Here is a 63140-nt window from a genome sequence, read left to right on the forward strand (position 1 = left end):
TTGAAAAATGATCGCTTTCACTGAGATAGTATGTTTTAATTGAATTAACACCGACATCAGGATCCACAGCATTGTTTAAAGAGAATCGTTCTCCCACAGGCGTTGACTCTGAAATGTCCAAATGCATCGTGTCCCTTCTAAAATGAGGAGCATTGTCGTTAATATCAACTATTTCTAGCTCAATGTTAAACATTCGTACAGGGTTTTCGATTGTGGCATCCAGTTTAAGAACACACGTTGCTGCTGCCTTAGTGTTGCAAATGTGTTCACGATCGATTCTCTCCACAATGAACAGCTCTCCCGTTTCTTTGTTAATATCCAGATATTTTTTATTTGCTAGAGTGTCGAGACGAATCTTGCGTATGCTCAATGTTTTAACATCCAATCCCAGATCCGTTGCCAAATTAGCCACTATAGATCCCTCATCCAATTCTTCAGGAATAGAATAATGAGTAACAGAAGATGCTGTATTTAGCAGAGAGATTAAAATGATGACGAACACGTACCTTTTCAATGCCTTGCTTTTCATTCGAGATTCCATTTTTTTCCTTCGAGTTATATTCCAGTGATCATGAAATGTAAAACAAATATCATGCAGTTACGAATATAACGTTTTGATCATCAGGAAGCAGAACAAGCCGTTTCGCGGTGTTCATGAAAGCAGAGAGCACACAGATCTGCCAACAAAGCAGATACGTCACCAGCACTGGCTGTAATGAAATATAAACGCAGAGGAGTCGTTTTGATGGAGAACAGCGACGCTGTGCGCATTGGTTTGTTTGGCACATATAAAAAGTAATTTTAGTGTTAAAATAAATACTCTAAAAAACACGATTTATCAAATAAAACCGGTTTCACAGATGTTAAACAGCTATAGATTGTACATCAAGTCACAACACTGTCAAAGTACAATATTCATTGGCATTTGAATGAGATAAAATAAACCAAGAAGGGAAATTATTTTCACAACATAAACATTTTGTCTAAAAGCCCAAACAGAAGCAAAAAGAAAGAAAGAAGGGGGTACTTTTTTTTTCTTACCTGTAGAGTAGAAGCGGCTGAGTCACTGGTCTCGGTCACTCCTGTGCTCCTCGGTAAACTGGACACGATGTATCTCGCTCCCTTTGGCACAGGCTGTCTGACCACCAGCTTTCCTTTCCTCGTCTCTGCTAGAAATAAACTGTACCAGTAGGCATCGTTGGAGACCAGAGTGGAATCAGCGATGGTCGAGTTCCTCTCGCTGATCACACTGTTCCTGCACGGAGGAGCCGCTTTGCTGGGCTTCGCTTTCTGACACTTCAGCACGATGGTCACCAGTATAGTGATGAGTAAAAGAAATGACACAGAGCCCAGTCCGATCACCAGATACAGGTTTAGATCTGAGAAGATGTCATATTCCAAAGGCACCTCAGTATAGGTTTTGAGGGCGGTCTCCACCGTGGACAGTTTGATGGTGACTGTAGCAGAGAGCGCGGGCTCTCCGTTGTCTTTGGCGATCACCACCAGCCGCTGGTCTCGCGAGTCTCTGTAACTGAACATTCTCATGGTCCGGATCTCTCCGTTGTATTGATCCAAGCTGAATAACGTGGCGTCGGTGTTCTGGAGGAACTGGTACGTGATTCGAGAGTTGTGCACTGAGTCAGAGTCTATGGCGATGACTTTGGCTATCAGAGTTCCTTTATCGGTGGATCTCGGGATCTTTTCCTTCACCTCCGAGCCGTGCGCGCGCCATGGAGACACTATAAGCGGTGTGTTGTCGTTCTGATCCATGATAATAATGTGAACGGTCACGTTACTGCTGAGTGGAGGAACACCAGAGTCTCTGGCCTCGATGTGGAAAAGAAACTCCTTCTCTATCTCATAGTCAAACGTCTTTAGCGCGTAAAGATTACCGTTCTCTGGGTTAATGGAGAACAGCATGGACATGGAGGTGTTCACTATTTCTTTCTCTATTATAAAATAAACTAGATACTGATTTTCATGGAGATCTGGGTCTATAGCAGTTAAAGAGCTCAGTGAAGCTCCAGGCGCGTTATTCTCCATTACAGGTATCGTGTAGAATGTCTGTGGGAACTGAGGAACATTGTCATTAACGTCCAGTAGCTCTAAAGTTAGAGTTTCATTATCAGATAACGGCGGGTTGCCCCTGTCAGTGACGGTAATAGTGATGTCATATTCTGCGACCTTTTCACGGTCTAACGGTTCTGAAATGAATAATTCATAATAATTATCAGATGATTCTTTAAGCGCAAAAGGTAAATCATCAGAAATATGAATATCTACCTGTCCATTTTCTCCTGAGTCTTTATCACTCACACTAACAACTGCAATTACTGTATTTACAGGTACATCCTCTTTTACTGGGCCAGAAAATGATTTAATTGAAATTTCAGGGTGATTATCGTTCATATCTGTGATCAAAATGGTTAATTTACATTTTCCAGAGAGACTATTAGATCCCTTATCGGTGGCTATTATCTCCATATCATATATTTTGAAATCTTCATAATTAATCATCTCTTTAACTCGAATTTCACCCGTTTCTGAATTCAATTTAAACGTATCTTGTGTCTTCTCAGATGTATATAAACTAAATGTGTATATTATTTCAGAATTTTGCCCTTCATCTAAATCTGTTGCGTTGAGCTTAACAACAAGACTTTCTATTGGAGAATTTTCACTTAAACGCACAGTATAACTGTCTTTATCGAATTGAGGGGCGTTGTCGTTTGTGTCCAACACTTGGACAATAATGTTAGCTGTACCCGAGCGCGCGGGGACTCCGCCATCCACAGCAGTGAGGATCAGATTATGAACTGCTTTCTCCTCGCGATCTAACGCTTTTTTCAGCACTAAATCAGCTAGTTTAGATCCATCTCGACCAGACTGTATTTCTATAGTAAAATGCTCGCTTTCACTAAGATAGTAAGTCTTAATTGAATTAGATACAATGTCTGCGTCCACTGCATTGTTGAGTGAGAAACGCTCTCCGGCTGGTGTCGATTCTGAAATGTCTAAATGCATGACATCTCGTCGAAAGTGGGGGGCATTGTCGTTGATATCTAATATTTCTAATTCAATGTTAAACATTCTAATTGGGTTTTCGATTGTAGCATCGAGCTTCAGAAAACAAGAATTTGTAGTTTTGGATGTGCAGAGATATTCTCTGTCTATTCTTTCGACGATAAACAGCTCTCCTGTTTCTTTATTTATATCCAGATATTTTTTATTTGCTATCACATCTAAGCGCATCTTGCGTTTTGTCAGACTCTGTACATCCAAACCAAGATCAGCGGCTAAATTTGCAACAACAGATCCTACCTCCATTTCCTCGGGAATAGAGTAGTGAGTAACAGCAAATCCCGAGTTCAATACAGAAAAGATGATCAGGAATAACAAAACGTACCTTTTCCATTTGTGTGTGTCCATACACGGTGCCATTTTTATTCAATATACAAGTCCAGTATAATCCAACCACGTAAACGAAATTGTAAATGAGGGACTCAGAGGAACAAAGAGGCGTACAAAGAGAGGAAGGAGAGATGATCACACACTAACGCTGTAGACTGTGACGTTACATTATGGCAACCAGTAAGTCATTTCCATGTTGTGTATTGCTAGACAACAGCGACACTTTGTGCACGATGTAAAAACAGCACGTTTAATATAAAGCCAACTCAGCTGATTTATTTTACAATAAAAATCATTCATACCATATTTGTTTTGTTTGAGCCATCATTTGTCACCTTGAATTAAATAGCATTCATACATAGCATGATTATATTTTCAGTTTTATTTTTATAATATAGTTTATTGTCTTACCTGTAGAGTAGAAGCGGCTGAGTCGCTGGTCTCGGTCACTCCTGTGCTCCTCGGTAAACTGGACACGATGTATCTCGCTCCCTTTGGCACAGGCTGTCTGACCACCAGCTTTCCTTTCCTCGTCTCTGCTAGAAATAAACTGTACCAGTAGGCATCGTTGGAGACCAGAGTGGAATCCGCGATGGTCGAGTTCCTCTCGCTGATCACACTGTTCCTGCACGGAGGAGCCGCTTTGCTGGGCTTCGCTTTCTGACACTTCAGCACGATGGTCACCAGTATAGTGATGAGTAAAAGAAATGACACAGAGCCCAGTCCGATCACCAGATACAGGTTTAGATCTGAGAAGATGTCATATTCCAAAGGCACCTCAGTATAGGTTTTGAGGGCGGTCTCCACCGTGGACAGTTTGATGGTGACTGTAGCAGAGAGCGCGGGCTCTCCGTTGTCTTTGGCGATCACCACCAGCCGCTGGTCTCGCGAGTCTCTGTAACTGAACATTCTCATGGTCCGGATCTCTCCGTTGTATTGATCCAAGCTGAATAACGTGGCGTCAGTGTTCTGGAGGAACTGGTACGTGATTCGAGAGTTGTGCACTGAGTCAGAGTCTATGGCGATGACTTTGGCTATCAGAGTTCCTTTATCGGTGGATCTCGGGATCTTTTCCTTCACCTCCGAGCCGTGCGCGCGCCATGGAGACACTATAAGCGGTGTGTTGTCGTTCTGATCCATGATAATAATGTGAACGGTCACGTTACTGCTGAGCGGAGGAACACCAGAGTCTCTGGCCTCGATGTGGAAAAGAAACTCCTTCTCTATCTCATAGTCAAACGTCTTTAGCGCGTAAAGATTACCGTTCTCTGGGTTAATGGAGAACAGCATGGACATGGAGGTGTTCACTATTTCCTTCTCTATTATAAAATAAACTAGATACTGATTTTCATGGAGATCTGGGTCTATAGCAGTTAAAGAGCTCAGTGAAGCTCCAGGCGCGTTATTCTCCATTACAGGTATCGTGTAGAATGTCTGTGGGAACTGAGGAACATTGTCATTAACGTCCAGTAACTCTAAAGTTATAGTTTCATTATCAGATAACGGCGGGTTGCCCCTGTCAGTGACGGTAATAGTGATGTCATATTCTGCAACCTTTTCACGGTCTAACGGTTCTGAAATTAATAATTCATAATAATTATCAGATGATTCTTTAAGCGCAAAAGGCAAATCATCAGAAATATGAATATCTACCTGTCCATTTTCTCCTGAGTCTCTATCACTCACACTAACAACTGCAATTACTGTATTTACAGGTACATCCTCTTTAACTGGACTTGTGAATGATTTTATAGAAATTTCAGGATGATTATCATTCATGTCTGTAATTATAATGGATAATTTACATTGGCCGGATAATGGATGAGTTCCTTTATCTGATGCTATAACTTCCATATCGTAAATTCGAAAGTCTTCATAATTAACCATCTCTTTCACTCTAATTTCACCACTTTCAGGATTTAAACTGAATGCTTTCTGTGTCTTCTCAGATGTATACAGACTAAATGAATACACAAGGTCGGCGTTAGAACCCTCATCTAGATCTGTTGCATTTAATTTAAGGACCAGGCTCCCAATGGGTGAGTTTTCAGTTAAATTAATGACGTAGCTCTCTTGATCAAATTTAGGGGCGTTGTCATTTGCATCCAACACCCGAACGATGATACTGGCCGTGCCTGAACGCGGAGGGACTCCGCCATCCACTGCTGTCAGTACCAGATTATGAACAGCTTGGGTTTCACGATCTAGAGCCTTTTTTAAAATTAAGTCTGCAAATTTGGAACCGTCCCTCCCCGACTGAATTTCAATGTCAAAGTGCTCATTTTTACTTAGATAATAGGTTTTGACCGAGTTGGAACCGACATCCGAATCCACCGCATTACTGACAGAAAATCGCTCTCCTGCTGGCGTAGATTCAGTGATATCTAAATGTATTGTGTCTCGTCTAAAATTAGGGTTATTATCATTTATGTCAGTGATTTCTAGCTCTATGTAAAATATTCGCACAGGGTTCTCGACAATAACTTCCATTTTTAAAAAACAAGTCGTAGTCGTTTTTGCAGGACACAAATATTCACGATCAATCTTCTCTTGTATGTACAACTCACCTCTTTCTTTGTTTATGGCGAGGTATTTCTTATTAGCGATCACATCTAAACGGACGTTTCGTTTAATCAAAGTCTGCAGGTCAAGCCCTAAATCAGTGGCTAAATTTGCCACGACAGATCCTACTTCCATCTCCTCTGGAACAGAATAATGTGTAACAGCCAGAGCCAAATGAAAAACCTCTGATAGAAGAAAAAACAGCGAGACATACCTCCTCCATGACCAGGCGTTCAAATCAGAATCCATTGTGTGATCAAATGATTATGATGCAAGGACAAAGCAGTTCATCTAGCAACAAAGCATTGGATTTGACTCCAAAAATGAGATGCAGAAAGAACTGTTAAAAAAGGGATAAAAGACGAAAAGTTTCCTCGATGGACACCGCAATATTTTGTGTAAAACCAGAGACGCACAAAACAAGGGTTCGTTGCAAAATGGCCAGCTGTGAAAGTGACGTTGAAATTACGCTCGCAATGACAGCCTATACTTTGTGAGATATAATTTGTGAAACCACAGCGCCACTTTGCGCACACACAGTGAGGTGCCTCAAAAATTGTGCACAAGTTGAATATACACTAACACTGACAATCTATTAATTTATCTAGGCCTATCTTTTTTATAAACTATTGTTTACATAGTTTAAAAAATAAAAGTACAATTATTTAAATATTCTTACCTCAGAATGTGTGCTTCATAGGTAATAATGCATGTGAAAACAGTATTAAAAAAATAAGCTGTAATATGTGATCTTACCTGAAGAGTTGAAGCGGCTGAGTCGCTGGTCTCGGTCACTCCTGTGCTCCTCGGTAAACTGGACACGATGTATCTCGCTCCCTTTGGCACAGGCTGTCTGACCACCAGCTTTCCTTTCCTCGTCTCTGCTAGAAATAAACTGTACCAGTAGGCATCGTTGGAGACCAGAGTGGAATCCGCGATGGTCGAGTTCCTCTCGCTGATCACACTGTTCCTGCACGGAGGAGCCGCTTTGCTGGGCTTCGCTTTCTGACACTTCAGCACGATGGTCACCAGTATAGTGATGAGTAAAAGAAATGACACAGAGCCCAGTCCGATCACCAGATACAGGTTTAGATCTGAGAAGATGTCATATTCCAAAGGCACCTCAGTATAGGTTTTGAGGGCGGTCTCCACCGTGGACAGTTTGATGGTGACTGTAGCAGAGAGCGCGGGCTCTCCGTTGTCTTTGGCGATCACCACCAGCCGCTGGTCTCGCGAGTCTCTGTAACTGAACATTCTCATGGTCCGGATCTCTCCGTTGTATTGATCCAAGCTGAATAACGTGGCGTCAGTGTTCTGGAGGAACTGGTACGTGATTCGAGAGTTGTGCACTGAGTCAGAGTCTATGGCGATGACTTTGGCTATCAGAGTTCCTTTATCTGTGGATCTCGGGATCTTTTCCTTAACCTCTGAGCCGTGCGCGCGCCATGGAGACACTATAAGCGGTGTGTTGTCGTTCTGATCCATGATAATAATGTGAACGGTCACGTTACTGCTGAGCGGAGGAACACCAGAGTCTCTGGCCTCGATGTGGAAAAGAAACTCCTTCTCTATCTCATAGTCAAACGTCTTTAGCGCGTAAAGATTACCGTTCTCTGGGTTAATGGAGAACAGCATGGACATGGAGGTGTTCACTATTTCCTTCTCTATTATAAAATAAACTAGATACTGATTTTCATGGAGATCTGGGTCTATAGCAGTTAAAGAGCTCAGTGAAGCTCCAGGCGCGTTATTCTCCATTACAGGTATCGTGTAGAATGTCTGTGGGAACTGCGGTGCGTTATCATTGACATCTAGTAAATGCACCGTTATAGTTTCATTATCAGATAAGGGAGGATTCCCTTCATCGGTCACAATCAGCATGATCTCATATTCTGGGACCTTTTCACGATCTAACGTTTCTGACACCAATAACTCGTACAGGTAGTCAGAGGACTTGTTTAAAATAAATGGTAAGGACTTGTTCATTGTAAGATTTACCTTACCGTTATCTTCAGTGTCTCTGTCACTAACACCCACCAGAGCTATAACAGAGCCGACTGGGATGTTTTCGTCCACGGTGTTCTTAAGGGATTTTATGGTTATCTCGGGATAGTTATCGTTCATATCTTTAACGTACACAGTCACTCGGCATTGACCGGAGATTGGAACGGGGCCATTGTCTTTAGCCTCAACGAACATCTCATATATTTTCATATCTTCATAATCAATTGTGCCCTTAACTGCTATTTCGCCAGTATTTGAATTCAACGAGAACATCTCCTGCGTTTTCTCAGAAGTATAAAGCGTAAATGAGTATGTAAGGTCAGCGTTTGGGCCTTCATCAGCATCAGTAGCGTTTAATTTAATAACAACAGTGCCAGCTGGAGAATTTTCGCTTATATTCAGAGTGTAAACTGCCTGATCAAACTGAGGGGCGTTGTCATTTGTATCTTGCACGCGCACAATAATATTAGCTGTGCCAGAGCGCGCAGGGACTCCGCCATCAATTGCAGTGAGAATCAGATTATGAACAGCCTTCTCTTCTCTGTCTAAGGCCTTCATGAGGACCAAATCGACATATTTTGTACCATCGCTTCCAGAATGTATATCAACAGTGAAATGTTCACTTTCACTTAATTTATAGGTCTTGACTGTGTTGGCACCAACGTCTGGGTCAAACGCATTGGGCAAAGAGAATTTTTCTCCCGGTGACGCGGACTCTGAGACATCTAATTCAATCCTGTCTCTTCGGAAATGAGGAGCGTTATCGTTAATGTCTGTGATGCCCAATTCAATATTGAAAATACGCAATGGGCTTTCAATTATTAAGTCTAATTTCAGAAAACACGTCGTCGTGGTTTTCGTAGGACACAGAGTTTCCCTGTCCATTTTCTCAACAATAAATAGCTCGCCAGTCCTTTTATTAACATCAAGATATTTTTTGTTATGGAAAATATCAAGTTTTACCTCTCGCTGTGCAAGTCCACTAACATCCAGCTCCAAATCAGCAGCCAGATTTGCAACGACAGACCCGCGCTCCATCTCCTCCGGGATAGAATAGCGCGTCACAGACAAAGCCGTTTCCCATGTCGCCCAAAGTACAAAGAAAAACACGACCCACCTTCTAACTGGCTTCATTAACAATTCCAGCAGAAAACACAAAATCACAAGAAAAGATCAGTCAGATTGAGTTACTAGTCGTGCTGCTCCTTAAAATGTCTCTCGTGTTCAGACTGCTTTTTTTTTTTTTTTTTTTTAATCCTGTAATCGTTTAAAAACGGTCCCACTGAAAAGGATGCTGTTCTCAGTACCAGGATTCTGGAATATGGCAACGTCCCTTTAAATGAAGTCTGTGTGTGATTTACTGGCCAACAGCGACACGCTGAGACAGAGACAGGAGCTGTATATTTACTGGATGAAGGTAATACATAGAAGAGACACTCTTGATGATCTTTTGATAGTTTTATATCGTTCATGAGTGAAAACGATCAAAGCCTTTTCGTCTATATTTAACCCTATCACAATTTTATCTACGTCTCTCTCTCCCTCTCTCTCTCTCTCTCTCTCTCTCTCTCTTTCTCTGTGTGTGTGTGTGTGTGTGTGTGTGTGTGTGTGTGTGTGTGTGTGTGCGCGCGCTTCTCTTTATTCGCCCTTTCTGTATTTCATTCCTGAATACATTTACATAAGATGCTTTGCAGAGCTACTTGTTATATAGGCCTATATATTTATTTTATTTATTATATATGTATTTATTTGACAAGAATGATACAGAGTACCATTATTACATCAGATTTCATGCAGCAGAGGCTATCCAGCTACTCTCTTTTTTGCAAAGTGTGATTTATTAGTCTAAGTTAGATGAATTGGTTACTGCATGCATGACTGTCTTTCCAATTAGCTATCACATCTATTACATTTGGATATTGAAATGCATTGTTGGATTGTGCATTGTAGTAAAATAAGGTACAAGCCTGTGCTGCATGAAATAATGTTATTCTGTATCATTCCTGTCAAATAAACAAATAGACAAAGACTGAGGCAGTCATGCTTGCTGTAAACAAATTACTAATTTAGACTGTAATAAAATACACTTTGGCAAAAGAGAGCCGCTGGCTGCTCATGTCCACATCACTTCTTTTTTTGACTTACCTCTCTTTCTGTGAACTTTAGCTGTTTCAAAAATAACACATTCACTTTTCTCTCTCTCTCTCTCTCTCTCTCTCTCTCTCTCTCTCTCTCTCTCTCTCTCTCTCTCTCTCTCTCTCTCTCTCTCTCTCTCTCCAGGAATGGAAGTCTGTCAGATGAATGCAGGCTCCCTGGAGATTTGAACATTTTCACACATCAAAAAGAGATCTAAGGATTTTAATCCTTATAAACTTATATTTTTTTCTTTGTCACTTTAGTTTTTGTCTGCATATAGTCAATTTCACATTTTATCATAAAACAGTAAATAATAATTATAATAATACAATCAAATGGCAGTAAAATGTCAGTGTGACTTGTCAATAATTAAATTCAAAGTTAGTCCACTTCAGGCCTACTCTAAAATAGACTAATAGACTTATAAACTAATATTTTTTTCTTTGTCACTTTAGTCTTTGTCTGCATATAGTCAATTACACATTTTATCTTAAAGTGGTAAATAATAATTATAATAATAAAATCAAGTGGCAGCAAAATGTCAGTGTGACTTGTCAATAACTAAATTCAAAGCCCAGGGCTGTTTCCAGATAACGATGGATCTTAGCACTTATGAGGATTTTCTACGAGCGACTTTACGAACGTTCGTGTTTATTTCACGTGCGCTTCACAAAAACGGACTTAGCACGATCGCACGCAGCTGAGCTTTAAGTGCTACTTAAGAGTCGCTGTCCGTTTGTCGAGTGCTGAAATGTCACCTTGTAGAACGGCTCGTAATTATAGCACACGCTTGTATTTTTTAATGTTTAACCTAATTGTTTTCAACTGATGTACATTTTCTACGAGGCCAATAATCTATAAAGCAGCAAACCTACACCAGCAAAATGGCTGAACCAAAAAACACAAAGAAAACACTTTTTTTTCTGGGATCTGGGATTTTGCTAGAAAACTGACTGCAACTAGGGGCATTAAAAGATGAGGGAAGGAGGTCATGAAGAAGTGGCAGGACTTTGCCATCAGAGCTACGTGTTATATAGGCCTTATTTTATTTATTATATGTGTATTTATTTGACAAGAATGATACAGAATACCTTTATTACATCAGATTTCATGCAGCAGAGGCTATCCAGCTACTCTCTTTTTTGCAAAGTGTGAGCCTTTCTAAAAGGAAAAGGGCACTGCAGAGGACAACATTTAATAAAACAGGTGGTGGGCCCAATGAGTCCTCCCTTCTCACAGCAAAGGAAGAAAAGGCCTTGTCAATACTTGGCACAAGTGCTTCAGATGGCATTTGGGGTGGTATTGACATCCATGGAGGAGTAGAGGTAACTCAACCTGAGCCTGACTCAGGTCCTTCATGCTCAGAGGAACTATCAGTTTCATCTGCCATCTCCTAGTCCTCCAAACAACCCTCCCAGGCCTCAGCCTCCATCTTCTGTTGTCCAGACTGCAGCCGCTCACCTCAGCAGTTTGAGAATCTTTGTAGTTGTTGTCAGGACATATGAGAGTGTCCTTACTTAACAGGGAGGAATAAGATGAAGAGGTGGTGGAGGAGGAGGAGGAGGTCAAAGATGGCATGGGACCACATGATGGCCAACCAAGAAATGCCCAATACATGGCTGGTTTTCGTGCATATCAGCAAGTCATTGACAGGTTTTTCCTATTTTTCCCAGTCTTTGAAGCATATTACATCTTTTTTTTTTTTTTTTTTTGTTCATTCATTTAATTGTGATTAAAATTATTAGATTACATTATTTCAATTTTTTAGTTTTGTTTTCTGACCTTTTTAATTATTTCATTTATACGTTCATTTAACCAAATAATAATAATAATAATAATAATAATAATAATAATAATAAAGTAATAAAGTGTACAATAAAGTACAAATGCACTTAGGGATTTACGATTACTCCAGAGCACTCGTAGATCTAAGATGATTTTCAAGTGCTACTTAAGTTACGAAGTTTTTGGGAAACAGACAGTAATATTAAGATCAGTCGTACGATCGTTTTTACGATCTATAGGCTTACGATGCTTTTGGGAAACGCAGCCCTGTTTGTTGAAAAAAAAAAAATCTTTATATTAGTCTTATCAGAGGGAGAAAAATGTCTATCAGACAACCCACTGGTCAAACTCAGGCCCCAAACTCAAGAATATCCTAATATTTTCAATGGAGTAATAGAGTGTTATGTTTTACACTAGTTATTTTTAAGTCTTCTAAAAATGAGGAAAGGAGGGAAAAGTTTATGACTACTTACTTTTGTCTTTCCCTCCAAGAAAATAATGTCACTTCTAGCAAGCCATGTGATTTAGGGCATGTTGAAGACTTTAAACTGCAATTGGACTGGAATTTGAGAGACATAAACTTATAATGGTTTTACACATAAAACTATGTATCACAATTAATCGTATTTTATGTCAAAGAGAATAAGTGAATGTATGCTAATACTCAAAATTGCTAATTTAGAAATATATACAGTATGTAACCTTTATTTCAAAGAGAAGTTGATAAAACATGATTGGAGACATGGAATAAAACAATAATAATTCTTAGGTATGAATCCTTATGATTTTTGTGTTAATGGGGTAAATGTATGCATATACATAATATAATGTGACATAATGTGACATGAAAGTTGATTAATAATTCTATGTCACCAAACTGTTTTGCTCCTTGTGCTTGATGGCATGTGATGCAGGCGACCTCTAGTGGTGTTTTATGAGACTGATTTCCCACTTCTCATTTGCACATTCATATCATGTCATAATTATATTCTCTTTTTAGATAACGTTTCTTGAAAATGAAAAGTTTAAAGTAACAATAAATAAAATTCAAAGTCCAGAAGTCTGAGACTACTGGTGAAAATGTGGCTGTTCTGACCCCTCTCTCTCTCTAACACACACATACACGCACGCACACACGCACACACACACACACACACACACACACACACACACACACACACACACACACACACACGTTGTGTTTTCATGTTTTTTGTGATTTTTTTTTATAGACATAATGATTTGTATACTGTACAAACTGTATATTCTCTCCCCTTACACTAACCCTACCCCTAAACCTTCCCATCACACAAAAGTTTCTGCATTGTTGCATTTTCAAAAAACATTACTTATGATTTATAATCTGCTTTCCTCATGGGGACCAAAAAAAGTCCCCACAAGGACAATGATTTTTGGATATTGCATCTTTGACATCTTTGAGGGGACATTTTTAACCATAGTGTAGGGTTTACCAGGCCACACACACACACACACACAGAGAGAGAGAGAGAGAGAGAGAGAGAGAGAGAGAGAGAGAGAGAGAGAGAGAGAGAGAGAGAGAGAGAGAGAGAGAGAGAGAGATCCGCACACCGACACACAGGTACACAAGAGAGAGAGGGATCCACACACACGCACACGCGCGCACACACACACACACACACACACACACATACACATACAGCTGTTGCAGAAAAAGCAGAATATTAAATAACAGACTCTCTAACGGCAAGGCAGTGTAAATAATCTAGAAAACATATTAAAATGATAAAACACATCACTGTTCATTAAACTGTGGCTATGATGTCATCATGTCTGACAGAGCAGCTCGGCTACTGGTTTCCAAACAAGATGTAACAAAGGGAGAGAGTTGTCATAGTAACAGAGCTAAAATATTCTGTCTAGGACAAGGACAAGGTCAAACTGTAGAGCACTAAATGCTGGAAGTTAAAGGTGAAGGGTGAATCTCAGACACATATAATACATATTACCAATTCATCTTTATAGTTTAGTTTGTACAACAAAGCAGACACATGACTAGGTCATTGAATTAAAAAAAAAAAAAACATGATGTGAAATTAGTGTTGACTAATTCAAATAGATCCTTAAACATTCTAGATTTAATTACATGCCCGGCCTCGAACATGTAAGGAAATTACACACTTCACCTTTAAGTTATAATAACAACAACATATACCAGTCTGTCGTTTAGCCAATCAGCAAGGACTACTGGGTGACTGTCCAATCACCTACTTAATATTCATGAGCAAAGTTTTTAAGTTTTCTCTCCCTTGATATTTCCCACTTCTCAAAAGGATGTCATTGTTTGAATGTGACTCTGTGCTGTAAAGCTGAGCTCCTCTAATTCCTGATCTGTAGTCTAGAGAGGGACATGTCTAAATTGCTCATCTCCTCACCTCTGGTTCACGGGCCCTCAGAGAGATGAACTTCGATTTAGAGAAGTGTGTTAGCGCCATAGAGACCGTTTCTTCATTAACGTTTGTAATCTGAAAGGACACACGGCAAACCTAATTACCCCTCTCAACTGGGCGATACTCATCTATTGACATTCTGAACTCATTTCCCCGGGAAATTAAAATGGAAAGGGCGTGGGAGAGATTGCGTCCAGGTGTGGCATTTGCAGGGTGAGCCATATTCCCCCGGTGGCCCGTCTGTTTCCCCGTCTTTAATTAAAATGATATTTAGACGAAGGAGTTTTGTGTTTGTTCAGTTAATGAACCAAGTCTATTCTCTGTGGGAGGAAAAAGAGAATATAAGAAAGCTCATTAGAATATGTTAGCTTTTGCTGTGTTTATTCAGAGCATGAGAGAGTGGCCTGGGTCATTTATTCCTTCTTCTTTGTGCTGAGAAATGTCTTTTCATGCAACTATGTAAAGATAAGTGTCGAGACTTAATTAAAACAATGGAGCTGTTCGGTTTGTAGCCATAAAATCTGGAAGAGAATTGGTATTTTTGAACTAACTGAGTTCCCTCTGGAATTTACTGTAGTTTTTTTTTTTTTTTTTTTTGGTTTGTGGTAAACATTACTTTCATGTTTTGTTCTACAAAACAAACAAATGGTCTACACATCAAATGTGAATTTGGAAGCACATTTGATTCTTTACACCATAAGTTAGCTACACTCTCAGAAAATAAAGTACATAATTGTACCTTAAGGGGTACAATGGCTTGTCACTGAGGAAATGACTTTGTATGTATTTCACATACAAATATTGTAAATTAACCTTTAAAATAAACGGTACATTTATGTACCTTTTAATGCTTTTTGACCCTCAAAAAGGTACATATATGTACCTTGAGGTCCAATAATAAGCCCTACACGTTAGTGTAGATTGTACCTGGACTCCTACTGTACCCCTATTTCTGACACACTCAAAGAATGTGTCAAAAATGACACAACCTGTGTTAAATTTTAACACATCCGTGGGTGAGCTCCAGGACTACTAGATTTGTGTTAATTTCAACTCATTCACTGTGTTAATGAGTTTAACACACTAAATGTGTCAGAAAGGTTAACATAAAAGATGTGTAAACATGTGTAAAATATGTGTAAAAGATGTGTAAACATGTGTAACATTACCACATTATGTGCTATCCTTGGCTACACACACTGTGTTAAGAAAGGTATCTAAAATCCTAAATCCTAAACAAAATAAGCATTTGACAAAATAAAGTCTGTGGTTGATTATCTTATTTATTTTGACTGACATATCAACAATTAAATTCAATCCAGAATAGAACAATACAATTTAAAGCAGTCAAAAAGGAAATGTCCAACATAGGATAAAACAGTTATTTTCTCAATCTCATTAGGTAACATGACACACTTCCCCACCTTCAAAATAATTTCACTTATTTCCAAAACATTTTTGGCTTGATGTACATTGGTGGCCAAGTTTAGAAAATATTAAGCATTTTAATGTTTTTGAAAGAAATCTCTTATGCTCACCAAATATTTTATTTGATACAAAAGTACAGTAAAAACAGTAAATATTGTGAAATATTATTACAATGTAAAACAGCTGTTTTCTATTTGAATATATTTAAAAAATATTTTATTCATGTGATCAAAGCTGAATTTTCAGCATCATTACTCCAAGTTTTCAGTGTCACATGATCCTTCAGAAATCACTCTTATACGATGATTTGATGCTCAAGAAACAGTTCTCATTATTAGTATCAATGTCTGGACCACCCAAGAGGACGTTTGACTGACATGTAACGCAACCAATCACAGTTCGTTTTGTTCTGCGTCATGTTTAGGGGCGTGATAATATATGATGTTGATGTCCCTACAATAACAGACTGGCTGCATCTAATAAATTATTCATTCAAGAACGTTAAACAATGGAGCCGCGAACTTCAAGTACTTTTGAAAATCCAGTGTTTAGTTGATCCTGGTAAGCGCTCATTGTCACAGTTGTAAGCACAATAGCATTCTTCTTCCACGAGGGGTTTTGGTGTCACGGCATTTGTTTCCAGGCGAACCGATAAAGAACACGACACTCACATCTCCCGAACATCCTGTAGAATTCAACCAATCAGATCGCGACTTTGAAACTCCTGAAGTGTTTCCAGAAAAGTGTGACATATGCATCAGTCCCCTGTTTCCTGGATGCAAACGTGTCCACCAACACAAATGTGCTCAGTTCTTCTTCAGAGAAGATCGCAGTTCCAACACTATATAAAAATATAATAGGGAGAGAGAGAGAGGAGAAAATTACACAAGCATCAAATTGTTTTTAATCTCCATCATACTATAATTCAGAATATATATATTTGTAAGTAACACCCTTTTGTCAGCACATTCAAACATTTCAGTTGAACTGTAAACTAAATTATGCCAGATTAAATTTTAATACTTACATTTCCTTAATTCTCTCCAAAAATGCTGAGATTCGTAGGCTTAACTGCAATCAGGGATTTAGGCTAGCCAATTTCAACTTGTTTGCAGTGAAGGGACAGCTGTTTGAGACAAATACACAGTAAGATACATGATGCAAGAAATCCCCATGTGATGATCTTTTTCTTTCCCTCAGTAGTTAACCTACCTGTGCGCTGATAGGCTATGCTTATTAGGCACCTTCCTGGTCAGGTCGGACTCCTTGGCCTAATAATAGATCAAAAGAATGCAAAAATAAAAACTTAAGTTGTTTAGAATGCTTGATTTGATATGAATTAATGATTTAGTGAGTTTTACTGCAATGCTTACCTGAATAAATGAAATCTGGTGAGACTGAACACGGTGGTCGGTGGAAAATGGTCCATCTTCTGATTGGTTCATTTGCTGTGTAATAAATATTAGACATAATGCAAAGGTCACTTATTTTATATAAAGTTAGCACATGTAACGTTATTGTATGCTAACAGTTAGCTGCTAACGTTACCTAGCCTGCACATCACTCAAGAGCACTTATGACATATTGCTAATCATTTCAGCAAACTTTCAAATCCACTACTACGATTACATTTTATACGTAACGTTAATCAAATTAATAAAGATTAGACGATTTTTAAAACACCCTTACAAATAACATTTTGTGTATTGTAAATCGAGTAGCACTGTAAGTTACAATCTAGGTGCGGTCACGTTTAGCTACCATTGCTTGGCGAAATTTTGCGTGTAAAATCCATTAATAAAGGTCTCTTCATTATCTGGAATTTCGTGTGAAAGTGGAAAAAAATTATGCCGATTTTGAATCGGGGTTTCCACGCAAATTCGCAGCATTGGTCAACATAAAGCTACTTGGTTTAGACGTTCTTCACCTAACTTTAACTGCTAACGTTACACTATTGACAAAAGTCGAGTTTTTTGCCCGCAAAATCTCGTCGTAACCTAGCTTTTAAGCCAGTATTAAAATAACAGTAGCAGGAAATATTGTTTTTGAAAATGAACATGAGTAAAAAAAATAATTCAAGTACAGCTTACCTCATGACTTTGAGCATCACCGGCGTGATTCGGCGCGAATCATCTCCTCCCTGGTAAAGAGGTGGTTTTCACGAACAGTTTTGACGCGAGGGGTAGTCGATAACGAAGTGATAAGGTACATGTTTTATTTTCAACAATATAGTAAAAACAAAATAGTTGCTGTCGTTAACAGACTTTTATCTACTAACGTTAACGTTACTGAACTGCAACTGACTGGAACTGGATTATGTTCACTCAAAAGTCACCTTATTGGTTGGTTCAGTTTGACTAGCTAATTTAAATAACGGTCGCGTTATAAAAATTAACACATTAAAATGTGTAAGCACATCAGTCTACTCATAATGTGTTAAATGCTTTGAGTAAATACCCAAGTTGTGTAAACTTTAAACTACACATGGATATGTGTAAAATAGATTATTTTTTTATACACAGTTTTAGTTAATATTGACACAAAATGTGTAAATTAGAGTGTTACACATAATTTGTGTAATTTTTCTACACATTCCTTCTAAGAGTGCAGTGTTAGCACTTTTTTAAAGCACATTTTTAAAGTAATGTTAACCACAGACCTTTTTTTACCCACAATCTTTGAAAAGGGCCGAACATAAAATAAATATATCTGAACACTGAAAATATCTGTAGTAGTAATACAATTTGTGTTTTTTAAAAGGGAATTATAATGCCCCTTTTTACAAGATGTAATATAAGTCTCAGGTGTCCCCAAAATGTGTCTGTGAAGTTTCAGCTCAAAATATCCCTTAGATAATTTATTATACCATGTTGTAAATGTTGTTTTCGTGCATGTGTCTTTAAATGCAAATGAGCTGCTGCTCCCCGCCCCTTTCCAGAAGAGGGCGGAGCCTTTACAGCTCCTGCCTGGGATACGCTGCCAAAAACTAACAACACTGCTAAATATGATGTTAATATGAATCAAACAACAAAAGAAAAACAGAAAATCAGTCCCTGTTCTTGATTGAATAACTTTAGTAGCTTTAATGAGAATACATTTCTCACTTGAATACTGATGTTTAATGCTCTGGCGAGGAAATAAACATGGCGGACTGTGTAGTTATAATACTAACAGGGCAGAGTCAGTCAGCAGTCGTGGGCGGAGCCTGCAATGTGACATAATAGGTCCTCTTTATCATCTATAATGTGAACAGGCTGTAAAACCGAATTAAAAATGTAAAATAACACATTTCTACAATGAAACTGGATGCCACTCCCATGCAAAGTGATATGGTCATGTGACAGTCAACTTACCTTTTGAAACATTTATTGATACATATTGCATACTGTCTCACTATTGTATGAGTAGTAAGCAGTATACAGTGTATATTTCACAGTATTTAGTGAACATTAGTTAGTAGTGTTCCATTTCCAACATACTGTAGTCATATATTTCTTATAAAATATGAATCACAACACAGCAGATTTATTTCAGAAAAAAATATTTAATTCTCATATTTTTATGTACATATTTGGAATGAATGGACTTTCACACACTGTTCTCTTGTATGAGGCAGTAATGTGTGTCTAAATGCAGATCCACTCATTCTTACGCGAGTAATCACATTGAATTGATCAATTTCATTTGGTGAGCATCCACTTTCTCCTAGCCCACAATTCAGCCACATCATGACCACTGTGTTGATTTATACGCTCACGCCGTGTGCAAAAAGTGTGTAATAATCACATTTTGGCTGAAATGATTGTCAAAGTAATAATAATAGGAAAATATGAAAATAATAATGATATTCAGTCTTGTATTAAATCTCAGGCCAGGCCTCTCAATGGTAATGACCTTTGACCTTTGACCTCTAGGCCTGGTGTGACTGAGCTAACCAAGTAGATGCAATTACAAGTAATAATAATAATAATAACAGCAGATTAAGTTTTATTCTGTCCCTCATATAAAAGGACAAGCAAGTTTCTTAGTGGGATCATAGGCTGCTGCTCATGAGATGTACAGTCATTTTCAAGTTCCTTTAAATATCTGTTTATTGTCGCTATCCTATCCTGAGGAACAGAGCCTCTGTAGTCAAGTACTATGAGCCCATATGACAGGACATATGCCCTACCCAGCTAACAGAGAACGTTCTCAGAACTTTGGCTAACGTTCTGGAAAGTTATAAGAACAAACGTTCTTCCAGTAATATGATGTACCACAAACACACACAATGTGAGTGAAAAGTGCACCTTAAAGTGAGTGTGAGCACACAGAACCATCATAGCGTCACTGTGACATCATAGATTTGGTTCCCTGCCTGTCACATGACAAGTAGTCTGGCTTAGACAGGAAGACAACATCTAAAGCGACTTTACCACTGTTTTGTTTTCACGTTCCATTTAGGGGTGGGTTCATCTGAAATACAGTGTAACAGTCGGGTTCTGGAAGTAAAAATCCCATTCATTTTCCCTATAGGAGAACTGATTTTTAATGATAACTATATAAACCTTTAAAGACAGACCTACTGTGAGCTACTAGGTTGTAAATCAATGGTATGTTTTTTGTTAAAGCCATCATAACATTATTTTGACTTATTTTTGAAATAATTGTGTTCAACAGCGGAAGTCCTGCTGAAAAACTACACTACCCATGAATCTCCACCAATCAGAAAATCGCAACAAGTAAATCACAGAAAAAGAACTGCAAATTGCATAACAAAGTCAATCTCCCTATGCTCTCAAACTACTATAAAGGTTTATGCACATTTGGCACTATATATATATATATATATATATATATATATATATATATATATATATATATATATAAAATGATCATTTTTATCAAGCTTGTATATTTAAGTACAGTAATTTCACTTAAATGACACTTCATAGGTAATTTTCATTGTCATTTAAGTGAAATTACTGAACTTAAATATACGAGCTTGATAAAAATGATCATTCTAGAAGAAAATTTCAGATGGCACTTAGAGGCTTTTGCATCTGAACTACAAATTCACAAAATGTTCTAATTATTGTATTCTTTCCCTTTAAATCAAAGTTTGTAATGTTGTGATTCACCTTGTAGCTTGCTTGGTTCATGGCTTCTAACTCTTTAACAAAGATTTTTCTTTAAGATCTTATATGGGAAAAATACTTCTGGAACCAACGCCACTGAAAAAGTGGGCAGCACTGTTGCACTATACATCTCTGCAAATGGAAACCAGAAGAAACTAGGAGAGAGTTTTTTTTTTTTTTAAACTTTGTGATAAGAATTTCTTTTCTGCTAAAAAATAATACTTTCACAGACAGAAAACAAAGAGAACCATACAGTTCCACTTCTGAATAACTCTAAACAGCTTTCAAAGATGTGAAATGGCAAATCCAGTGATCGTAATATCCACCTGGTATCGTTTCAAAACAATTTTGTTCCCAGGTCGGCTAATACAAACCTGTACACCCCGATGGATGGAAGTTGCATTGCATGTGCAATATGCATCAGATGGTCATTGAGAGGACTGTGGAGAGCCATCTGAGGCTGAGAATACATGAGGAGTGCTATGCTTTGGTAATAAGTCACTCTTTTTGTCCTTTTGTCTTGTTTTATTCGTTGTACAAGTCATTGTTGATGACATCCGCCCCCGTGTCGTCACAGGGGTCATAGCTGCTGGGAGAGATGAACCTGCGTTTCTTGCCGAAGGTGGAGAATGAGTTGTGGAGGTCGAGCTCGCTGCGGTAGACGGGCCTCAGGGTGCAGAAGCCGGAGGGTGTCCCGGGGATGTAGACGTTGTGCTGGTAGTCCGGTGGAGGGTGCGGGTGCGTGTGGGTCTGCGCCGCCGGCTGCTGCTGCTGGTGCTGCTGGTGATGGGGGGGGTTGTGTGGGGGGGTGTAGTGAGGCGTCCATGCCCTCTGAGAAACTCCTCCTGCTGGAGAATGCATCCGGTACTCTGGATGGTTGAAAAAGAAAAAAAAAACAAGAGAACTACTTACATTGCCGGTCAAACGTTTGGAGTAATTACTTCTGTTTTTGAAAGAAGTTTCTTCTGCTCACTAAGGCTGCATATATTTGATTTAAAAAAATACAGTAACAACAGTAATATTGTGAAATATTATTACAATTTAAAATAACTGTTTTCTATTTTAGTATATTGTCAAATGTAATTTATTTCTGGGATCAAAGCTGCATTTTCAGCATCATTACTCCAGTCTTCAGTGTCACATGATCCTTCAGAAATCATTCTAATATGATGATCTGATGATCAAGAAACATTTCTTACTATTGTAAACATTGCTTCATATTTTTTGTGAAAAATGCAATACACTACCATTCAAAAGTTTGGGGTATGCAACTATGCAATAGATATATCGGTAAATGTTACAAAAGATAAAATAAATTTCAAATAAATGCTGTTTTTTTTTAACTTTCTATTCATCAAAGAATCCTGAAAAAAAAAAATCCACAAAAATATTAAGCAGAAAAAACATAGATAATAATAAGAACTATTATTAATAATTGAGCACCAGTAGTATTTGATAATAATTAAGCAGCATTTGATTTCTATGCCTTCATTTGACTTCATTTGAAATCTAAAAAAAATTCAGCTTGCATCACAGGAATAAATTACATTTAAAATTAATTTAAATAATAAAAAACTAGCTATTTTAAATTGTAATAATAATTTATTTATATTATTATTTTATATTATTAAAAATACTTTAAAAAAATGATGTAGTGCAAATTAGAGATTTAGAAACTATAGAGATTCCTTAACATCTACACCAGAGCCCAATGACATGATGCAAAGTGCTGTTTTACCTAATTCACTGGCTTTCATGAAAGCAATACCTTATAGTTCCTGCCCTATTTACACATTGAATATCCTATTTTTAATGTCAGATCATTTCATTCCTGTTAAAAAAAAAACAACCAAAAAAAAAAAAATCATGCAAGTGTCTTCAAGTAAAGTTAACCACAGACCTTTTACCCACAAACTGAAAAAGGCATCCTCACTAATGCACAGAAATAAAACAGATTTAAAGTTTGGAACTTGAATCTGATTCATGGATCACATATTTGTAGTAATGTCACCTGTGGTTTTGACTCACTAACTGTTTCAGGTTACACTTTATTTTAAGGTGTCATTGTAACAGTAATTATATATTTAAGTACTGAGTAATATTAATTAACTACATGTATTTGCTATAGGGCTAGGGTAGGATTAGGATTTGGTTGAGGGTTAGTTGCATGTAATTATGCATATTATGGTAAGTACATGTAACATATGTAAAATAAAGTGTTACCCTGTTTCATATTGACTACTAAATGCATGACTATACACAGGATCAAATAATGCGACGTAGAAAGGTATAGCTGTACCTTTCGAGCGGGTTCCCCAGGTCCAGTACTGTCCGGCAGCCATTTGACCCACATAATTCTCTGGTTCGGCCTGCATGGCTTTACGCATCAGAGTGCCATCCATGTTCACAGAGTTACAGCTGCAAACAGATGAAGAGAAATCAGGCCAACCTGGGATGTAATGAGATATTTTGATACTCCTAAACATAGTAAACAAATTCACGCATAAAATATTATTGTCTGCTTGCACTCTGTGAATGAAAAAAAGTATGTCTCGAACAAGACAAAAAAATTAAATAAATGTTTTTATACATGTTTTATTTTCTAAAATGCAAAAAGTAATTTTTTGAGGCTGTTTGGGTTTATGCTTTGCTCATCATGCTAAATTGCTTGAGCTATAGAAACACTTGGGGTTAGTCTGAAAGTTTGTATTATATTTTGCTTTTATTAACTTTAGATAAAAATCAATAGAAGTCTATGGTGTATCCCCATTTAGAAACAAGTAAAAGTGTGTTTTACCTTTTCAGAGAGGAGGTTTGATTTTTGGTGAGGGCCCAGTCAGTGTTTGCTTGTTTCAGCTGCAACACACAGAACAATCATATCTGAGAATAATGAATGATTAGATATAACAAATATGATAAACCACCATAGTTTCGTAACCCTTTAAAAAACGAATTTGTAAATAATACAAAGATTATTGATGTTTTACAAGAAAATAAAATCCCTTTAAAGGGATTTGTAATGCCTCCTTGTGGCCAAAGCTGTGAATTGCACGTCATTTCTTTCAGAACTGTGGTGCCTTGAGCAATGACTGTATAGTGTCACGGTCTTCTCTTTCATCCTCAGAGACGCAGCGGGGGTGGAGGAGGAGGAGGAGGAGGAGGAGGAGGAGGAGGAGGAGGAGGAGGAGAATGGGGGTGTTATTTATTCCAAGTCAAAGAGAGAGAGAGAGAGAGAGAGAGAGAGAGAGAGAGAGAGAGAGAGAGAGAGAGAGAGAGAGAGAGAGAGAGAGAGAGAGAGAAAGTATGGATTCCACGCTCTATTAATTCGCTTAGAGACTTTCATGAGCGCCATGTAAGCTTATTATTAGAACGGTTCTTCAAAATACCTTCCGTAGATAATTAGAGCACCGACATACGATTTTAATCTTCAAAGGAAACCGCAGAGGGCAGGAAATTGATTTCGAAAACGCATTTAACTGTCCGACGAATTCAATTTCATTTAATTTCTTGTTTTATTTTAGAAACTCCCGTGCGTTTGCATTTTCCACTGCAGCTCTGGTGAATTTATAATGATTTTTCAGCTTAATATATTCCCAGATGAAATCCTGTTTAAGATCTGCTCAATAGCTCTGAGTAAACACAATCTGTTTGAGCTTTTCTTTTTATACCCTCAAGGGCAGAATTTGTGTTGGCCAGTGACCTGCTCAGTAATTAGGGTATAAAAGATGCTTTTATGAATATTCTATTTGAGACCTTAAGTCCACAGATTCCATGGACACCATAGATTGTAATTCTCTCAATGACCGAGTTTTGTTCTTCACGAGCTATATGAACTTCACTGACCCAAGGCAAGGTGGCACCTGTCTCTCCAACAGGTCACCCTGACAATTGAATAATATCTGAAGTGAGCACGTTTACGTTTTACAGCCTGACGTTTCCACCTAGTGGATATTAACAGAACACACTTTTTGATACTCATTCTATGAGGGCAAAGTGGCAGAATCTACAGGCGCGACACGTCTCCAACGGCTCCTGCGCGCTCCTCAATGCTTTCATTTCCCAGCCCCATTATGGAAGAAACCAGTCCGCGTCCGTGTGTCATTGTGTACTGGATAATTAGCTTGTAGTGTGTGTGTGTGTGTGTGTGTGTGTGTGTGTGTGTGTGTGTGTGTGTGTGTGTGTGTGTGTGTGTGTGTGTGTGTGTGTGTGTGTGTGTGTGTGTGTGTGTGTGTGTGTGTGTGTGCGTGCGCGCCCTTGACAGATAGTAGACGAAGATTTAGAACAAGTATAGCTGACCGCGTTCAAATAAAGAATAAAAAGAATAATGCTCTTTTTGTGTACATTTCTAAAAGTCGTTACATAACATTATTAAAAGATCTTTTACATAGGCCTATATATATATATATATATATATATATAGAGAGAGAGAGAGAGAGAGAGAGAGAGAGAGAGAGAGAGAGAGAGAGAGAGAGAGAGAGAGAGAGAGAGAGAGATCACAAACAAAGGAAGAACTGGAGACAGTGCTAAAAGACGTGCATTGTCCTCGATGTCACTAGAAGATGCTGCTGTCTAGAAACGCTCGTTCACTGTCAATCAAGGTCATTGATTGACTTTAGTGCTATTAAATATTTATTGTCAAATGAAATCGTTAATAGTTCAATAATCGATCATTAATTTCGTTCGCAAATACATCATTCACACTTCTGTGCACAAATGATGCCCTTCACGAAAGTGACTCAACAACTGACGAACTCAATGCACAAGTGGACGTTAAATAAAGAGAGACAGAGGTAGTTTTACCTCGTTCGGTGTAGTCGCTCCGTTGTTCACGGATGAGCAGCGGCTCTGTGAGCTCAGCGCCAGGTTATCCGCTCCTCTCGCCGCGTTATTTCTCGGTGTGCCGGGACTGCAAGGCTTCAGAAACATAAAGTCGCTCTTTGCAGATTCGGGCGTTAAACACACTTTGTAACAGTACGCTTGAGAGAGATTTCCAGGATTGCTGTTTACCTCCACGCAGTTCGTGGGCACTTTGGCGCCGGTGGAGATCTGCAGGTTGAGATTGGACTTTTTGAACACCTCGGTGGGCGGCTCCGGTTCGAAGCTGCAGCACGCGGCACCGAGCGAGGACAGCGCGTAGCCGCCGAGGGAGTCGTGGTCCTTGTAGCATTTCACGGCCGCCAAAACGATGATGGCCACGAGGAAGATGAGCGAGACGGTGCTCAGTGACACGATTAAATAGAGCGCGAGGTTAGACGGGGGCTGGGGGCTGAGCGAGAGGTCACCGAAATCTGACAGCGACTCCGGCACGCTGTCCACCACCGAGAGAATGATGGTCACGGTGGCCGAGAGCGGCGGCTGCCCGTTGTCCTTGACGAGTATGACGAGTCTTTGCCTAATGGCATCTTTGTCCACGAAGCGGCGGATCGTCCTGATCTCCCCGGTGTACAGAGCCACGCTGAACAGCCCGGGATCTGTCGCCTGCAGCACCTGAAATGACAGGCGAGAGTTTTGCCCCGCGTCCGCGTCGAGTGCTGTGATTTTAGCCACTAGGTATCCAGCGTCCACCGATCTGGGCACCATCTCAGTGGCCACGGTGCCGTTTCTCGGCAGCGGTGACAGGATGACCGGTGCGTTGTCGTTCTGATCCAAAACAAAAACATTGACGGTCACGTTGCTGCTGAGCGGCGGGAAACCGGCGTCCTGCGCTTGCACGCGGATCTGAAAGTTCCGGAGCTGCTCGTAATCGAAAGAGCGCAGCGCGTAGATGTTGCCGTTATCGGAATTGATGGAGACATAAGTGGACACGGGCATGCCCTGAATCTGACCCTCCAGGATGGAGTAGGACAAATACGCGTTCTGATTAGAGTCCGGATCGAATGCGGTCACCGAGCAAATGGAAGCGCCCGGGGCGTTATTTTCGGTCACATACACAGTGTATGAGGGCTGAATGAAGCGCGGCGGGTTGTCATTAATGTCAGACACTTGAACCAGAATCGTCTTTCTGGTGGACAGCGGCGGCGAGCCCAGATCGCGAGCCGTGAGGGTGATGTTATACTCCGAGACAGACTCTCTGTCGAGAAACTCGCTGGTTACGAGTGTGTAATAGTTTTTAAAAGAGGAGTGCAGCTGGAACGGCACATTTCCGGGGATCTGGCAATCCACAGCCCCGTTCTCTCCGGAGTCGCGGTCCATTACGCTGATCACAGCTATCACTGTGCCCGGCGGCGCGTCCTCCTGAACAGGTGTTGACACAGAGGTTAATATGACCTCAGGCGCATTGTCGTTCACGTCCAGAATATCAACCAGCACTTTACAGTGCACGGCCACGGCGGAGGGGCCCTTGTCTTTCGCCTGCACGTAGAGCTCGTACACGCTGGCCCTCTCATAGTCCACGATTCCCTTCACCCGAATCTCACCCGAGTGAGAGTCCACGCTAAACAGCTCCCGCACCTTCAGAGGTGCGTGCCCGCTGAACGAATAGGTGATCTCGCCGTTTGCGCCTTCGTCCAGGTCCGTGGCGTTCAGTTTGAGCACGAGCGTCCCTCTCGGTGCGTTCTCCACCAAGCTGACCCGGTATACGGAGCGGTCGAACACGGGTACGTTGTCATTCGCGTCCAGCACAGTTACCGTGATCTGAGCCGTGCCAGAGCGCAACGGGGAGCCACCGTCCACGGCCGTGAGCACCATCTCGTGCGTCTTCTGTTGCTCTCGGTCCAACGGAGACTGCAGAACGAGTTCGGCGAACTTGCTGCCATCGTTACGGGTCTGAATGTCCAGCAGGAAGTGTTGATTGGCGCTCAGTAAGTACGAGCGGAGAGAGTTTGAGCCCACGTCAAGATCCTGCGCGCTCTCGAGCGGGAACCTGGAGCCAGGCGCAGCAGACTCCGTGATCTCCAGATTAAACTCGCTCCACGGGAAACTGGGAGCGTTATCATTCACATCCAAAATCTCCACCTCTACCCTGTACAGTTCCAAAGGGTTCTCAATAACCACCTGCAAGTGCAAGAAACAAACGGGACTTTGTTCACAGAGCTCCTCTCGGTCAATCTTCTCATTCACAAACAAAATCCCGTTCTCCAAATTCACCTCTAAATATTGTTTTCTTGCCCCAGATACAATCCGGAATCTCCGGGAAGACAATTTGGCCACGTCCAAACCCAAGTCCTCTGCTATATTTCCAACAAAAGCCCCGTGCTCCAACTCCTCGGGAATTGAATAGCGAATCTGCGCCAAAACCCGGTCCAGTGCGCACGCACACAAGAGCAGACAAACAACCTGCCCTGCCAACGTCCATCGCCTCCTCGGAAGCCTCCGGTCCATCTTCCTAAAATCAGATATTCTCAGCTGCGTTCATGTTCAGCTGTGAAAGACTCAAACAGTTTTTAAAAACATTTTCTGTACACAATACGCACTTACATTATTTTCTAAAATGGAATAAAAATCATTTTTAAAAAGTGCACAAAGTCGATGTAAAAGAGAAAGGAAATTCGCAGCAAACTTGGAGTCTCTCTTGGCTTGTGCGCTTTGCGCGCAGCGCAGGCAGTGTGTGAGCAGGAGAGGCGAGCGCTTTGATTTTCCAGCGTGTTAGACGCTTTGAGGAGTGTGTGAGACGAGAGAGGGAGGTGGTGTGTGTGTGTGTGTGTGTGTGTGTGTGTGTGTGTGTGTGTGTGTGTGTGTGTGTGTGGTGCTGGGGAGGAATCGTATTGGCGGACGCCGACATGAGAGCACGGAGCATAATCACAGTACCGACACATTTAACTCGAGAGTTACCGAGTGCGCGTAATCACCATGAAATAAGTTAGACAGTAATATACGAATTCATTCTTTACTTTTTATAGGGCAGTGCAACTTTCCATTTCTGAAAATCATCAGCCGTAGTTTGTAATTCTAGTACGCAAGTAGTGACCTTGTTCAGTGTGGTGATTAGATGATTGATAGATAGATTCATTCATTCATTTATTTCGAGCCATGTGGATTTCGAACGCAACCTAAAAAAAAAAAACCATTGTTATTAAATTACTAGATTATTGTAAAAAATAAAAATTAAAATTAAAAACAATTGTCTCGACTGCCGCCTAGGTTCCTTCAAAAAGTGACCCCTTTCCATTCCTTTAAGAACGCGGTTAGGAAGAAGGCTATACATGACCCTCTAGTCTTGTAAATTCTTGTAAGCACAAGCTATATTATCACTGACATATTTTCGCATATGATCCTGCGCAACAAAACAGACTGGGTGACTTATAAGATTATGGATTGTGGAAGTTATTGTTTTGATGGGGCAAATCCGAATCGTGTCTTCTGAAAGAGTGACACATGTTCACCCAAATCTAATCTTTAATTTTCATGGATAATCCTCATGACTCTGAGCCCATTTTATGCACCAGTCGATTATGCGCGCTCCCCACGAGCATCCTCAGAGGAATGTTCTAATTAAGAACGCGCATGGCTCTCTGTCAGACACACAGTCTATCTCATAGCACACACACACACACACACACACACACACACACACACACACACACACACACACACACACACACACACACACATTATTTGAGTAAGTATATAGTTCATTGTAGTAGGCACATCTTGAGGGGTGAGGGAAGTACCCTGCTGGAGGAAACAGAAGAAAAAAAAATAATAATAATAAACAAGTTTTAAGTTGGTTTGCTGTTGCTGGTTAAGCCTGATTTGAAGTTTTAGTGGGTTTGGGACCCTTGTCAGATATTCAGAATGGCTGACCAGGGTCAACTACCAACTAGATTGGGTCAGGTGAATGCCAATTACCATATTTAACTAGTTTAGGCCATGCAGACCACGTAAACCTGTTTTTTTATAGGCTAAATATCAAGCCTATTCTTAAGTTTTCCGACATTTCGGCCTCCTCTGACCCCCCCTTGTCTCTGCGGGGAGGTGAAATCCTCCATCCAGGTTTAAATAACCGCAGAATGCAATCTGCTGTCAGACTTAACCTCCAGCAGATGGTAAAGCTCCAGCAGAAATGATTACATTTGAAAAAACAGGAGTTCCTCAGCTCTCGACTTCTTTTTAATTAACGGAGGGACGGATTAGTACTCGGCTATCCGGGATCAGCCGTTCTTCAACAGAAGAATACAAATGTTTTTGGATAAATAATCCCCGGCGCATTTCACGGTGCCCGTCACATTAACATGCATTACACGAGCCCTTAAGCCCCGTTTCATCCGCCGGCTTATTGTCCACGGGGCGCGAGAGTGCCATTACTTTCACCACAAGCTCCATTTAAACTCACTCACGGTAACCTTGCAAAAAAACCCTGTCCGTCAGTCTCTGTTGAATACTATAGTAAGAAAATAGAGGAACGAAATGAAAGAATTAGAGAGAAAGTGACATTGGCCTTTCATATATATTTCTGGAGAATAAAAAAAACAGGACTGAAAAGGATGATATCACATTAACAAAAGACAACAGGATGTAAAGTATAGACTCACATGCGCGCGCACTCTTCAAAATAAAGGTTTCAAAAGGAGGCTTTTGCAATGATGCCATAGAAGAAGCATTGTGTAGGGTCCCAAAGAACCTTCCAGTGAAGAGTACCTAAAAAAACATTTCTTCTTGGTGTGAAGAAGGCCCGGTTTCACAGACAGGGCTTAGATTAAGCCAGGATTAGTCATTAAGGACTCTTCGCTGGAAGGTTCTTTCTTTCTTTTAGAACCTTTATTTTTTAAGAGTGATGGCAAAGATAGGGAGACTCAACACTGCTGTTGGGAGATTTCACCCCAATTCACCTAAAATAAATAATAAAGAAACAACTTATAAATGAAGAGGTAAAATAGCCTACCAATAAATTGCGAAAATTAGGAAAATGAAAGTAAACCTACGATTAAATCTAAGATTTTGTGATTATTTGGATCTTTGGAGCCTCATTCAAAAATGATCTTTGAGCTCCATCTGCTGTTCATCTAGGTGTGTTACAACATCCAGGTGCTTCTTTCCCCCCAAATATAGGTAAAATATATATCCTTAGAATCGTATGCCTTTATGGCAATTAAAACATATGTCGTGTCTTGCATCTTATTTCTAACACGTCGAATTTATAATTAAAACGTAAAACTGTAGACTTGGGCCATGTCTTTCAAATATGCAATAGGCGTGAGGACACACTGAGCAGTTTTATAGAACCAAGTTTAACCCTACGAAAATAATTAAACAACAAACATTTAATGACAAGAGAGAGAGATATCACGGCACCAAACATAAAAGCCTTGGAAAGTGCCCGAGGTCCGATCTCAGATGTGGGACCATGAGGCCTCGATCCTCAATAGTGTGGTATAGGGGACGTAACCACTGAGCTAAACCAACGCGAAGAGAGTAACTTATAGTAGAAAACACATGTAAACCGCGTAGCCTATATAAACAGCAACCATTAAGGCAAGAATCAGAATGATGTAAGCAGCGTGAAGCTAAATAGCCTATTTTTCTACATTTATAGGCCTATGTCTAAATTCAAAATTATTCATGCGCAAGATAAGTAATAATAAGAAAATAGTTAGAGAGCTCACTGTGCAAATTGTATATAGAGCTGGTAAGTCCCGCCCCTTCCGCAAAACCCCGCTGGACTCTTTGCCTCTAGGTTGAAAAATCGTCAATGCAAGTGAATGGGAGAAAATAATTATTTTCTGGTCCCGTTTGAATTGTGCCATGAATGTGAACATATGTTGTCTGTGAATTTTTTATATAACTTTTCATGTTACGAGTTTGACAGTATATGGTATGATTCTTCAGCTAGCAGTTGTGGAAAAGACATAACGAGAAAGACTACATGTCGCCTATGTGACGTCACCCCATAAAGTTGACTTAAACAGCACAAAAAAAAAAAAAAAGTAAAACGCTGGACAGAACCCGTGGCTCGATCCCCGGTCACCGATTGCCCGGCGGCCACGAGAAGGTTGACTTTACATTCATCGGAAGTAACCACTGAGCTACACCAGCGCGAAGATAACATGCTTCAAAACTGACTTTCATGGAAAAACCCAGTGTTTAATGCAGGCCTGGTGTATAAAGAAAGACTTTAATTAATAAATCTTACCCAGAGAATATTCACTACAAATGTGAAACAGTGTGACAATTATCATTTTATATAATAGCCTAACTATTAGTGTCTTAATATTGTTGTCTATCTTGGAAGTGTTTCTCTGTTTGGAACGTTTTGGAATGCTCGTTGTTTACTTCCGTCTTCATCTGTGACACAGTCATGCGCGTTTGTGTGTGTCTCGTTGATCTGTGTGTTAAGGTCAGTTTTAGTACACTCTGTCATCGCGCTGGTGTAGCTCAGTGGTTACTTCCGATGAATGTAAAGTCAACCTTCTCGTGGCCGCCGGGTGACCGGTGACCGGGGATCGAACCACGGGTTCTGTCCAGCGTTTTACTTTTTTTTGGTGCAAGTAAAATCTTTTATTTTATTTATTTATTTATTTATTTATTTATTTTCCTACATGGTTTTGTCTAAATTAACCATTATTATGCAAGACTAGTAAACCTAAAAATAGGTTTATTAAGTGCAAATTGTTTATTCAATTCAAAGTATTGGATAGGCTACTTTCTAAATCCCATATCAACCTTGAGCCTAATTGGTAGCCTAGGCTAATCCAATACATTTTAGAGATTTGAACAGCACCTAAAAAAGTAAAACGCTGGACAGTGCCCGTGGTTCGATCCCAGGTCACCGGTCGCCCGGCGGCCACGAGAGGGTTGACTTCGGTTCATCGGAAGTAACCACTGAGCTATACCAGCGCGGAAATACTGCATATCAAAAGACACTTTAACACACAAACGAAATAGGCTACAGTTCATTGAACAGACAGCGGGGCATGTTGTCACTGAGGAATCTGTCATTTAACAGAATATTATAGGATTTTTTCAACACAGATACAATTAAAAAGTTCAGAAACTCAAAAAAAAAAACAAAAAAAAAAACCATAGAGACAACAGATGTATGTTCAATTAACATACAGTACTGTATGTTAATTGAAAACACTAGGTTAAAATAACAGTTGCACAGTGAGCTCTTTACCTGTTTTCTTAGTTTAAGGCTACTCATTTTGCACATGATTAATTAATTTAGACATAGACCTAAAAAAAGGGGGAAAAATAAAATAGTTTAGCTTCACGCTGGCCAACACTTTCTTTGGCCCATATTGCATTTAACTGACCCTACGTGCGGCCAAAAACATTTAAAGTCAGTGAACAGAAGACTAAGATTGTTACAGGATCAAAGATGTAAAACGCTGGACAGGGCCCGTGGTTCGAACTCTGGACATCGGTGACCCGACAACCATGAGTAGCGATTCTTGATAGATTCGAAGTAACCACTGAGCTAAACCAGCGCGAGAGAACAAGCGCTGAACAGAGACTATAACCTGAACACTGAATACACGGAAGTAGCCTACAACACATTCACAACAGAATACCGAAACTGCTCATTGAAGACAGCGATGCTATTACAATAAAACATCAACACCCGTCAAGACACACGGTAATAACTCAGATGATCATATTATAAAACCTATTTTTAAACAAAACTTCTGTTTCAATACGATGAACGCTGACAGGGTGCTTGTTTACACGGTCTTAGTGCGCCATCTAGTGGACACGTGATGATTCTACAGCTTTAGAAAGAGGAAAGTTCACAAACACATCACATCAGGTTTTCAACAACCCAGAACAGTTAAGAACGTTTTTTTTTTTTTTTTTTTTTTTTGGTGTGTGTGGGAAAAGTCAGAAAACGTAAAATATCAAACCAACAGATACTGGATTTTAGTCTTTTAATCCTTTTTGGTTCTTCATTATCTTGGAATAACCTAAGTCTAATACTACAAATGCAACTAATAGTACTAATTTTAACACTCTTATAGGCCTGGTTTCACAGACAGGGTTTAGATTAAATCAGGATTAGTTTTAGGCCTGGTTTCACAGACAGGGTTTAGATTAAATCAGGATTAGGCCTTAGTTTAATTAGGGCATTTAAGTAGCTTTTATAAACGTGACTTAGAAAAACACATCACTGATGTGCATTTTGAGACAAAACAATGGCACTGATATATTTTAAGATAGGCCTGCAGTGCAAGTTGCTTTCAGTTAAAAAGCTCAAACATGCATTTTGTCTTAGACTAGCCTATAGGTTTAAGCCTTGTCTGTGAAACCGGAGGTTAATACTTAACAACACATTTTCCCTGTTGTTCTTTGAAAAAGTGTTCAAGCTCCATTAAACCGCAGAGAGATTTTCTTAAATACTCAATTAAGACAAAGGCTCACAGAATATAAGCCTATAAGCATTCTATGCATGTCTTATGCATTAATAAATGCTTTTATACAAAGTGATTTAAGATATATTCATGCAATCTCATGCATTCACGCAGGGAGTCAAACATCGCAAACATTATGCTCTATACAGCTTGAGCTACAGAAACAAAAAGAAAATGTTATATGTTAAGCATCATTTTCTTTTTCTTAAAGACAAAAATTGGTCTTAAAGAGAAACACAAATGAGTTAATTTTGACATACAATAAGAGGTAAGAGTTTTGAGTTCATATTGAGATCCCTGATGTTTGATTACAGAATTTAGTGTTTAATCTGAGCACAGATTGAGAGTTTCTCTTCTGAAAGTCTAGAGGAAAGATGTGAGATTACCAGGGTCTTTTACTGAGGGACTGCAGAAAAAAAGTCTGTTTAATCTCATTTTCAGCTTGCCATGACCTGACATTCATGGAAAAACCCAGTGTTTAATGCAGGCTTGGTGTATAAAGAAAGACTTTAATTAATAAATCTTACCCAGCGAACATTCACTAATGTGAAACAGTGTGACAATTAGCATTTTATATAATAACCTAACTATTAGTGTCTTAATATTGTTGTCTATCTTGGAAGTGTTTCTCTGTTTGGAACGTTTTTAAAATATATCGGTTTAATAAGCGGTTATCGCATGTACGGTCAAACCTAAACCAAATTAGTATCTGTAAAATACACTATCGGTCAACCTCTATACACGATACTATCGTCTATCAGCATAACCCTAATATATATATATATATATATATATATATATATATATATATATATATATACAGTACAGGCCAAAAGTTTGGACACATTACTTTTTTTAATGTTTTTGAAAGAAGTTTCTTCTGCTCATCAAGCCTGCATTTATTTGATCAAAAATATAGAAAAAAATGTAATATTGTGATATATTATTACAATTTAAAATAATTGGTTTTCAATTTATTATACTTTAAATGATCATTTATTTCGATGATGCAAAGTTGAATTTTCAGGATCATTACTCCAGTCTATCAAATGATCCTTTAGAAATCATTCTAATATGATAATTCATTATCAAAGTTGGAAACAGGTCTGCTGCTTAATATTTTTTCATAACCTGAGATACTTTTTTAGGATACTTTGATGAATAAAAAAAAGAAAAGAAAAAAGAAAAGAAAAAAAAAGAAGCAAATGTTTTCAAGATAGAAATCTTTTATAACAAAAGACACTTTAACACACAAGATCAACGCGATACACACAAATGAAATAGGCTACAGTTCATTGAACAGACAGCGGGGCATGTTGTCACTGAGGAATCTGTCATTTAACAGAATATTATAGGATTTTTCCAACACAGATACAATTAAAAAGTTCAGAAACTCAAAAAAAAAACAGAACAAAAAAAAAAACATAGAGACAACAGATACTGTAGGCTATGCTAATTGAAAACATTAGGCTACCATAAAATAACAGTTGCACAGTGAGCTCTTTACCTGTTTTCTTAGTTTAAGGCTACTCATTTTGCACATGATTAATTAATTTAGACATAGACCTAAAAAAAGGGGGAAAAAATAAAATAGTTTAGCTTCACGCTGGCCAACACTTTCTTTGGCCCATATTGCATTTAACTGACCCTACGTGCGGCCAAATACATTTAAAGTCAGTGAACAGAAGTCTAAGATTGTTACAGGATCAAAGATGTAAAACGCTGGACAGGGCCCGTGGTTCGAACTCTGGACATCGGTGACCCGACAACCATGAGTAGCGATTCTTGATAGATTCGAAGTAACCACTGAGCTAAACCAGCGCGAGAGAACAAGCACTGAAGAGAGACTATAACCTGAACACTGAAAACACGGAAGTAGCCTACAACACATTCACAACAGAATACCGAAACTGCTCATTGAAGACAGCGATGCTATTACGATAAAACATCAACACCCTTCAAGACACACGGTAATAACTCAGATGATCATATTATCAAACCTGTTTACACGGTCTAGTGCGCCATCTAGTGGACACGTGATGATTCTACAGCTTTAGAAAGAGGAAAGTGTTCAAAAACACATCACATCAAGATTTCAACATTCCAGAACAGTTAAGAACCTTTTTTCAGTAGGAAAGTCAGACAACGTAAAATAATATCAAACTATAGGCTACTGGATCTTAGTCAGAAGGGCTGTTTTTTTTCTTTACATTTTTTAAATTTTTAGTTTTTCATTCTTTAGCCTATAGGCCTAAGTCTAATATGCTAGGCTACTAATTTTAACACTCACTTAACACTTAATTTTAACACTTAACGACACATTTGACCTGTTGTTCTTTGAACATTTGGTCAAGCTCATATATATATATATATATTCCTGTTATGGTAAGTAGCCTACAGATAACTATTATATTTTGTTCATATGCAAAGGCTTCCGTGCATTATTAAGTGTGATTTAAATATGCAAATACATTTAAGGTCACTTTATATCAAAGTATCACAAACTAATAGTGTTTTTGTAAAAGTAGACAGGAAAGTTTATCTCGCTATTAATAATATCTCTCTCCAAAAGAGGGCAGCAAAGACCACAGAATATCAGGAGAACCTGCAGACATGAAAGTCGCAGATGCTCAGAATCTACTTCGAATCTTCAGGCAGATGATGATGTGTGTGTGACGCTTTTAGATGATTGGCAGGTCTTTAGAATGAGACAACCAATCAGATTCCACACAGACCATAATCTCACATTCACATTTATATATGAAGACTTCAGATGCAAAAGCCTCCAAGTGCCATCTGAAATTTTCTTCTAAAATTACCATTTTTATCAAGCTCGTATATTTAGGTTCAGTAATTTCACTTCAATGACAATTAATAGGTCATTTTCATTAAAGTGCATTAAAGTGAAATAACTGAACATAAACATAGAACCTTGATAAAAATGATCATAGAAGAAAATATCAGATGGCACTTAAAGGCTTTTGCATCTGAAGTCTTCAATCTGTGCAAGTCACTTTGTATAAAAGCTTTTATTAATGCACGAGGCGTGAATGCAGAACACTGAGGAGAAACATGTGAAAGTGACAGCAGGAAAAAGTCTCAATTTAATCTTAATATTAAAGAGATCTCGTTTGTGTGTGTGTGTGTGTGTGTGTGTGTGTGTGTGAGAGAGAGAGAGAGAGAGAGAGAGAGAGAGAGAGAGAGAGAGAGAGAGAGAGAGAGAGAGAGAGAGAGAGAGAGAGAGACACCCCCTGTGGGGTGATAACCTGTAATTACTGCACCAGATGTGAACAAGAAATCGAGAGAGACAGAAAGAGAGAGAGAAAGACAGACTATAAAATATTGCAAAAATGGAAAGTGTAAGACTCTGTTCCAAACCTAGTGAGTTGTCTAGCTGTCTACTGTTACGCAGGTCGTTTTAGTGAAGCCAGGTCAAGTTACCTTTATTTCTGTCGCACTTTAGACAATACAAGTTTTAAAGCAGCTTCACAGTAATAAACAGGAAAATAACAGAATCAAAACTTCACTAAATACTGTATGAGACAAATTCAAAATATGAATCAGCCATTAAGACAATACAGAAGACAATAGTCAAAGTTCAGCTCAAGTCAGTTCAGCAATGATTCATTTCAGTTCAATAAGTGTAAAGTTCATCAATTATGAAAAGTTCAGTTCAGGAATAAGCAGCTCTACAGAACACAACAGTGGCGTTATTCTGCTCAATTCAAGTTGTGTTATCCGTTAGTGTCAGTGTAATCAAATCAATGATATTACTGAATATTAAAGGGATAGTTCACCCAAAAATTAAAATTCTGTCATCATTTATTCACCCTTAAGTTGTTCCAAACCTGTATACATTTCTTTTTTCTGCTGAGCACAAGAGAATATATTTAGCAGAATATGGTTAACCGAACAGTTGTATGACCCCATTGACTTAGTATGGAAAAAAATACCATGGAAGTCAATGGGGCCCATTGACCAAACTATCTGGTTACCTGTCTGGTTATCTCTGTAAAGCTGCTTTGAAACAATCCATATTGTTAAAAGCGCTTTATAAATGAAGGTGACTTGACTTGAACGACATTCTTCGAAATATCTTCTTTTGTGTTCAGCATGAAATTAGAAATAGACTGAAATTGGCAGTGCAATTATGGTCCTTCATATCAGATGCGCACCTATAACGCCTTCATATACTGCCTGTATAGGTAGCTCAGGGATCTGGAACCGAACCAAAGCCTGGATGGGGAGGAAAAAGGTGGGAAACACTGTTTATAAGAGAAGGATTTTGACAGCAAGACCGAAGGCACAGAGGTTAAGACAGACAGACAGAGAGAGAGGGAGAGAAAAGGAGACAGAGCAAATGAATTCATGACAAACAGACAAAGAAAAGAGTGGAAATGGAAATGCTGGGTGTGGTGAGACGAGAGGTGTTTCTGTCTGGGAGAGGGAAAGATGGAAGAATAAAGACAGAGAGAAAGAAGAAGAGAGTTTCTTACACATGTTATTCAGCTGTGTAAACGGGCGGAAGGCGGGTCTGGGGTCTCGGGTTGCCAGTGAAACGGGCTCATATTTATAAGAGACTGGCAGCCCCGACACCTCTTACACACACGTTAATATTATTATTATTACTGAGCACTCAAAAATGGAAAATGGCAGCAACCTGAGAAGCCTGGAGAGGAGCACATGTGTGTTCGTGAGAAAACGCAAGTATGTCTGTGAGAATATGTATACATAAGAGACAGAAAAAGCGAGGGATGGAGAGAGACAGACGGCAAAGTCCCACTGGAAAAAAAAGGGGCAGAGAAAGAAAAAGAAAGGTTGCAGAAAGAGAAGTTTGGCACGAGGAGATGGATAGGGAGAAAGTGTAATGTGATCTACCGAACATATTAGTGCTGTCAAAGAGGGGAATGAGAAAAAGAAGTAGGAGAAAAAGGGTGTCAGACGCGAGCATGTATTCCAGGACAAGATTATAAAATTCCCGCAAGAACGGCGTAGACATGTTGGAACAACACACACACACACACACACACTGAGCAAAGTAAATTCTTAACAGGTGGGTGGGGCCACTCATATCAATGACAGATCCGTGATTTCCCTCAGGGTCATATTTAACCAATCACAGATCTGGTTGCATAACCAGATCACAGGCCCGTCCAACGGTGTCACTGAATCCTAGTCAAAGTTCAGGAGGTCCAATGTAACATTCCCAGATTCCCTTCGAACAGAAAGAACCGTGACCGGCACGTCAGTGAGGCTTGTACGGCACAATTTGTGTGTTGTAATGAAATGCTGCCGATGTTCAGAATGCAATACTATAGTGCTTGCTGCGTACTGCACACTATGTAATGCATATGATAAACAGCATGAGGTATGTAACAATGTCTAACAATAGGTTCATTGTATACAAACCATAGATAAATAAAATGAAAATAAAAAAAATAAAATACAAGTACAAATGTGCATGTCAATTATAGACAGATAAAAAAAAAATATATATATTTTTTTTTACCAAAACTTAAAATAAAAATGAATACAGAAAAAAAATATACATTCAAAGTATGAATAAATTTGACAAAAAAAAAAAAAATATATATATATATATATATATATATATATATATATATATATATATATATATATATATATATATATATATATATATATGAATGATACTAAAATAACACTGGGTCAAAAAAAAAGGGGGATCAGTGTTCTGAGAAATTCAAAACTATCGCCCTTAATACTTATTGTGAAATATTGAGATACTGCAAAATTATTACACACTTTAGCTTCATCATGGTCGTCTGTAGTGTGCTCTGCTTTTATATACTGCACATTTTGCATATTGTAATTGCTAATTGGGATATTCCAGGCATACAGAAAATATATATTGTGCACAGTACGTATAATGCATATCACAAAATTCACATTAGTATGTCATTCTGAACATACCTGTTGTACCTGTTGACAGAATCATGTAGTACCGCTACCTCCCTGAAGGAGGCAGCACTCTCTGTCGATCGTCTCACTTCAAGTTGATGTGTGTATCGCCAGCCTCTTCATCCTCTTCATCCACACCACACTCACCAATGAGAAATGAGTATAAGAGCTGATGAATGAAGAGAGGGTTTTTTTCAAGGGAAAGGAGGAGAGATGGGAAAGTTATCTGACCTGCAAGTGTGTGTGTTTAATCCCTGGTGTGTTTGGGTGATAACACACAGAACAGATCTGTAGACTCACACAGAGATTTAATGAGAGTAAAAGCTGGTGATTAATAAAGAATGTGGAATGAAAGCGCTGGAGTTTGATGAGGACATGAGGCCAAAGTGTGTGTGTTTTTACTTAGCTGCACTTTAGGGGAAAATTAGTCCACAGGATCTAGCTAAATCTGACAAAATCTCCCTTGTGCACACATTCGGGAACATTTGGAAAAATTGGACTCAATTAGAAAAACGATGCATTAATGATGTGTGTTTCCCCCCCCCTAAAAATGTAAATGTTTTATTTTAGGATCAGCACTTGAGTTGGTATTTTTATTATTAGCTAAGTCATCATTATGTCCTTATTGATCTAAATAAATGTGTGTGTGTGTGTGTGTGTGTGTGTGCTTGGGGGGGGGGGGGTATAAATATATATTTAACAATATTATTGATCTGACGCTGTTGTATGAGAACTGAACTAAGCTCGACAATGGCTTTTTTTTCATTTTAACTGCTTTATAGATTAAATAAACTAATTTAATAATTAATGATCTTTACAACAGAACTGATTTCAGACTGAACTGACTTCATCTGAACAACAGCCGAAATGCATAATTTTCCTGTTCATCACTGTAAAGCAATCTATAAAGCACTATATAAATAAAGGTGAATTGACACGTGTGTGTGTGTGTGTGTGTGTGTGTGTGTGTGAGAGAGAGAGACATTCATATAAATCAGAGCCAGGGTTATTATCGTTAACAAAAACTAAAACCATAAAAAAACACTAATCACTTATATATATATATATATATATATAAAGGCAAGGCAAGTTTTTAACTATATATAGAACAAAATTATACAAAAATTATTAACTAAAATGAAAATAATAACAGAAAATATAAAAATAAAATCTATTCAAAATGATCAAGTCACCTTTACTTCTATAGCGCTTTATACAATACAGTTTTTCAAAGCAGCTTTACAGTGATAACAGGAAAATATTGATCAATGATGCAAACAGAATTAAATTCTGCTGTAAAGCAGCTCTAAAACGACAATAGTAAACAGTCATTATTCAGTTGAAATCAATTCAGCGTTGATTCAGTTTGGTTCAATAACTGTAAAATTCAATTTATCTATACAGTCTCAAGTCAGTACAGTCAGATCAATAATATTGCTGAATATTAAAGTTACCCAAACTCCGACAGGTGACAGTTCTCCTCTGGCCAAAAACAAATGTAACTGTAACAAAAATATATAAATAATACTAAAATAACTGTCACATGTAGCCCAAGGAAGAAGAAGAAGATAAAAAAGTATAGGCATATATATATATATAAAGGCGTCATTTATGAAATGAAGCAAGCTCAGGTAATCCAACAAGAGGTGACATCAACGAACATGTACAGCACAAACAATACCGGACAATGAATGTGAGAAACAGAGGAACTATATGACTATACAGGAATACAATGATAATTGTATCAAGACAGATGTGATCGTTAAATGAATTTCCATGACAACTGATTAGTGGCGGGAAAAGGAGAACAAAGGAACACAGGAAAGCAGGTGACGAAACACACTGAGAGAAAACGAAACAGTGACGATAACTGATCTGAGCAGCCTACAAATTCAATAATCATGTTTTAAGTTGCTGATGGACGCTGGTTTGGACATGCTGGATGTAAGTTAACTGCTGGATGTTTCTATAGACCTGCGGGAAACTGAGTCTAAGTGATGCAGTCAGCCTGTGACTGACCTAGAGATGACAGACGGTTTCTTCTGGAGGGAGTGACAACAATTACGGAAGAAAGAAAAACAAACTGACCCAGGGGAAGACAAATCCTGCTCATTTCTGCTGAGCAAACTCAACACGTAATCATGTTTTCTTTATTAATTAACAACCGCCGGCCAACTATGAGACAGAGAGTGAATTATAAGTGGTGTTTGTTTTAAACAAGCCTCTAACACTGAGTATTAACGCGTCGTCCTGCAGTGTTTTTGCTCCAGACATGAATGATGTGTTGTTGAGAAGATTATCGTGCGGTCACTTCACTAACTGGTCAGATGCTGGGCCAGAAAAAAGGTGAACAAAAATAAACATTGACAGAGGAACCTGAGCCATAGATCACAGAGATTCACATGAAACAGTAAGAAACCATGTGGCAACCAGCCTAGCAACACCCTGGTAACAACCCACAACATTACTGGAGTGAGTTTTTTACAGAAAAAAAGTAATTTGACATTTTCAGAAATCAGAAAATTTAAGAGTGTAGCTTTTTTCTCTTGTTTTTCAGTTATTCTTAAATCGAGATAACATTTACTTGAGATAAAATGACAGAAGATTTGAAGTCTCATTTTCTGAAAAATGTAAATGAAGAGATGTTATGTTTAAAACAATGACAAATATCTGCCAATGGGGTCAGAAAAACAAAACCTTTTCCCCCCTTTGAATCAAGTTAATTTTTTTCTGACCCCACAGGCAGATTTTTTCCCCCTTGTTTTAAGCACAAAAGAAGAAAACAAGACTTAACACTTTAAGTAATTTTGCTTCTCAAGTAAATGTATCTTAATTTTCGAATGTTTAGATTTGCACTGGAAAACAAGACAAAATACTGAGTAAGAAAATCATTTTTCACAGTGTAGCAAGCAATTCTTCTGAACTCTTTTCTTTTTCACCTTTCCTATTCCCTCTCTCTCTAAATCGCATGTTATGGCTAAATGCCCAATGAGTCACAACTCTGGTAAAACCATCAGAGAGGAAAGAAACAAAGGGGGAGAGAAAGAGAGAGGGCAGAGACCAGGGTTCATTCTCCACTTCCAGTCCAGTAGTTCATGCGTGCATGTCACTAGCATTTAATCTTCAAAGAGCAGCGCACACACACACACACACACACACACACACACACACACACACACACACACACACACACACACACAAACACACGGCCAAATAATATTACAGTTCTGTATCACAAGTACATGCCCTACCCATCACTCCCTTCTGGTTGCCATTGGAAACCACACAAACAATCCCTCTTGGGCAATAGCAGGAGTCAGCGGAGGATGCAACGCTTGCTCTCTCTCTATTGTGTGCTAGACAGCATGCTCATAAATATGCATGCGTGTGTGTGTGTGTGTGTGTGTGTGTGTGTGTGTGTTATTGTCTGGATTACATTTTAATTCTTACATTTATGTGAAGTGTGTGTTTGGCCTCAAATATGTGATGATGTCACATTCTCTGGCAGAGTGGAAACTGTTTGAGTGCATGAGAGAGAGAGAGAGAGAGAGAGAGAGAGAGAGAGAGAGAGAGAGAGAGAGAGAGAGAGAGAGAGAGAGAGAGAGACCTTCAAAACAAAATAAAAAAACGGTGCAAAACGTCTTAATCGGACGATCAATTTGACAACTTAACAAAATGTTGAACAAAGAGCGCAGCTTCCAGCAAAGTGTGTGTTGTTTATCTAATGCACATGCAGTGGCAGTGAGTGACACTCTCTCTCTCTCACACACACACACACACACACACACACACACAAACTGACTTTGCAGTGTCCAGCAGGCCGTATCATTCAATCTGTTTGTTTTTCCTTTCAATAAACTGAACCATCTGCCTTGATTTTACCCATTAATAAACCATGAAAATCATATTGTTTGGATTTCTGTTCAAGTCTATATACATAATGATTATTGTCTCTTTGTGTCATCTTCAGTTGTTTTGGCTAGACTGAACAAACTGAACATGCAATAAAAAGAGCTCATAAAAAAAAAGAAAAAAGTCTATGATATTTTGGTCTCTAGATATGTTTTCATTGCAATCTATGAAATTTCTTTGGCTGTTTTATTGTGCACTGGGTAGAAATCACAAATCGAATTGATTGGGAAAATAATCGCACACTTCTTTTTAAAGGGTGGTTGATTATGATTTCACTTTTCTAACTTAAGATAGAGTTTAGCATAAACAACATCTGCAAAGTTACGGCACTCAAAGTTCAAATCAAAGGAAGATGTTTGCTTTTAAAGAAATAGTTTTTTAAGGACTACAACAAACGGCTGGTAGAGACTACACCACATTCCTCCCAGGTTAGTGACATCACTAACCCTAAAATTTACATAAACCCCGCCCCCGGGAACACGCAGTCCACACCAACCAGAGTTGTGAGTCTGCTCAAGCTGTCGCATCTGTCTTTTCACATTCAATACAGTAGGCTACGTAACACAAATGCAATAGCATGTCACTCTGTAGGCATCTTACAACAGTTCCCACACGAGCGATTTTATAGATTATCATGACAGAATATGCTAATCAAAGACTTGAAGATAGTTAACTCCACATCAGCAACATAAATTCATCAACTAACCATTCAGAAACGTCCTGTTGCATTCTACATGTTGTCACTTCTTCTTGAGTCTCTCCTTCATTGTCCGACTCCAGTTCAAACATAAAAGGCAGAACAGTTTCTGACATTTTAGTGCTTGTCTGCGTGAGGTAATCGGAGCTGCTAAAACACTCGAGCTCTTGAAACTCCACCCTCTGTGCCGGGAGCAGCGGCTCATTTGCATTTAAAGGGACACACACGAAACGACGCGTTTTTACTGACCCTCAAGAAGGGACAACTTTAACATGCAACTTTAACATCTGTGGGGTATTTTGAGCTAAATCTTCACATACACACTCTGGGGACAACAGAGACTTATTTTACATATTGTAAAAAGGGGCATTATACCACCCCTTTAACAAGCAGAGAGGAGGAAGAGGTAAACATCTGCACCAGCTCAGAGGATATAAAGCTTCTTTTAGGATCACATTTACTACAATCAAATTCTAAACCTGTTCTTAAATGGATGGATCCAATTAATTGTTTTGAGCAGCTTGGGTTTCAAGCAACAGAAGGGTCTTTAAATGATGACACAATCTACATTTCTGCTTGATGTTACTCAACTTCTGATGGGATGTCCCCCATCTTCATTTGCTCTCTTAACCTTACGATTGACCCCGAAAACCTAAGACTGACCTCTGACCCCTCCATCCACCTCAAAGGGTGATTTGAGTGAAACTCCAAGCCTAAATAAACGCTGTCTTGAAGCGCCATACCCACCGATCCGCTCTCTCTCCCCTGGGGAGGACGCAGCTCAGGATTCAGGCCTTCCCAGAAACTCGAGCAGATCTCCTCCAATACAAACACTCATCAATAAGTAGTCACATCGCATACTGGACCCAGTGCGACACTCGGTTAGACCTCATCTACATGAGAACATTCCCTCCACGCCTGTCAGCGTGCATGTGTGTGTGCGAACAAAGGCGAAGAGGGGTCGAAAAACAATTACGGTAAAAAATGACTAATATGTCACAGACGTGCTGAAGTACTTTTTTTCCCCTCTCTCATTCGCTCTTCACTGTTTTTTTATCGTTTCTTTTCAAAGTCACTATAATTACAAACAAAAGGCTTGATTTCTCTCCAGCGCTAGGCATGATAATAGAGAATCTAGAGGGAATAGTAGATACGGACACATACACGTGCTTTGATGCAAAGTGATGAGAGGTTTACACAACGCACGCACGCATACACATACTGTAAACGTATGTCTTCTAGTGTACTGGTTCAAACACAGCTGCTCTTACTTGGTGACAGAAGACACAGTGAATCACAACTGCAAAAAATTACTTTTTTGCTCGTCTTGTTTTCCAGGGAAAATATCTTAACCTTCTTAAATCAAGATGCAATTACTTGAGAAGCAAAATTATTTAAGGTATTGTGAAAGAGGGGCAAATCCCGAGGTTACGGAAAGCATTTGGTCATCTCAGACTAGCATACGCACCACAAGTGTACACAAACGCAGTAACACAAGTGCAAGCACACAAGCGCACAGCATGCATCTGAATATCATCATCGCTGCTGACGAGATGCCAAACAGTAATGACACCCAGATCACCTACACATGACTGCCAAGAGTGTGTGTGTGTGTGTTTATGCCCCACATCACCCATGGATTAACCACACACGTGTTTGCATGCAGTACAAATGCAACGAGATGAGAAAAACCCAGTTGCTAGTGAACATGTCAAATGCATGTGTTGTGTTTATCAGCATGTTTGTTTGTTTAAAGCATCACCACTATTTGTGGGACTGGTGTGTGTGTGTGTGTGTGTGTGTGTGTGTGTGTGTGTGTGTCCCCACAAAAATGGCAATATTTTAAGTCCTTGTGGGGACATTTTTTGGTCCCTGTGAGGAAAGTGGAGGTGAGTTTTTTTATGTTTTTTTTTTTTTGATGGGTAGGTTTAGGGGAAAGGTTAGAGTAAGGGGATAGAGTATACAGTTGGTAAAAATCATTATGTCTATGGAAAGTCCCCATAAAACATGAAAACGCAATGTGTGTGTGTGTGTGTGTTTGTGTGTGTGTGTGTTTCAGGGTAGAGATTAGAGTATCTGTTGTAAAGAGAAAAGCGTGTATTTTAGTCTTTTTCTCGTCATATGCCCCTGTCATCCCTCCATTTTCCATTTTTACACACAGCTCCAGATGTTGAAGAACTGAAATATTAAATTACAGAAATTGGCTTGTTTCTGTACTTTTGGCAATATCAAAACAGCCCTACCCAAAAGCAGTCTCTCTGTAAGACAAATAACATACCTTAAGCAAGTATGCAGACAGAGTTGTGAATGCTTGGCCAATGTATCGCAAGTGTACATACACTACAGTTCAAAAACTTGGGGTCAGTAAGTTTTTTTTTTAAATACATTATTCAGCAAAGATGCATTAAATTGATCAAAAGTGGCAGCTAAGACATTTATAATGTTACAAAATATTTCTATTTCAAATAAATTCTGTTCTTCTGAACTTTCAATTTATCAAAGAATCCTGAAAACACAAAAATATGAAGCAGCACAGATGTTTTCAGAAATGTTAGAATAATCAGAAATATTTCTTGAGCAGCAAATCAGCATATGATTTCTAAAGGATCATGTGACACTGAAGTGATGTGCTGAAAGTTCAGCTTTGCACCAGGAAGAAACTAAATTTTAAAATATTTTCAAAAAGAAAAGTTATTTTAAGTTGTTATAATATCTCAAAAATATTACTGTTTTGACTATTTTTGACCAACTAAATGAGCCTTGGTGAGCATAAGAGAGTTTTCAAATATCTTGTGGTGCCTGTGGTGGCATTAAACCTCAGTACTCGAGGGATTGATATAGACTCCTTCAAACATCTCTGTGCCATTAAACTGGATGTGTTACTAAGAAAAGAAAGAAAGTAAGTGATGTGAAGGCCAAGTATGGTAACCCATACTCGGAATTTGTCTTCTGCATTTAACCTATCCAAGTTAATGCACACACATTAGGAGCAGTGAGTAGTGAACACACACACACACACTGCAAACCGAGGACACACACACCAGAAGCAGTGGGCAGCCATTTGGGGTTAGATGTCTTGCTCAAGGGCACCTCAGTCATGGATATTGAGGGTGGAAGAGAGATCTGTTCATTCACTCCCCTGCCTAAATTTTTCTGCCGGTATTAATGATCGAGCCTGCTATTTTAAGGTTACAAGTCTGACTCTCTAACCATTAGGCCATGCTCCCATATCTAGCCACTACTAGTAAAGTAGCTATATGAACAGTTTAACTAACTTTAACTAACTTGCTCAGCAAGATTCTCCACAAACTGTTGCTAACACTAGGTGACCTGAAGAAGAAAAAGTTATTATCTAGTAAATCCTGGCTATAGCATGCCTGGTGGTAATGATGATAATGCAAAATGTACTACAAATTGCACAGCATGCAACTGACACATTTTAGAATGCAACAATGCCCAAGATTTAGCATTACTGTTTACGTTTTTGCATGAAGTTTGTGCCTAAAGGTTTAGACGATCCAGACCGGTGGTTCTAGGTGTGTTCTGCTGCACGGCTGTTCTGGATTAATTCGGGATGATTGTGGAGACTCCTGAAGGTTCAGACATTTTCTGGGCCAGCTGCTCAGAAACATTACAAAAGACATTAGCTTACCCATAAATTAGGGCCCGGCCACATCAGCAGATTGTTAATTCACTTTGAGTTCCCTGTAACCAGGTGCAAAAACAAAAACAAGGGGCCTAAAACAGAGCCCTGTGGGACATCGAGGTGCTCACTTACAGAAGTCTACTGAGAGATGACTCAATCTCTGAACATTCACATTCACACACACATACACACATATACACACACTACCTGGAGCCATTGTTAAATAAAGAGATGTTTTTCTCACTCACTAAATCGTGTATATGGATTTATAAGGCGATTCAGTGGTTTGTGTCCAAAACAGCATGATTAAACTGTGAGTGTGTGTTTTTCTTGTATTCATGTATTTATGTACGCATTTGCAGTGAAGTGTGGAGACTTACGTGTGTCAGAAGTATGTTTATGTGTATGCGTGTGGCACATGTGCGGTGACTGCACGTCTGTTATGTATATGTGATGAGTGTGTATGTGTGTGTGATTGATATGTGATGTGTATGTGTGTGAGCCCGTCTGCTCAGGGCATTGGTTGAATTGTTTCCACATGTGTCTTAATGCAGAGATCTAGGCGCAATGGGTGGGGGAGAAAAAGTGTGTGTGTGTGTGTGTGTGTGTTTTGGAGGGGGGGGGGGGCATCAGGTTTCATAGCGCTACGAACCACATCTGGGCCTCCGTGAGCAGAGGTAAAGTTCCCACGACTAACCACACACAACACACACACACACTGCCCACATGGAGGTATTGCATCAAAAGATGCAAAACATGACGTACACACATGAAAACCACATGGCACAGGTTAACAAGTGAGCAAACATGCAAGCACATGATCTAACACACATATCCAACAGAGCCGATCAAAAACACGCAGCACACACCCTGGTTCCCTGGCACAGCCGTTCTCTCTGCCATGGGCACACGGGCGTTTCACTGGCATAACACATGGTAGGAAAATCTGAATGTATTCGGTAATCGCTCCTCTATTACACCCAGAGCGAGAGAAAGAGCTCTACATCTCATTTACACAACAAACAGAGAAAAACGAGGGTGAAAAAGAGTTTAAAAAAAAAGAAGAAAAAGAGAAGAAAAAATCTAATAAACTACAGTTGGGCATGTCTGGACTGAGATTAAAGAGAGAGACAGCAGAACAAGAAAGAGGGAGGAGAGGTGTGAGGTAGAGGGGAAGTGAAAGATAGATGGATGGATGGACCAGTGTTATTTCATTATCACTGAAATACTATTACATGTTTTTTTTAAATCATTTTTATTAATGATGATTGTAATATATTTATATAGTCTTTATTCATTTTTATTTTAGTTGAAAACAACAAATTCCATCCATCTATCTATCTACAATACAAACTGTATGGCTTGTTTCTCCACATTTGCAAAGCACTAAATAAAAATCACTGAATTAAAACTAAAAAAGAAAAAACAAAGTTCAAGTGTTAATAGGTCAGAATGTTCAGCACAAACTCACCCACTGATTAAAAAACAAAATATTGCATAAAATTGATGTTCAACGACAAATATAGATCAGGCCCTTGCTAACTGAGCATGCTGCAAAACGTCTTGTCCAGGCTCTTTTCATTTCTAGACTGGACCACAGCTTTGCTCTTCTGGCTGGACTTCCATCATGTGTAATGGGTGTGTTCACACTTGGCATGCTCTGTTAATGCGGTTCATTTGAAGTGTGAACGCTGCAATCTGAACCCTGGTGCCACCAAACAAGTGGACCGAGACGCTGAAAAGATGGGTCTCGGTCCGCTTGGTGTGGATCGAATGAAATATATACGCAACACAGATCAAAGACATGTAAACGATCCAAAAATTGGACATGATGTCATAAGATGCATCCCTAAAAGGACAGAATGCTCAAGCATACCTGTTTTTTCTCGTCATAGTCGTGATGTTTTTCCTCATGGTACGGTCACAGAGAGGCACAAATCACTTTCCAGAACCTTCTCGTTCACTGTTCCTTGCTGGTGGAATGATCTTCCCAACCCAATCCGGACAGCCAAATCCCTGACAATATTCAATAAACAGCTGAAAACTAATTCCATTTCTTATATCCCTCCCTGCGGTAGTTTGACCTATTCTGAACGATGTCTGAAACTTTGTATTACTAGCACTTCTCATGTTTAATGCCTCCTTGAGATGAATCGCTTGTTATACTTCTCATTTGTAAGTTTCTTTGGATAAAAGCGTCTGCTAAATGAATAAATGTAAATGTAAATATTTGAACAAAATGTATATTTTAGCGCTCATTTCTCTGTTGCACTTCATCTCGCATGAATGTGCCAGAGTTGGCAAGTATGTTCATACATCCACTTAAAATCACCAAAACACCAGCTGATTCAAAGTCATTGAGGCTTCAAACATAACGAAGAAAAGTGAACGTTAGTGAAGAGGTATACAGCATACATACAGTTGATTTGATATTCTATATCCAACGCAATAACATGCAAACAATTTTTCAAGTGTTACTCAAGTGTCCAAATACCTTTTTAGGGCCACTGTTTAGTTGTGTGCTTGTGGTTAAATAAAGTTTGTCAAGCAGAAATACAAATCACACACACAAATAGATCCCAGATTTGTTTACAAGCACTTGACCGGATTTACAAAACTACTGTGTAACTGAAGAGACTGCTGATTTACCATCAGATAAGCGTTTTACGAAGAGCGCGAGAGACAGAGAGAGAGGATTGTTTAGTAACTGCAATTCATTAATGAGTTCAGAAACCTTTAACACACAGTGAGCCAGCAGTCAAACATACACACACTCACTCACTTGCGCAACAGACCGACAGAGTCCAGGAAAACATCATTTTAACCAAAACATGCACACAACTACACACACACACACACACACACACACACACACACACACAAGCAGCTGACTCAGCTTTGAGAAACTCAGACAATCCGAGAAACTGTAGAACTGGATCAGAACAGCTCAGAACATTCAGAAACGAGATTAATTAAAAAGGAATGTTGATTAAAATCATTCTGATCCTGCCTTCTGATTGGTCGATCCAGTATTCAATTGGTGATCTAGGAACAGCTGCTGGTGACATCACTAGAACTTGTGGAAGGACAACACCAATCAATCAAATGTTTTAATGAAATAAAAACGTTTTATTGAAAATCTTAGGTCTTACCATTTTGTTTTACGCAGTAATCTTGAATGCGTCAGCTGTGAATCCTGCGTTATTCAGAGAAAGAGAGAGATCCAGTGTTACTTGGAACAGGTTGGATGAAGTGTGGAGAACTGATGTGATGAAGAAAGAGATAAACATGACAGAAAGAGAGGAAGGTGAAGAAAATGAAAGGAGAAATCGAGGGGAGGCACATAAATATTAATGGCCAAAAGAAAGAATAATGAGAAACTTCAGAACGTAACAATGAGGGAATGCGATGGAGAAAAGAAGGTGAAAGTTGAAGACGAAGAGCGAGAGGGAGAGAGAAAGAGAGAACATTAAAGGGAGGAGATACGAAGCTTCTCAGATGTTTCTCCTAAGAAAAAGACCTCAGTAATCTTACTCGTGTCTCACTCGAGGGAGTGACTCAGAAGATACCTCAACAATGATTCAGACGTTACCATATTAATGTCTGCAATTATCAGTCAATATAAACTCCAACAAGACACATTACATTCTTCCAAATGCTGCAGGATCTTCTCTCTTTACTATCGTCACTTTTCTTTACTCTTGAAGTTAAATGTCATTCCATCAGCTGGTGTTTTGGTGAAGTCAGCTCTGGTGAAGTTCACACAGGTGTAGAGATTCACATTAACATCATCTACTAACCACAAATAAACAATACTTTTTGTCTTCATTTTGAATGTGTTTGTGTGTCAGCGTGGGTTTGTGTGTCAGCGTGGGTTTGTGTGTCAGCTTGGGTTTGTGTGTCAGCTTGGGTTTGTGTGTCAGCATGGGTTTGTGTGTCAGCTTGGGTTTGTGTGTCAGCGTGGGTTTGTGTGTCAGCTTGGGTTTGTGTGTCAGCTTGGGTTTGTGTGTCAGCGTGGGATTGTGTGTTAGCTTGGGTTTGTGTGTCAGCTTGGGTTTGTGTGTCAGCATGGGTTTGTGTGTCAGCTTGGGTTTGTGTGTCAGCTTGGGTTTGTGTGTCAGCGTGGGATTGTGTGTTAGCTTGGGTTTGTGTGTCAGCTTGGGTTTGTGTGTCAGCTTGGGTTTGTGTGTCAGCTTGGGTTTGTGTGTCAGCTTGGGTTTGTGTGTCAGCTTGGGTTTGTGTGTCAGCGTGGGTTTGTGTGTCAGCGTGGGATTGTGTGTTAGCTTGGGTTTGTGTGTCAGCATGGGTTTGTGTGTCAGCTTGGGTTTGTGTGTCAGCGTGGGTTTGTGTGTCAGCTTGGGTTTGTGTGTCAGCGTGGGATTGTGTGTTAGCTTGGGTTTGTGTGTCAGCTTGGGTTTGTGTGTCAGCATGGGTTTGTGTGTCAGCTTGGGTTTGTGTGTCAGCTTGGGTTTGTGTGTCAGCGTGGGATTGTGTGTTAGCTTGGGTTTGTGTGTCAGCTTGGGTTTGTGTGTCAGCATGGGTTTGTGTGTCAGCGTGGGTTTGTGTGTCAGCGTGGGATTGTGTGTTAGCTTGGGTTTGTGTGTCAGCATGGGTTTGTGTGTCAGCTTGGGTTTGTGTGTCAGCGTGGGTTTGTGTGTCAGCTTGGGTTTGTGTGTCAGCTTGGGTTTGTGTGTCAGCATGGGTTTGTGTGTCAGCTTGGGTTTGTGTGTCAGCGTGGAATTGTGTGTTAGCTTGGGTTTGTGTGTCAGCTTGGGTTTGTGTGTCAGCATGGGTTTGTGTGTCAGCGTGGGTTTGTGTGTCAGCGTGGGATTGTGTGTTAGCTTGGGTTTGTGTGTCAGCTTGGGTTTGTGTGTCAGCATGGGTTTGTGTGTCAGCTTGGGTTTGTGTGTCAGCTTGGGCATGAGTATGCAATTCAATTTCCATGATTACATCAGACAAGACGGCAGAAGAAAAGAGCAGGTGTGCAGGGAAAAAGAGAGAAATTGAGACTTTTCTCAAATTCACAAAGCTTGTAGTTTCTACTTTTCCATAAGCCTCAGCTGAAGGCAGAAAATTGCGTTAATGCTTTTTTAAGATTTACGGTTATAATTTTGCGCAGTTATGACATTAAGAATCACTTCAGGCTGCTGGATTTCTCTCTCGCTCTCTCTCTCTTTCTCTCTCTCTGATGGCAAACCATCAGCCAGAGAGAGACAAGTGCAGCTCTGTGGTGTGTGTGTGTGTGTGTGTGTGTGTCTGCCTCCTGTTTGGCAGAAATTGGCCGGGACAGTCACAATTACCCTGTGGCCGACCGAAGCATTTCCTGGGTAAGTGTGTGTGTGCTGTGAAGCTTTGCTGTGGTGGCCTACATCACCATTAACTGCTTGCTTTACTGAAACACCAAAAACACAGCGCTGTCAGACCACATCCACATCAGCAGAGAACCCAAACATTGAGTTAAAAAAAATGTATTTAAAAATTTAAACTAATGGTTGGGTTTGTCCATATTTGACCCAAACATGGGTTGAAACAACCTAGTGTAGTTTCCCAATAAATGTAATTTTGTAATCATATTCTCACCTTCATTTATCTTCGTTAGAACACAAAAGGTGTGAACGTTATCAAACGTTATCAAAACGATCCACGTTCACAGGGATCCGTGAAAACGACTAAAAACGCTGTATTCTGTTGTAAGGCCAGTAGTTGGCGATGTTACTTTGTAAAGAATCACTATAAGCACCTATAGACTGAACACGTAATACGCATTGGCATGACGTCACCGTTTTCACAAATGTGTGTTTTTGTAGTTTACACATAGACAATAACACTATCATTTTCAAAAACCTGCACTTTGAAACCAGTTTTCAAAAGTTTGTTTTCAGGCCCCCAAAACGCTGTTGTCGTGTAAATGAACGGCCAAAACGTATAAAAAGTTTCTATTTTTTGTTGAAAACAGTGTCGTGTAAATGACCCCGTTAAACTAAAAATAAAAACTATAAAAAAAAAAAAATATCATATTAATATTTAATACTAATTGTTCATCTAAATAAAGCTGAAATAAAACAAAATATAAATATTAGATGAAAAACAAACTGAATGGAAATTATAAAATTACTAACTAAATTTTTATTTTATTTTTTACTACTACAAAAGCATTTAAAATGATTGAAAATGAAAGTAAAATGTAAATTAAAAACTATTTGAAATAAAATAAAATATAAATCTTAGATGGAAAACCTAAACTAAATGAAAATTAAAAATGTTGCACTGGCAACTAAAATAAATAAGTGAGTACTAAAATTACTAACTTAAATTACCAACTAAAAAAACACTAAAAAGCATTTAAAATTTCCTCAAAATGAAACTGAAAATATACAATAAAAGTATATCATAAATTGTAATAGTAAAAATCATTTAGTCTATCATAATAATTTAGTAAAATAATTTAGATTCCAATGAATAAAAAAAGATTAAGCAAATAAACGATCATATAACTTCAGAACGTGGAAAATAGAGTCTGGTGGACAAACTCTTCCAGTTTTGGCTTTTATGGTGTTTTTTGCAGATGATTTTAAAAGCTTAAAATGGCATGGTCACCATCTACTTTAAGTAATCAGAAAAGAGCAGCTTGAACATTCTGCTAGCTGATTCCTTTTGAATCACATTTCAGCATTTCTTATTCTCATGTTCTTTTAAGCCACTTGTTGTTGTTGTTTTTAATATTTGGGTGATCTACCCCTTTAAAAGAGGTTCAACGAGACATCATTCCACTTGTTTGTGTTTGCAACTGAATCTGAGCACCTGGTACAGCCAAACCGCATTCGCCCTCGTTTTGCATTGGGAAGATCAGAGACGTCTGCAGGTGAGATGGACACGGCGGTCGCGAAGAACAGATGCAAACAGGAACACCTGTCGCCATGACACACACACCAGAGAGAAGAGGGAATTAGAAGGGGGAAAAATGCACGTCTCTGTGTGTGTTGGTTTTGCTCCACTCCTAAGCAGCCTAATAGCTTCAATAAGACTGTGGTTTACACACACACACACTTCTCTCTGTTATTCTTCTCCAGGAAAAAGAACCCCAAAAACAGCCATTTATTTACTTTCAGCTGCATGTCTGTGGTCTCAACCCTGCCAGCACAGCAGAGAGAGAGAGAGAGAGAGAGAGAGAGAGAGAGAGAGAGAGAGAGAGAGAGAGAGAGAGAGAGAGAGAGAGAGAGAGAGAGAGAGAGAGAGAGAGAGAGAGAGAGAGAGAGAGAGAGAGAGAGAGAGAAACAGGCACAGAGGAGCAGACAGGTTCGCCTAATTCATCCTAAGATGATTGGTTATGTTGTTGATCTTTTATCTAAGTTTGTTTTGGAGATTTGATTGTTAAAGGACTCACATGACGAGGAATGTTCCTTCTTCATTGACATGTATATGCATTTGGCAGATGCTTTCATCTAAATCTACTTGTATTCAAGGTAAACACATGAATCGTTGGAGGTCAGAGAGGAGCTGTGATGTTGTTCCTATTCTGTCGTATTTCCTTCAGCTCTAATTGCAAATGAATTATAAGCGGTCGCAGCGAATCGGTTCTTAAAGGCACAGCAGCACAAAACAGACTGTTTAACTCTAAGGGTCCTATCTTACACCCGGCACAATGCAGCGGCAGGCCCGACGCAAGTGTTTTTTGCTAGTTTCAGCCCGACGCAGTTATCATTTTCACGTCCTGCGCCACGTTGTTTAAATAGCAAATGCATTTGCGCCGATTTGTGCGCCCATGGGCTGCTGGTCTGAAAACAAGGTGTGGTTGGCACGTTGCTATTTTGAGGCAACATAAATAGACTGCGCCATTGACCAACTGAAACCTGCTCTAAAGTCAATGTCGCAATTTTTTTTTTTGTTATTTAAAGAGCGCTTTAGTAACAACGCGCTTGTTACACTCTGCTTATTAAACACACGCACAGCAGCACACAAACATGCCAAATATTAAAAATAAAAGGATTACAATGTAAAAGATTATTATTGTGTGCATAAAGATATGGTGGAATCCGGCTTGTCCCGTAGATGTTCTGCTTGCGCACTTTAACCTCGCGCACGAGCAGATCCGTTTGCGTTCTGTCTTTCCACTATCAAATTCCGTCATGTAAATAGTGAATCCGCCATGGCGCGAGCGCAACTGGCATTTAAAGGGAATGGGAGATGAGACTCTGATTGGTTTAACAAACGTAAATCCCAAAACACACCCATTACTCATTAAGAGAATAGGGGCAACCCATGCGCTTTAGACCATGCGCTTAGAACGTTAAAATAGGGCCCTAAAGGTCAAAGAGAGGGTGAAAAATGTTTCGGCACAAAAAACATCTCAATATTAAAAAAAAGAAGAAAAGAAATACATGACCCCTTTAACCTCTCTCTGTGTCTTATGGAAGCTTGTTTCTGCCACGGAATAAAACAATTTAAAAGATAATTTCGACTTTTTTATCTCACAATTCTGACTTTATAACTCGCAATTGCGTTTATATCACACAATTCTGACAATGAAATTCAGAATTGCAAGATGTAAACTCGCAATCGCAAGAAAAAAAGTTGGATTTAGTCGTAATTACCTTTTTTATTTTTTATTCAGTGGTAGAAGCGAGCTTCCATACTATTTTTAGTAACCTTGTTCAGTGTTATTTTAGTGTTACTTATCCACTATTAGAGTATTTATTTATATTTTGAAAAAGTTTTTTTTATATATTTTCCGTTTTTTTTTTTTTTTATAAAATGTATATAGGACTTTTTTTTTCAGTTTAGTTTTTAATACCTCAACTTAACCTCTTTGTAGTCCGACGTCCCGCCCGCGGGCCATAGGGTGTGTAAGAGGTTAAACTTTCATGATATTTCTAATTTTCATTTTTAAATTTTAAATTTACATTTTTCATCTAAAATTCATATTTAATTTTATTTCAGTTTTATTTAAATTACTGAAAACTATTTTTAATAGTTTAAGCTAACAATAACAACACTGAGCTGGTTGTGAAATCTGCTCGGTCACCACCATTAATGTGCTTACATGCAGTTTGTTTGCATGCGTAACTCCGCCTCCTGCATCACCTGATCCCCTGGAGACTGACGTTACCTCGGTTACCTGCTCCCTCATTACTGTTTCTCTCTCATTTATCCTCTCGCTCCCTCCCTTCTTCTCCTCAACTAATCTATTCCAGAGCATTCTGTGATCACATGGAAAAAACATAGCAAGTGCACATATTTCTTCTGAAGCCAAGAGAGAGAAAAAAACGTAGGGGAGGAGAGAGAAAAAGAGGGGGAGAAAAAAATAGAGAAAGAGAAGGAGGGGTAAATAGTTTATTCAGTCTGGGCACAGAGCCCTTTGTTGTGGTGGAGACCTGTCTTTTATTAGCAGCCTGTGCTGTCTTCAAAGACTGGAAAGACAAATGACAAGCCAAGAGTGAAGGAATACACAAGCCCACGAAAGAGAAGGGCTATGGAAGGGAGTACTAGTCATATATGCTGGCGTTTAACTAGGGAACGCTCTTCAAACTGGTCAGCAGGGACAGGGAAAGCTGCAGGTGGTTTTTGAAGAAAAAGAAAGAAAGAAAGAAAGAAAGAAAGAAAGAAAGAAAGAAAGAAAGAAAGAAAGAAAGAAAGAAAGAAAGAAAGAAAGAAAGAAAGAAAGAAAGAAAGAAAGAAACCCTTAACTAGTCAAATCAAAACAATGAGTGTCAGGTGTGTGTGTGTGTGTGTGTGTGTGTGTGTGTGTGTGTGTGTGTGTGTGTGTGTGTGTGTGGTTCTGGTAAGCCCTACAAAGATGGCAATATCAGAAATCCTAGTGGGGACATTTTTTGGTCCCCATGAGGAAAACAGCTTTTAAATCATGCAAAGTAATGGTTTGACAATGTAAAATGCAGAAAGTTTTGTGTGGTGAATGTTTAGGGGTAGTGTTAGTGTAAGGGGAGAGAATATACAGTTTGTACAGTCTAAAAATCCTTATGTCGGAAAGTCACCATATAACATGAAAGCACAACGTGTGTGTGTGCGTGCGTGCGTACGTGCGTACGTACGTGTGTGAGCATGTGCATGTGTGCATAACTGGGGCAGTCGTGGCCTAATGGTTAGAGAGTCAGGGTGGTTGAGGGTCAAGACTTGGTTTTAGGGATAATGTTATAATTGGGTTAAGGGTCGATTTAGAGTCAGGCTTCGGGTTTGGCACTTAGTTGTGATGGGTAGGTTTAAGGTAAGGAGGTTTAGGTTTAGGGGATAGAATATAGTTTGTACAGTACAAAATCATTATATCTATGGAAAGTCCCCATAAAACATGGAATCCTGTGTGTGTGTGTGTGTGTGTGTGTGTGTGTGTGTGTGTGTGTGTGTGTGTGTGTGTGTGTGTGTGTGTGTGTGTGTGTGTGTGTGTGTGTGTGTGCGTTTGCATACAAATCAAAGTGTCTTGCTTCTAACAAAGACTACCAATCAGCAAAGTGGCAGTAAAGGATGACATCACCAACACAGCTGCACCCCAAAAACTGTGTGTGTGTGTGTGTGTGTGTGTGTGTGTGTGTGTGTGTGTGTGTGTGTGTGTGAGAGAGAGAGAGAGAGAGAGAGAGAGAGAGGAGAGAGAGAGAGAGAGAGAGAGAGAGAGAGAGGAGAGAGAGAGACATAAAGACAAAGAGACTTCAAATAAAAGGCAAAGAATACACCAGAACATGTTGCAACAATGTTACAATATGAAACACTGTTCACAATCCATTTTAATTCTGTAATGTGATGTATTTGTAAACTGGGTATTCAACCTGAAGAATTGTTGGATGGGACTTAATTTTAACATCAAGAATTGTTTGGATGGTGTCAATTATGTGTTTCGTACTAAAATTAAGAGCTGAATACAGATCTGCTGTGAAACACCACCGGCACACGCGTTTGAGGAGGCTTTAGTGACATTTTCGTGAAAGTCATTTCGATTAAAAATTACTAAGACAAACATTTTGCCTTTTGGAATAATACGCACTGATGAATTGTTCATAATAAGATTAGGAATATTTATGAAGAAAGTAAATACACTGCACTAAATGCTGTTTTTGTCTTGTTTTCTAATACACCTAACATTCTTAAATCAAGATACATACTTTAGAAGCAAAATGACTCAAGATATTAAGTCTTGTTTTCTGAAAAATGTATCAAAATGAAATGAGTTTATGCTTACAACAAAAAAAGTATATCTGCCAATGGAGTCAGAAAAATAAACGTGACAAGATTTTGTTTTTAAGCATAAACACTTCATTTTGATACATTTTTCAGAAAACAAGACTTAATATATTATGACATTTTAAAGTAAATGTATCTTGTTTCAAGATTTTTTTATTATTTTTTTTTAATGGAAAACAAGACAAAAATACTGTTTTTGCAGTGTATAGAGTCAACTTTGATGTCCATGTTGACTTTTAATATGCAGCAAAACATCAAAAATCTGCATTTTTCGAAACTTAATCTGCTAAACTTCTTGTGACTGTACTGGCACAAGAAAAAAGTTTTCATCAGTTATTCTAATAAACAGTATCATCTGCTCAGAACAGAACAGCCAAACCAGCAGCATGGAGTCCTCTCAAAAGCAACTCTGTGTGCGTGTGTATGTGTGTGTTGGGTGTGAAAAGATTTTCCCACTTTTTTGGTCATCCAAGCAGGAAAACTTTGGTCATAAACAACATACAGCTTTGAAAACTGACAGAGAGTCAAAGACTGTTAAAGAGCTAAACCAACTGACAACACACACACATCTGCAGCACGCATTTAAACACAAATGAGATCTCTTTAATACCTCGATCGTCACTCCTAAACAGCAATGGAGGTCAAATGGAGGATTCTTCTGCTTCTCAAATGCTTCTCCTGAGAAAAAGAGCCCAGTAATCTCTCATGCGTCTCCTGTAGAGTTTCAGAAGAGATTCAATAATGTCTCAGACTGTGTTCAGAGATTTGCCAAAACACTGCAATCTCTTGCATCTCTTTAGAGGAATTTAAAGTTGATATTTAAATGAAACCCATTCAGACTTCAGAGCTATGAAAGGGCAATATCCAAGGAAGGACGTGTTCATCTGGACAGTGTTTTTCTGCTCAAACATGCATCAGATCAGTTGATCGCAAGCTACCACACTCAAAGAGATAACGCACACACACTCCTGCTTCTAAAAACCCCATCATAGATCAAACCCTGATCAGAAACAGACCCTCAGATAGAGATGCAGCCGTTCTCACGCATGCATGACGCAACTGTGATCTACTACTCAACTAAAACCACAGCACACGCCAAACATACAGCACGTCTGAAGCCAGCACACGCCGGCCCCGAGGCCAAGAACTCTGTGTGTGTGAGTGTGTGTGTACCTGGTATTCCTTACATTATGAGGACCAAATGTTCCCACAAGGATAGTAATACCATTCATTTTTGACCTTGTGGGGACATTGTTTTGGTCCTTTATGAGGAAAACAGCTTTTCAAAGTTTTTTGAAAATGTAAAGCTGCAGAAAGTTTTCTGTGATGGGTAAGTTTAGGAGTAGGGATAGGGCAGGGGTGTCCAAACTCAGTCCTGCAGAGTTTAGCTCCAGCTTGCCTCAAACCTGCCTGGAAGTTTCTAGTATGCCAAGCAACTGAGGTGGGAGGTATCTCCCAATTATTGTGAGATACAAGGGTCCTTGACTCTACCACTTGAGAAAGCATGGATCACATGTGCCTTGATAACCAATCAGATTACAGCCGTGACGTCATTGAATTTCGTTGTGTGATTGTGTGAGACAGTTAATCACTGTTTGCGAAGACCAACACTGTTTGTTGGAGATAAACTCTGCAGGACACTGGCCCTCCATGAGCAGGATCAGAACACTACACGTTACCTCAACTTAACACACACCACACAGTATAATTTTAACAAAATTACTGTTATTTTTTCTAATGAATCGAGATCATGAAACTCCACTATTTTATGGAGAGTTAAAAAAACATCAACATAAAATCAAAATTGACCCTATTTGCTTTCTTAATTCACCTTCCTGTTTTTTCGGGTGAATGATGCACATTGTTAAAAACATTGTTATTTTACTATCAAGATACCATTATAGTTTTTATTTATATTTTTTCTGTTTATTTTAATTTTTGTTAAAATTTTAGTAATTTTGTTGTGCGTTTTGTTGATTTTTTGTGTTTATACTGTCTTTATTTTTTATTTTAGTTTTAGTTAAGTACATCAAGCTAAACTACATGGAAATGAAAAATGTTGCTGATATATAATAACGTTTCTTGTATTTAATTTCAGTTAACATTTATTTTATTTAATTATTTAATTATTTAATTTTACAGTTTTAGTTGTAGTTAATAATAACCATGGTTTGAAAGAAAACAAAGTTTATTTACTAATAACATATACATAACACACCCTCTGAAATGACTCTACTTTCTGCTGGCAGACTATTGGTTAACATTAAAATAACTATTTAAACATAGTTTTAGACTTCTGCTGTTGGTAATGCAGCTGTTCTAAACTTTTTCCATTAGTAAACACAGTAATTGATGTTGCTAGTTAACATTATTGTAAACTTTATGACAATAATAGCAAACAAGGACAGATTGGGATACAGGGAGATGCTCTGGAGGATGACTTTGACCTTCAGTCTCCACAGCTCAGTCAAAAAGCCTCCTCATTACATAATGTTTTCTTAAAATAGGTAGTTCTTATCTATTCTACAAATCTAAGATTATTGTACCTTTCTCATATGAATCTAGTCTCTAAGATTTGCTAGTTAAAGCTTCAGAGACTACATCTTACCATAGGTGCAGATGCCAAACTTTTCCATTGTCTGCATAGCAGGAGAAAGTGTTGCTCAACCAAGCCTCTGCAGATCCACCTTCCTGCGTTCATCTCCGATCACACCAGTGGCGGCTGGAGCTTATCAAGAGTGAGGAAGCACAGATATCACAGATCAATAGCACAGTATGTACTGAGATTTATTTATTTTTTGCATGTCGGCAATGCTGCTCCTAAAGGCTGGTTCTCAAACTACCACTAGACAGCATTTCTGATGACATTTTTAAGGGGAAGCTGGTCATCTCATGCACAGTCTTAAATCCATCGGCACTGAAGTGCTTTAAATAATAAGCTTTCTTGTTGCTCAAACAGCAGAGCATTGGCGCCTGCACCGCCAAGATCATGGGTTTGATTCACAGGGAAAGCAAGAACTGATAAGAATGTAAATGTGTACCTTGAGATGCAATGTAAGTCGCTTTAGATGCAGTACACTAGCATTATGTTCTGAATATAGCCAATGTATGTGGGTTAATTTGAAAGTGCATAACGGCACATGTTCAGAACAGAAAAATAGTGATGCTTCACTTAGCAAGCATGCATTCATTTGCAAACCACTATAAAACAATGATTCAAAACTATTAATTATGTCTTTAAAAAGTTGCTATGAAACCTACAGCTCTCATATTTTCAGGCCGCTCCAGAAACATCGTTCAGAAACTGGGCTGGTTGGCTCTAAGGCTGGACCTGGCAAGTATTCGTGTGAAGCTTCTGGGCTGAATTAACATTGTTATTACAGTAAAGAGGAACAATGATATTTGACCTATGACCTCAGCACTGAGTCATTCCTGAACGTCAGATGACGAGAGGATCTGCTGACAGACTGTGGGAGAAACATTGCATACCGGTAGATTATATTTAAGGAGGATTATATAAATACTTCTTTTTGGGTTAGTCTGTTGTAATTTTATAAGCTATGTATAAAACCAATTATATTATGACGTCATTTTTTACAAAAATAA

At 39.0% G+C, this 63140-nt stretch overlaps 1 protein-coding gene and 1 long non-coding RNA gene across 3 annotated transcripts; both read right to left on the reverse strand.

Annotated features, from left to right (window-relative positions):
- Positions 1-20692: 20692 nt before the first annotated feature.
- On the reverse strand, positions 20693-28192 carry LOC308700559 (protocadherin gamma-A6; the record flags this gene model as incomplete). 2 transcript variants are annotated; one of them, XM_081382206.1, is made up of 5 exons in its annotated part: positions 20693-21741; positions 23172-23290; positions 23670-23728; positions 25673-25786; positions 25880-28192. In XM_081382206.1, the coding sequence occupies 5 exons, from the start codon at positions 28190-28192 to the stop codon at positions 21398-21400; spliced, it is 2949 nt and encodes a 982-aa protein (XP_081238332.1). In that variant the 3' UTR covers positions 20693-21397. The 2 variants fall into 2 exon arrangements, with proteins under 2 accessions (XP_081238332.1, XP_081238331.1); XM_081382205.1 differs by having other exon boundaries at positions 25673-28192.
- Positions 28193-37560: 9368 nt separating this feature from the next.
- LOC308700571 lies at positions 37561-60387 on the reverse strand. Its single transcript, XR_014031322.1, has 6 exons — positions 60145-60387; positions 55152-55259; positions 51503-51546; positions 50227-51426; positions 40108-40264; positions 37561-39370 (listed from the first exon to the last, which is right to left on the reverse strand). It is a non-coding gene; the product is annotated as an uncharacterized lncRNA (long non-coding RNA).
- Positions 60388-63140: the final 2753 nt, after the last annotated feature.

The sequence above is a fragment of the Scardinius erythrophthalmus genome, assembly GCF_964197995.2.
Source record: "Scardinius erythrophthalmus genome assembly, chromosome: 13".
In the NCBI taxonomy this organism is placed as follows: domain Eukaryota; kingdom Metazoa; phylum Chordata; class Actinopteri; order Cypriniformes; family Leuciscidae; genus Scardinius; species Scardinius erythrophthalmus.